Source organism: Pleurodeles waltl, chromosome 7 (assembly GCF_031143425.1).
Source record: "Pleurodeles waltl isolate 20211129_DDA chromosome 7, aPleWal1.hap1.20221129, whole genome shotgun sequence".
NCBI lineage: Eukaryota > Metazoa > Chordata > Amphibia > Caudata > Salamandridae > Pleurodeles > Pleurodeles waltl.
Window position 1 is genome coordinate 1,553,545,083 of NC_090446.1, and position 71,127 is coordinate 1,553,616,209.

At 48.8% G+C, this 71,127-nt stretch overlaps 1 protein-coding gene across 1 annotated transcript; it reads right to left on the reverse strand.

The window, feature by feature from the left end:
* Nucleotides 1-5,745: 5,745 nt before the first annotated feature.
* CXCR3 (C-X-C motif chemokine receptor 3) lies at nt 5,746-58,537 on the reverse strand. The gene is made up of 2 exons (XM_069201473.1): nt 58,494-58,537; nt 5,746-7,207 (listed from the first exon to the last, which is right to left on the reverse strand). The coding sequence occupies exons 1-2, from the start codon at nt 58,503-58,505 to the stop codon at nt 6,116-6,118; spliced, it is 1,104 nt and encodes a 367-aa protein (XP_069057574.1). The 5' UTR covers nt 58,506-58,537; the 3' UTR covers nt 5,746-6,115.
* Between the last annotated feature and the right edge of the window lie 12,590 nt (nt 58,538-71,127).

The window sequence follows — 71,127 nt, forward strand, 5'->3', positions numbered from 1 at the left end:
CTCCGGCCTCCGTGCACTTCCGGCAGAAATCCTTTGTGCACAGTCCAGCCTGGGTCCACGGCACTCTAACCTGCATTGCACGACCTCCTAAGTTGTTCTCCGGCGACGTGGGACTCCTTTGTGCAACTTCGGGTGAGCACCGTTTCACGCATCCTCGTAGTGCCTGTTTCTGGCACTTCTGCGGGTGCTACCTGCTGCTGATAGGGCTCCTTGTCTTGCTCGATGCACCCTCTGTCCCCTGACGCAATTGGCGACATCCTGGTCCACAGCAGCATCCAAAAACCCTTACCACACAATTTGCAGCTAGCAAGGCTTGTTGGCGGTCTTTCGGTGGGAAAACACTTCTGCACGACTCTCCACGGCGTGAGGGATCCATCCTCCAAAGGGGAAGTCTCTAGCCCTTGTCGTTCCTGCAGAAACCTAAGCTTCTCCTGTCCAGTAACAGCTTCTTTGAACCCACAGCTGGCATTTCCTGGGCATCTGCCCATCTCCGACTTGCTTGTGACTTTTGGACTTGGTCCCCTTGTTCCACAGGTACCCTCGACTGGAAATCCATTGTTGTTGCATTGCTGGTTTGTGTCTTTCCTGCAGAATTCCCCTATCACGACTTCTATGTCCTTTGGGTAACTTTAGTGCACTTTGCACTCACTTTTCAGGGTCTTGGGGTGGGCTATTTTTCTAACCCTTACTATTTTCTAATAGTCCCAGCGACCCTCTACAAGGTCACATAGGTTTGGGGTCCATTCGTGGTTCGCATTCCACTTTTGGAGTATATGGTTTGTGTTGCCCCTATCCCTATGTGTCCCCATTGCATCCTATTGTAACTATACATTGTTTGCACTGTTTTCTAATACTATATCTGCATATTTTGGTATTGTGTACATATATCTTGTGTATATTTGCTATCCTCATACTGAGTTTACACTCTGAGATACCTTGGCATATTGTCATAAAAATAAAGTACCTTTATTTTTAGTATATCTGTGTATTGTGTTTTCTGATGATATTGTGCAAGTGACACTAGTGGTACTGTAGGAGCTTCACTCGTCTCCTAGTTCAGCCTAAGCTGCTCTGCTAAGCTACCATTATCTATCAGCCTATGCTGCTAGACACCCTATACACTAATAAGGGATAACTGGGCCTGGTGCAAGGTGCAAGTACCCCTTGGTACTCACTACAAGCCAGTCCAGCCTCCTACAGATGGGACTCCTTTAAGAGATTTAATAAGCTTCAAGATAAACTGTGTGCATTAACTTCTACCCACCAGTTATTCGATGACCACTTCACATTTGCCCCACTTGAAGTCACGTCTCTCCATTTGGACCTCTTCGCAATCTTGAAAGAATTGTTCTCCAAATGTGTCAGGCCACCGACCAACTCCTGTGTCCAACCCAGCAGTAAATGGTTTAACAAGAGGTGTAGAGAGGCTAAAAACATCCTGATAAAGGTGCTAAGGACAAAGGATAGATTAGGAATTACCAACGCAAGGCGCCACTACGTACTAACATGCAAAACGAGCAAACTTGAGAATGAAGAGGGGATCTGGAGCGAACTAGCTGAGGCAGCTAAGGTCCACGACTCTAAACGATTCTGGCTCCTGGTCTCTCATAGTGACTAGAATCGAGCATCCAACCCAGAGTCTCATATTACCCCCGATGTCTGGCTTTCCCATTTCATGGAACTGTATGGCTCCTCACTGGATTGCGATGCACCAAGTCCTGGAGAGATGACAGCATCTCACTCGCCTGTGACTCCCTTGCCTCCCTTCACACTAAAAGAAACTGTGTTGGCCATCACTGCCCAAAAAGCAGGGAAGGCCCCAGGGTCAGATGGGATCCCCTCAGACATGTTTAAAGCGGATCAGAACAACTGCAGTCCGTACGTTAATGGGGTCTCCAATGCTATTCTGACCAATAGATCCTATCCCGACTCATGGAAAGAGTCAAAAATTGTGCCCATATACAAGAAAGGAGAGAGAAGTTCCCCAGGAAATTACAGACCTATCAGTCTCCTTGATAATCTTCAAAAAATATTTTGCCACCAACTGTTGAGCAGGTTGAGGAAATGGATAGTGGAAAACCAAATCCTAAGCCACCTCCAAGCGGGTTTTAGAGAAAAGGTCAGCACAATAGATCAGATTTTCTGTTTTATTTCCATCAAATGGAAAATTGTTGACGTGGATCTAGGCCACCTATTTGTGGCATTTGTCGATTTGAAATCAGCTTTTGAGTTAGTACCCCGCTACAAACTGTGGGAGGTCTTGAACAAACTGGGAGTTCCTTGTTCTATCATAAATATTATCAGAGACCTTTATACTGGCAATTATGCCAGAATTAGATGGGGTTCGCGAGGTGAACTAACTGAAGAGTTTCCCACTGCCCGCGGCGTGAGACAAGGTTGTGTACTCACCCCCACATTATTCCTCCTATTCATGAATGCATGTATCCCCTATCTCATGGAGTGTTCCAGTGACGCCGCTAAAATAGGAGGGCAGAAGATTCCTTGCCTCCTATTTGCTGATGACACTTTGTTGATATCCCAAACAGCCACAGGCCTTTCAACCCTGCTCTCGAGGTTCATGGACTTTTGTAATGACCATGGGCTGGAAATCAACAGACTAAAAACTAAATGCACGGTGTTTGGGGACAAAAAAGGCAGAATGAGGAGACCCATCTACTTAGAAGGTGCCACACTGGAAAGAGTCGGTGATTTCAACTATTTAGGTCTGAAATTAGAAGACACACATAAATGGCACTCCCACCTCCAGAAAGCAACCCTGCGCTTCAAACAACGGGAGAGTGGCATTGTAAGATTTGCAGCTAGATCCCCCAGTTCTGCCATGACGCCCGCTATAGAAATATATAAATCGCAAGCAATGGGGGGGGGTGGGGGTTCTATATGGAGCTGAATTGTGGGGTCACTGCAATTTAGATGATTTGGCAAGGGTGGAAAACTCTTTCCTAAAGATGCTGCTAAGAGTTCCCTCCAGTACCCCAACACTTCCTATTCGAATGGATCTAAATTTGCCTCCAATTAACCAGATTGCCGCTCTTAGGCCTCTGTTGTTCTGGATTCGCCTATGGTCACTAGATTCTCTTATTCCCTATAGATGCGGGCTAATTAACCTGATAGATACCAACACCAGCTCAAAAATTAAGTGGTGTGTTTATGTGGAACGGACCTTTGCATCACTTGGCTTGGGGACATACTGAAAGGATCCGTTATCTATTCCAAAAAAGGCAACACAGATTCTGAAGGATGCATTCTGGCTTAATGCTCAATTCTCACAATTGACTGCAGTCTCATCATCATCCATGACTGGCAGTTTTCTACAAATCAAATGCCATTATGAACCTGAGCGATACATGGACACTTTACTTTCCCCACATGCACGTGCATTGTATATCAGATTTAGGATAGGCTCTCTTCCTTTGCGCACTCTAATTTACAAATGGTCCAATACAAGCTGTAGTTCTAAGATATGCCCGATGGGTCGTGCCAGGGAAGAATCCATAACCCATGTCCTCTTCCAATGTTTTGCATACCACAAACAGAGGGCTTCTTGGATTATTCCATTATGTAAAAAAATGGGTTTTAGGAATTACCTATTGGCTCTGAGAGTTTTTAAGTCTGATCCATCTGTTTTAGTGGCTTGCTGTTTGGCAACATTTTTAGAATCTATTTGGCATTGCAGACTGAATGTGTTAAAAAAGCAGGAAAAAATCCATCAACAGATGATGGGAGTGGTCATAGAGGAACTTACTTGTGAATTTTCATGTGTGCATATACCAATTCTCTATTGTTCAATGAATATTCCATGTTTTTATATTCTTATATGTTTTAAATGGGAACGTTTTCTACTTTTATCTTATTCATTGTTTTTAGTTAGGTATATACTTGATCTATGATATTTATTACAAAAAACTTTGCATTCTTGCACAATTTTATAATATGGTACGAACTTTTATAGGGAGAATGTTTTATATTCGAGGACTTTTATACATAGCCTGTTTTCTGTAAAATCGTGAACTTGTGGTGTGCTTTTATGGTATTTGTTTTTACCGAAATAAAGCTAACAACAACAACAACAACTTATTCAGTACATTTATTTATTTGATGCAGAACAAACTGGGTTCCTGGAGCAGAAGAGAGCATTACAGAGAACATATTCCTTGAAGAAAAGCATCTGAAAAATAAGGAGATGTACAGGGAAGAGTCTGGGAGGGGACGGGGGCGTGAGAATGTGTAAATTGGACAGTACTACACAGTAGGGTCATTATTTACATCACACATATGTACATAGTACAAACATATAGAATGCATTGCCTATATTTACACTACAAGGCACTGAGATGTGATGTGCTTTGCCCAGTATCACATAATTTGTGGTCAAAGGCAAAAGACAGGGTTTGTGTCACTATACCAACCTCCTTCCAACATAAAATTATTGTTGGTCGGTCCAGCAAATGTGACTTCTGGTTGGCTTGGGAGAAGAAGCTGTTGTGCACGGACCACAGTCCATTTCCACACTCCAAAAGGATGAAGCGCTGGGTGCACTTTTGGCCCTGGCCTGGAGTCAGTGATCAGAAAGAGCCTCCAGGTCAGAACCTTGAACTCACACTGGCTGTAGGTGATAGCAGTAATTTGGAATTTATTCTGAGTGCCCAATGAAGCTGATAATCAGACTGCGAAGATTCCAGCGGCTCGGCCTCAACTGGGATCACCGCACTTCTCTAGCACAGGGCTTAGGATCCAGGGCGGTCTGCACCAGGGTAGAGGTGTCAGACTAGTACTTGGGTCCTTAAGACCATGATACGTGGAAAGGGTGATGGATGGTGGAAACCTGGTAGAAATCAGGGGTCCCCACAGGAGAGAAGCTCCCAAAGTGTCAACAATACCACCGGAAGCTTGGTCAAAATCTGCCTGCACATCCCAGACCCTAAAACTTCAAAGGGACCTAAGTATTTACAACACAGAAACCTGATCAGAATCTGGTTATAGATCGCAGACCCTAAAACTTTATGTGACCGATGAGCTAAGAGTATCTCTGGAAATCTGATTAGAGTGCAGGGTGAACATCCTGGGCCCTTGACCTGCAAAGGGACCGATGTGTAACAGCATCACCAGAAGCGGACAGTAGATGGTCGACAAGAACCACAAGTCTTGAATGTTCACAGGAACTAATGGGGCAGTAACATCATGGGGTATGGGGTCAACATCAGGTGCCTTGACTCCTCATTGGTCCCAGTGTGAGAAAATATCACTAGAACCACACATTGGATCCCGACTGTAGATCACGGGCCCTCCCCCATAGGAGACGAATCTCAGACGCTGAACTTGTTGTTCATCTTTTTTAAAAAAGCCTGCAGCTTCATTGGCTTCTGTGAGTTTGCATCAACAGCTGTTGTTTTAATTGCAAATTCTCAAACATATTAAATGTTCCTAAATGCATTAGATGCCATTGATACATAAATATGTTTCTATTGTCTGTCATGATCGATACAATAGTGTGAGCTAAAGTTATTGATCTGGCCAATTCTCCTGCAGCTGCTTCCTTCTGACAGATCCTTCCAGATCCCTCCTACCACAGAAATGTGTACTTAGAATCATGTGTCCGCATGTATCCGCATTACCCCACATCCGCAACCCATTCAGCCCATTCATCATGATTTTATTTTGTGCGTTTCAAGTCGCCTTATCTGAGACAGATACGTGTTTTAAGGTCTACCTTTAAAACCAAAGGCCTTTTGGTTACAAAGCAAACTTTTATTCATGAAAACTGAGGGATGTGTGAATTCAAATGAAGCTTTCCTCCCTAGTCCTTCATGGACTGCAGCAGATGTACGGAAAGGAAAGAAAAACTCTGCAGGGCTCTGCTGACCTATACACAAGGCAGATTTCACAACATACTGACCATATATCATCTATTTTATGTATAGAGGGGCACCTTAAAGGGGGGGGGTCAACCACCATGAGGTGTTGTTCTTCAGAACTAGAGTTTGGGGTGATGGATAATACCAAAGATTGGCGTCCATTGGTCCTCCTGATTGGTTGTCCAAGTTTTAGCCATTCACCAGCCTTGAAAGGGATAGGCCAGTGAAATGGGGGGACCTGTTTAGATCCCTGAAAAAGAGGTGTCTCCGCTGTCTGACCAGTTGGAGTTCTTGCGCTGAGGTTTGAGGCATTTCTTCATAAGTTCACTACTGATGCAGCCACCATGCGAGAGAAGCTCCAGGAAGGTGTTTCTGAACTTGGCGCCAATGAAGGCATACAGAAGGGGGTTCAGGCAGCAGTGGAAGTACCCCAGGGTGGCCGTGACGGAGATGGCTATATCGATGTGAGATTCTAGCTTGCAGTCACGAGTGAGGACATTGAGTCTCAGCATGGAGTCCATCAGCACAGCCAGGTTATAAGGGGCCCAACACAAAAAAAAGGCCACAACCAAAGCTACTATGACCCTCAGAGCTTTCTGCTTCCGGAATCCCTGGGAGCCCAGCAGAGTGTGCGCGATCCGGGCGTAGCAGTAGAGCATGACCAGCAGCGGCAGGAAGAAGCCCACTACGTGGTAGAGGAAGCGCATGGAGGTCAGATACTTGTGGTTAAAGTTGGGCTGGCACTCTGAGGTGTTCTGTCGATGGTCATGCACCACCTGCAGAAACACAAGGTCGGGTATGGTCAGAACAAGGCACATGCCCCACACAGAAACACAGCTGAGGTGGACGATGCGAGTCCGTTGCCTCTTGAACATCTGCACAGCGTGGACTATGGAGAGGTAGCGATCAAAGCTGATGCAGACGAGCAGGAATATGCCTGAGTAGAAGTTGATGGAGAAGGCTGCTCCAATGACCTTGCACAGAGCTGTGCCGAAAACCCAGCCTGAGACAGCCTGCACAGCCCAGAAGGGCAGCGTCAGCAGGAGCAACATGTCTGCGAAGGCCAGATGCAGGATGAAGGTGTCGGTGCTGGCCAGGCCCTGCTTGTACCGCCGCAGTACCTCAACAACCAGTAGGTTCCCAGGGAGTCCAAGGAGGAAGATGAAGGTGTAGAAAAGAGGGAGGAAGACCTTGTTAAACTCCAACGTCTTCTCAAAAGAGCATGGCACAAGGGCACAGCATAGGTCAGACACATTGTAGTCATCATATCCGGTGCTGTTCTCAAAATACTCTTCAGATCCCGAAAACTCAAATGTGACCTTGTTTAGGATATTCTAAGGATAAAAAAAGATGCAAAGTGTTAATGATTCTGTTCTACGATGACGCTATCAAGCAATGCTGAGCCCTCCCTCTGTTCATTTCTCACAGAGGACCTCCACACCGTGCTCCATGATAAACTCTCCGTCCGTAACATCGCACACTAGGGGGCATATTTATACTATTTTTGCACCAGATTTGCATCATTTTTTTAAATGCAAATTCAGCACAAACTGAACTACATATTTATATTTTGACGCTAGACCCGTTTAGCATCTTATTGGGGTTAAAGTCATTTTTGGATGCGTGAAACCACCTTGCATCAATGAGATGCAAGGTAGGTGTTCCCGTCCGAAAAAAGACTCAAAGCCTCTAGTGCAGTGCTGAATTTGTGCTTGTTGTTTCCGGTGCCGAGCACCGGCACTTATTTTTGCGGGCCAGCGCTTATTTTTTCTGCCTCATGCATTTACTGCGAGGAAAAGACACAAATGGGAAAGACGGAGGAAGAGAAAAACGAAAAAGCGTCACAATGGGAGAAAGCAGAAAGCTGCAAGGGTGAGTTGAAGGGACAGAGAGTGCCTTTAAATGGATTGAAGAGGCCCAAGATGGCTTCAGAATTACTCTGCCTCAGTATTCCGTGTTCGCACATTTAATTGCAGCAGCTCCGTTTTTAAGAGGAGGGCTTTGAGCACAGGCACCTTTTTATTTACAAATTAAGCACTGCCCTTGTGCCTTATTTATCCTCCTGTGCAAAAAAGGTGCACGGAGGGAGGCGGGCCTAAACAATGGCACTGAGCCTGCTTAGTGCCATTATTTAACACCTGGGTCAGGGTAGGCATTAGGGTACCTGTGGACCCATTTCCATGGTCAAAAACCATGGAAGGAGCTCACAGGTGCCCACCCCAAGCCCCAGGATCACCCCACCCACACCAGAGGGACACCCGATGATAGGGGGGGCGACCCCATCCCAGGTAAGCAGGGTAAGAAGAGGTAAATATTTTTTTTAAATGGGCCCCCCTAGATGGCACTGGGTGCAATGGCCATGCCCAGGGGACCCTGAGCTGGCCGTTGGAGTGGTGGGCATGATTCCTGCCTTTTCTAAGATAGGAGTCATGTAGTATAGATGGTTTTGCATCAGGAAATGACGCTAGGCTGGTTAAAGGCATTTTTTTTGCCTCTAACCAGCCTAGCGTCATTTTTTTTTGGTGCAAAACTGCCTTTCTCCATACCGCCAACCCCACCCTGCTAACGTCATTCACCAAGACGCTAGCCCACCCTTTGCACTGGCTTGCGGAATTCCATAAACTTGGTGCCCGACTGGCGCTCTGGAATGACACAAGCAGGCATTTTACTTTTGACACAAAACTGCAGTTTTGCGCCAAAAAGTATGAATACGGGCTAGAGGGTCTGATTCACGAAGGTAATTTGAGCTTCTGACTAAGTTTAAACTTTTGAGTAAGTTCACTACTTTTCCATATTCACAAATTGCACTTTTGTAGTTACTTACACTTTTGTGGTAACTCACACATTTGTAGTAAGTCTAGCACTACACATGGCTACCACTGGTGCTGCAAACCCCTCCCATAGAAAAATGGAGGAAGAGAATTAAAACAACATAGGATATAATTTATTGAACATAATTAATTACATTAATTTTAATCAATTCTAAACATCACTTTTACCAATTATTAATGCACATTAAAAATATGTTTTTCTTCAAGTAGGAATTTATTTTTCAATTTGAACTTCAGAAAAGTAATTGTAATTTATTTGAATATATTTCCATTATTAAAGGTTTTTCTTTGCAATCAATTTAATAACACTGTACATTTTTTTCTATTTTGTTCTACGTTTAATGTAAATACATAACAAGAATTGAGAAAAATATTTAACATAAAAATATTTTAAAATTTAATTTTAAGTTAAATAATTTTTTTTATTTTTTCTTCTACTTTATAAAATGGAGACTGCCCTGCAGTAAGAAGAGAGATGGGCACTGCAAAGTACATGGAAAATATTAACAAATTATTTAACTCAAAAATAAACATTCAAATATTTAAAGCTAAGTCCATCTCCCTCTCCTGCTCCCTTTCTCTCCCTCTGGCTTTCTCGCTGCTCTGTTCTCTTCCCCTCCCTCTCAGGTCCTCACTCTCCACTGTGTCTCATTTCTCAGAAACTCACTCTCTCTCTCTCCCTCACGCTCTCTCTTTCTCTTTCTCTCTGCCTCTCTCACCCTTTCTCACAATTTTCCCAGCTGTGCACTCAAGGGCCTCATTCATCCTTCCTCTCAGTCTTCCTCATGTTCTCTTTTAAAAATTTTTACCATTTTATCTACATCTTTCCTCGGGTCTCTCTTTACTTTTCTTCTTAATCCCTATGTTCTTGCTTGGTTACCTTTTCTCATTTTCTCTTTCCCTGACTTTCTTCCAGATCTCTTCCTTTCTTGTCTTTTCCCTTACTTTTTTAAATAGGCCTCATTTTCTTCCATGAGTCAATCACATGTCTCCTCCTTGTCCCATGTTTCTCCGACCCTCTTCCATACCGGCTCCTTTTCTCCACACTTTCTCAGACTCTCTTCGTATCACTTTGTTTCTTCCTTTCGTTGGCTTTCTTCTCTATCTTGCTCTTTTCTACCTTTTCACTGACTCTCTTCCCTGCCTCTTTTTCTCCACTTTCTCCACTCTCTTCCATATCTCCTCTTTCTCTGAGCTTTGTCTGACTTTCTTCTGTATCTCCTCGTGTTCTTTCTTTTCATGACACTCTTCTGCATCAACCCTTTTCTTTCCTTTCCCAGCCTCTTCTGTATCTTCTGCCTTTCTCCTCTTTCCCTGACTCGGTTCTACGTCTCCTCCTGCTCTCCTCACTTCATCTGACTCCCTTCCAAATCTCCTCCTTTTCTCTTCTTTCCATAACTCCTCCCTTATCTCCTCCTTTTCTCTCCTTTCTGGCTCTCTTCTGTATCTCCTTCTTTTCTTCCCTTTCTTGGCTCTCTTCCATATCTACTCCTTTTCTCCCTTTCTTGGCTCTCTTCCGTATCTACTCCTTTTCTTCCCTTTCTTGGCTCTCTTCCATATCTACTCCTTTTCTCCCTTTCTTGGCTTCCTTCCGTATCTCCTCCTTTTCTCCCCTTTCCTGGCTCTCTTCCGTATCTACTCCTTTTCTTCCCTTTCTTGGCTCTCTTCCGTATCTCCATATTGCATAACTCCTTCATGTCTCCTTCTTTTCTCCCCTTTCATAACTCGTCTCCTCCTTTTTCCCCTTTCCATAACTCCTTCATGTCTCCTCCTTTTCTCCCCACTTAGTCAGACTCTCTCTCAATGCTCCACTTTTTCTTCACTTTCCAAGCCTCTCTTCCGTTTCACCTGCTATCATCCCTTTTGCCGCTCCTTCCTCTCTCCTGATTCTCTTCCATGTCCCCTCATTTCCTCTAGGCTTTGTTTGTCTGTCTTCTTTATCTCCCTGTTTTCCCCTTTCTTTGCTTTCTTCCATATCTTATCCCTTTCTCTTTATTTCTCGACCCCCTTCCAAATCTCCTCCGTTTCTCGTCTTTCCTTTGCTCGCTTCTGTACCTCCTCCTTTCCCCACATCTGGTCTGGCCCTCTTTGGAGTGTCTTTTTTCTCCACTTCCTCGGCTTTCTTCATTTCTCGTAGTTTTATCCACTTTCAGTTATTCGCTCCAAAATTTCCTCCTTTTCTGCCACCTTCTCTGCCTTCTATATTGTCTCTTCACCCCTCTCTTTAACTCTATTCAAGATCTTCTCCTACTTTAGCTTTTTCTCTCTTTTCTGTTTGTGCTCCCTTTCTTCCCTTTCCTGCAGTCATTCACATCTTCTCTATTTCTCACCGCTTTCCCAGACTCTTTACAAAATGTTCTCCTTTTTTTCCACCCATGCCTCTCTCCCATATCTCATTCATTTCTCTCTTTTCTTTGAATCTATTCCATTGTCTTCTCATTTTCTTTCCACTTTCCATGACTCTCATCTCTATCGCCTCCTTTCTATGACTCCTTCACATCTTCTCTCTCTCCACTTCCCAGGAATCTCTTGCAATTCCCTCTCTTTTTTTTCCTTTGCCCGGCTCGCTTCCATATCTCCTCCATTGTTCTGCCTTCCTTAACTCTATTCGGCATCATCTCTTTCTTTCCACGACTCTTGTGTCCCCTCTTTTCCTCCCTTTTTCATGTCTTTCATATCACCTCTGTTTATCTACATTTCTCCCCTTTCCTCAACTCTCTCATATCTCCTAATGTTCTCCACACTCCAATCAATCAACCGATCAAACATTCATAGAGCGCGGCAAATCAACCGTGAGGGTCTCCAAACCCTTTGGGTCAGACTTACAGGAAAGTGGTCCATCAGCTTTGATGTGCCACTTTTCTTGCGCCCTCTTCCCTTCAAATTGTGGCGCTAATCCGGCAAAGTAAAGGGAGGCCCATGGGAGCCTTAGGCAGGCGTTAAAAATGACGCTAAAAATTGTGCAGTGAAATGTTGTAAATTTCACTGCGCCAATATTTCAAGCCTCCCTGCGTGAGAACACCGCCTTGCATTAATTGTGCCTGGCACAGGCATAAAGTGGCGCAAGGGGTTACAAAGTGGTGCAATGATGGAGGCAAAAGGCCACCTTAACGCTGCCTTAGCGTAAGAAAATTGACACAGGTGTCGCACTAAGAAGTGCACGGCTCTTGTACATCTGGCCCTTTGTCTCTCCTCAGTAGCTCTTCTGTTTTTAACTTCCTTGGCTTTTTTCTGTATCTCCTTAATTTCCCCTCTTCCCAATGTTTCCCTGACACTCGTCTGTATCTTCTTCATTTCTCTCCTTTCCTTGACTCTATTCCATATCTCTTCTATTTCTCCCCACTTTCCCAGACACTCTTGCAAATCTCCTCCTTTTCTTTCCTTTCCATGGCACGCTTCCGTAGCTCCTCCTTTTCTCCCCTTCCTTGACTATCTCCTGCAGTGCCTCAATTTCTTCCCACCTTCTCTATCCCTGACTCTCTTCTGTATCACCTGATTCCCTTCTATTTCCTTGACACAATCCCTCACCGAACCGTTTCTGGTCCCAGGGACCAAAATTCCCCAGGTCCCAATGTATTAATTAGGAGGAGGGGACGCATGGCCCCCCTCCGTGGGCTTTTTTCCGCCCCAGGACCCCATCACCCGGTGCCCAATGTATGACTCCAGGTGAGATGAGCACAGGGCCTGGCTGCTGTGCATGGGCTTCCAGTACCATTATAAAATATTACTTTACATTTTCTTTAAAACCTAGAAATTAATAGGAAAGAACAAAGATTAAAGTAATGTTGTACTTAGGTGAATATGTCAGTGACAACCTTAACATTGCGAACTGAAAAAGAGAGAAATTCACCAGTTATAGTCAGCAGCGCTAACTCGGCCCCTGCCATGCACTGCTCATGACCGCCCATATTACAATCCTCATGACATGTTCTATGACGTTATTTATGATATCACTGATGACATCATTCATGATTCTTTTCTAAACAGAACTCTGCAAACTAGCATGGGATGAGAGGCATGAAAGAGATCGTAATTATCTGACGCATCATTCAAGCCATCCTATAAACAACCCCCTCAGATGAGCCAACCTTCACCCTAAACTGTACACTCCACGGGTACCAAGTTCATAACAACCATTAACTGGGATGTATGAGTAACTCTCACTGCACACAGCATTCACCACGTATCCGACAGTTCTGACAACGCCAAGTTCGTCAAGATACTCAACGTCTGTTCCAAAATTATTCCACTAATACGGACATCTTTTATCTGTATCAAACCCCCACCATGCCACCCCAGTTTGGGCCCAGCCGTGGGGAGCAGGGTCAAGACCGATTTGCTGAGTCCAAACTGGGTGACGTGGCGAGCAACATAATGATGGATTAAACCCAGATCAGTGACTGGGGGTGAGTGTTTGAAAAGTTTCAACACTCCGTCCATCATTTCTATTTTGTGGTGTTGAGAGTTTATCCTGTACCAGACTGTTTGCAGACAGTGAAACCCACATGAGAAATACACAACAGAGTATTGTAAAGTATCTACTAAGAGCAGTGTAGACTCTATGCAACAGTTGTTAAAATAAACACTATTTGCTTAGAATAACCACGGTCTGAAGGTGCTGAAGATCGTGCAGACTTTATACTATGATGAAAACTTTACAGAGAGCACGTCTTCTGAAGCAAAACAGGTACACAGGTTAGTACCTGGTACACACAGTCTTCTATGCTAAGTAGAAATAGTCACGCTGAGATGATTCTGTCTTATCACTCAAGGCTGCTTACAATACTTAGTAGGTAGTACATAAACGTGTGTAAAACATGCTGAACATATGTCGTCAGCTGTCACCTGCACACAGAGTTACACTGGAATACAAACATTATAAAGTGTTCAAGGTCTCGACACAGCTACAGTGGATTAGGAGCAGATGGGTTTTGTAAACACACCTATTAGCTGGACACAGTCTGTAAAAAGAAAAAAATAGGTAGAAAAGTAGTATGGTAGATACTCGTCACTATGTAAACTATAAACCAAACTAACACAATCATTGGATAATGTCATCAGTGATGTCATATATGATGTCATAAAACATGTCATGAGGGATGTAATATGTGAGGTCATAAGCAGTGCCTGGCGGGGGCACAGGTTATGCTTAAGTCAGGTAACTATAACTGGTACATTTCTGTGTTTTTTTTAACTTCAAAACATTAATGTTGTCACTGACATTCACCTAACTATAATGTTACTTTGGCCTTTGGTTTTTTTCACTGAATATGTATAGGACCACGTTCCACAGAAAAATCTTTTTTTGGTTTGCTAATAACTTTGGCACCATTTGGCAATCTTCATAATACTTTCCCAAAAGAAACTTCACCCACATGAGCTCCTGCCTGGAAAGTGTCAGGGCAGTGCTTAATTTGTGCTTGTTGTTTCCGGTGCTGAGCACCGGCACTTATTTTTGAGGGGCGGTGCTTATTCTTCTGCCTCAAGCATTTGCTGCGAGCAAAAGACACGTATGGGAAAGACGGAGGAAGGGAAAAACGAAAAAGTGTCACAAAGGGAGAAAATAGAAAGCTGCTAGAGTGAGCTAAAGGGGCAGGGAGTGGCTTTAAATGGATTGAAGAGGCCGGAGATGGCTTCAGGATTACGCTGCCTCAGTATTCCATGTTAACACATTTAATTGCAGCAGCCATGTGTTTAAGAGGAGGGCTTTGGGCACCGGCATGTTTTTATTTACAAATTAAGCACTTGGTCAGGGTGATCCGTCAAGAGGGGGCCCAGAAAAGAGGGAGTCCCAAAACATGGTTCCTGCATTCATTTTTTCACAGGCAAATTAGACTCATCTACAGCCAGAACGGCTGAACGCAATTGCACCAAATTTGTCAGAAATTGAAAGTAAGAGCTTGCTCCAGAAACCGTGCTTGTTGTAATTTGGTGTACTTCCGAACAGTCATTTTTCAGAAGTTAAGAGTGAAAAATATAGATACTTCAGAATCCGTGGAGCTGACAGATCTAGAGATAAGATCTGATTGGCTGCTACCATATCAAGAAAGATGCAATGCAGCCATTTCAGAACTCTGGGCTTAGTCCCCCGTCCTGAAAAAAAGTATAAAAAATCCATAATGAGGCATGGTAGGGATACCATGCCCCCCAAGACTGGTGGAAGGGGTGTGGGAGTTCCAGGACCTTCCCTGCTAGGCGAAGTACATTTAAAACATCTTTACCACAAATTTTCAGAGGATCCGCAATAATATATTTTTTAAAAAGTGCACGCTCACGCGCTTTAAAAAAATGACGGGTGGGCTAGGACCCGGGGGAGTGGGCGGCGCAAGGTATGTAATAGGGGAAGGGGTGTGAAGCCCCCCTCCCTTGGCCTCCTTGAGTGCCGGGGACCCCCTCTCCCATGGCCATTTTGTAAATTAAAGGAGTGGGGCATACAGCCTAGCCACCATAGGCCAGTTCCATACCCTAGGGCCCCCATTCCCTGGGACTGATACACTAAATAAGGTGAGGGGTGTGCAGCTCTCTCTCCAGGCCATTTCCAGGCTCCAGGGACCCCATCCCCAAAGGCTGAGCTAAAAATAAAGTTGAAGGGATGCGGCCCTCCTCCCCGAGACTCCTTGAGGCCCCGAGGACCCCATCCTCCAGGGCTGATGAACATTATTGGGGAAGGGGGCATGAACTCCCCCCTCCAAGCCATACTACGCTGGGACACCATGGTTTCCCTGGAGTGCAGGCAGGGACGCCTAACATTCTCTCAACCATTTGCAGCAGAAAGCGCTGGGCGGGAGTAGAGAAGTCTCTTCTGACCTGCGCTCTCGCAGGCAGGGAAACATAGAAATGCTTCCGCCCGGTGGGAGCAAAATAAAACTGCTTGTGCGTGGTGAGACCAATGCTGTCTCCCACTGCCCCCAGGAAGGATGATGGCAGGGAGCCGGCAGGGCTGCGGTGGCCCCCAAGCACTTTCCAACTTTAAAAATGCTCTGGGCACTGGGTCTCCACACTACTTAAAAAAAGGCAAAACAATTCTGACTCTTGCCTGGCCCATGGGCCCAATGTCATAAAGTTTTATTAAAACAACATGTGAAACAAGTAGAGAGAGCATTCCATTTGCCATAAGCTAAGGTTGGTCTGGATGTTCGGGTCCTTTCTTGATCAGTGTGGTGTAGTTGAGAAGAATGTGGTGGTCCTTGATTCTGCTGAAGTGTGGCATATGTCCAGATGTGTGAAGCGTGGTAATGTGCGCATCTCCACGCGTTCCAACAATGAGTTTGTTAATTATGTTGGCACTGGAGGTTCTGGTTTTATCTGGCCAAGAAGGGCGTTTAAGAAGAAACCTCTTTGACAAAGTGATTATCACATGTAAGAGGTGATTAGTTTTATCTCGCCTGTAAGTATTGTTAGGTGGAAAATTTCTATGGTTGAGATTTGTTTTCTTCCATATATAGTGTATTTATAATCTGTTTTCTCTTCTTTCTTCAGTTTTTTTATGCATTATTTAGCATTATTTTGTTTTGCTTGAATTTACTGTAAATATTTTGTTGCTATGTTTGGTATGGGGGTGTGCTATATCTAGCGTAAAGAGGGAACCTTGGCTGGTGGTATCTTTGGTGTTGGGCTTCTAGAGGTGCTGGGAGAGAGAAGTAGGAGACACTCAGAAGGGGGCTAGAGAGCCCAGTGGTCTGTATTTCTGTATCCAAAATAAAAGTTTCAAACAATTTACCAGGACTGTAGTATCTGAATGAACTTAGCACACTAGTGTTCTTCTCTGTTCAATCATTCGTCACTAGTGTTCTTTTCTGTCCAATCACTCAAAACTAGTGTACTTCTCTGTTCAAACATTCGTCACTAGTGTTCTCTCCTGTTCAATCATTTGTCACTAGTGTTCCTTTCCATCCAATCACTCAACACTAGTATTCTTTTCTGTCCAATCACTCAACACTAGTATTCTTTTCTGTCCAATCACTCAACACTAGTATTCTTCTCTGTTCAATCATTCGTCTCTACTGTTCTTTTCTGTCCAATCACTCGACACTAGTGTTCTTCTCTGTTCACCCTTCTGTAGGAGGCTGGCCCTCTATGCAGTTTGCAAAGCTAGGCACACTGTGCAGAGCGTCCAAGCAACCTGACGTTGGTGTACAGTTAGGCCAATCTTGGGGAAGTGCAAAGCATTTGTTGTACTCACAGTATCAATGAATGAGACCACACGCTCAAAATAACTCAAGACCAATTTACAAAAGTTCTTCAGATTTTTATAAAATGTTTAAGTCCAAGATCATCAAAATCGGGTAAGTTCTTTTTAAGTTATGAATTTTTGAAGTTTTAATAAAGGCAGTTTTTTGTGTGTAATTCATGGAGAAAATACTTAGAAAATTCACATAAAATCATGCAATGCGTTTAACAATGTCTCCTTTTGCAGATATGTCGAGGTCGATGGTGGGCACTATGTACCATCTAGAGAGGTTCGGCCGGATTACGGTTTCGGCAGGAGCAGCTGCAGAAAGTCTTTGAATCTGGTGCCAGGCCACTGTGTGGGGACCACTTGGAAAAGCACTTCACAGGTGGACAAAGGTAAGTCCGTTGGGTCCCTTTGGAGTGTCAAAAGTCACAGGGGGTGGGGGACTCATATGGCACAGCTGAAACTTCAGTGCAGGGCACAGGGCGGCTGGGCGCAGAGCGAATCAGTGAGCCAGGAGCTGTGCACAAAGGTGCCCTTGGAAGCTGGAGGTAGGTCTCTTTGAGAGTCGCTTGCAGGTCAGCAGGGGCACTCTAGTGGGAGGTCCAGATGGTAACTGAAGTTGCTTGACTGAGGCTTCCTCCTGCTCCTTTTATAGTCTGGAATGGACTGTCCTTCTAGGTGTCCGATGTGAGGTTACCAGTACCAAGGGCTATTGCACGGTTTGGCCACTGGAGGGCACAGTGCCACCAAACTTGGCACACTTACAGGGTTTGTCCTCCTTGTCTGTTGGGTGGAGTGTGGTTCAGCTGCGGCATCCGGTTCCTTGGTCAGCACCTCTTTGATAGAGTTAGGAATTCTCTAGTTACTCTTTGGATTCTTCATTTCCTCTACTTTCCTCAAGGCCTCTGTCACCAACTCTCCCTCACAGTGATTCGTCTGGGGATCAAGAAGCAGATGCCAGTCCATCCAGAGCTTGGCTTCCCTCTGGATCGCAATCTGCTCCTCAAATCTCAGACATGTTGGATCCAGATGATATTATCCATCCTAGATCGTCTGAATGGGCGCCATCTGACAAGGTGGCATCTTATGTTGCGGGACGTATAAGGAAACCGCTGGAGAAAGCCTCTCGTAATTGCCTTCGAGCAGAGTGTCCACGACCATCTTTGGCGGACAAGGTAGCCATCACTCCACAATTAGACCCCAGGATGTCTACCTTTCTTAAAAAATTTATAAAGGACCCTAAGAAAGGAATTGATAGGTCTTGGAGAGCATGTCAAGACAAACTTCTTGATGTCTTGGGACCTTTGACAAAGATTTTGGACATGGCAGAAGATGCTAAGGCTTCTGGTACTATAATTTCTCCTGAGGTTCTCTCAGGCTGGGCACAACACGCTATAGTTTTTTGGGGAAATGCTAACTGCGCCCTTTCCACCGAACGCCGACGTTCTTTATTAATTAAAGTGGACCCCAAACTGGGGGATCTGGCTGATTCTGAAGCAGGTCCAGTAGCGCAAGGAGGTTTGTTTGGTGAACCCTTCATAAAGGAATTAGGGAAGTTTGTTAATACTTTCACATCCCTGGACAAGGCACACTCCTCAATGAAAAAGGTTTTTCCCACTCAAATTTTCCATTGGGCCGGTTGAGGAAGGGGCCGCTCGTCCGGCTGCCCACAATCAACCAACTTCTTCAGGGGGCAAGGCTCCAGGCAGGCACAGTTCCAAGATCACAACTGCTTTGCCAACTTCTAACCGACAAGGGCCAGACGCTTCAGACATCGTGGTGGCAGAGGATCTTCATAAACAACCTCTTACGGTAAGTGTTCTCCCTTCTTCCCTTCTAAAAGTAGGGGGTCGTTTGGTGAGTTTTATCCACAAATGGAATCAAATTACACAAGATGCATGGGTCTTACAAACAATTCAAGGCTTCCATATAGAATTTGTGGGAACTCCCACACAGTTTTCACTTCCTAAGCCCCTAGTGTTCTCTTCGCAGGACTCCCTTTTAGTAGACACCGACATTTCAGATTTACTACAAAAACAGGCCATCTGTCCAACAATCCCACATCCGAGGGGTTTCATAAGCAATGTCTTCCTAGTGGACAAAACAGATGGCGGTCGTCGACCGGTCATCAATCTAAAAGAGTTCAACGAGTGGCTTGTGTATCGCCACTTCAAAATGGAAGGAATCGACCTTCTTCAAGATGTTTTGCGCCCTCTAGATTGGATGGCTTGTCTCGATTTAAAGGACGCCTACCTTACCATTCCTGTCTATCCACCCCACAGACATTTTCTTCAGTTTTTCTCTGGCAATTAAACTTTCGAATTCACTACCCTTCCATTCGGTCTTTCCTCGGCCCTATGGTGTTTCACCAAGGTTCTCAGAGCTCAGGGAATTCGATTAATTGTTTACCTCGACGATATTTTACTCCTGGCCCAGTGTCCCAAACAACTTTCAACTCATCTACAGACAACTGTCAATTTGCTGCAAAACCTAGGGTTCATCATAAACGAGGCCAAGTCTCTTTTAATCCCTTCTCAAAAACTGGTCTTTCTAGGTTTCTCTTTCGATTCGGTATCCGCAACTCTAAGCCTTCCTTCCCGCAAGATGATACGTCGCGAACTACGTCGTACCTTGGTCAAACAGAAAGTCTCTCTGTGTCAGATTGCCCGCCTCATAGGACTTCTTTCCTCCTCTATTCAGGCAATTTTCCCGGGTCCACTGCATTACCGAGCTCTTCAGCGTCTCAAGGCAACCCACCTGCGCAAACGCCTATCGTACTCTCAAAAAGTGATCCTTTCACAAGAGGTGGTAGAAGAAATTCATTGGTGGGTTTCACATATGAAAGCCTGGAATGGCAGAGCTATTTTCGGCACGGCTCCAGATTTGGTTATAGAGTCAGATGCCAGCAGAGTAGGCTTGGGTGCTCGATGTGGCAATTTCTCTACTGGAGGGACGTGGTCACTACAAGAACAGAGCTTACATATAAATTGTCTCAAATTACTAGCTGGTTCATTTGCGGTCAAATGTTGGACCAAGGATTCTATCAAGTCGAACGTCCTCTTGAAGATGGACAATATTTCGGCAGTCCGATATATCAATCATCTCGGTGGCACTCGCTCCAAAACACTTTCCAATCTGGCGTCCAGTTTTTGGCAGTATTGCCTGGACCATTGGGTATCTGTGACAGCACAGTATCTCCCTGGAAGCCAGAATCAGATTGCGGACTTTCATTCTCAACACCTCAACGATTCCAGTCTATGGAAACTTCATCCGGAAGTGTTTTTCTCTCTGCCCCAACTTTGGGGACCGCTCTCGATTGATCTCTTTGCTTCCAGGTTGGATCACCAGATTCCCAGATTCTTCAGTTGGAGGCCAGATCCTTTGGCAACAGCTACGGATGCATTTCTACTCTGGAGGTCTCAAGTGTGGTTTCCGGTTCTTCTGGAACTTTCTTGGGATTCTCCAATCCGACTCCCCCTGTTTCCCTCGCTTCTTCTCAGTCCGAATGGTACACCTCATCAGATGGTCCTCGAGGGTTCTCTTTCCTTGATGGCGTGGCGGATTTCTGGGGACGCTGGTCGGTCCCGGGACTTTCTCAGCAGGCTGAGGAATTATTATCCAAAGCATGGGCCCCCAGCACTTGTAAACGCTACAGATCTGCGTGGGGAAGATGGTCCCGCTGGTGTTTGCGAAGGGGTTTTAATCCCGTGGAAACACATATAGTTCATGTCCTTAACTTCCTTGCTGACCTTGCTTCCAAAGGTTTAGCTTATCGTTCTACTAATACTTATTGATCCGCTATTTCAGCTGGACACATAGTGGTCGATAGTTTCCCTGTTGGTGAACATAAATTGGTGTGTCATCTTCTTCGGAGTATAAGACTTTCTTTGCATCCGGAACCCCGGTATTCTTTCCTTTGGGATGTTAATCAAGTTTTGAACCTCTTCCTATCTTGGCAACATAATCACTACCTTTCCAGAAAGGAGCTTTCGGCTAAGTTAGCCATGCTACTTTGTCTGGTTTCTTGTAGAAGGGTCTCTGATGTTCGTGCTCCCAACATTTCCCATAGGTCCTTTTCTCCTTCAGGAGTCTCGTTTACAGTAGGTAGACGTACAAAAACTAATACCAGGGTTATCTCTTATCCGTCTTTTCCTGACGCTCCAAAACTATGCGAGGTACAATGCCTTAAAGCATACGAGGACATGTCCTCTGAACTCCGTCCTCCTGGTGAAGATCAACTCCTTATTTCATTACGTAAACCTCATAGAGCTGCTTCTTCTCCTACCATTGCTCGCTGGGTTCGTTGGGTCATGCAGAAGCGGGCAGTGATCTTTCCCTTTTTGGTGCTCGTGGAGCTATGGCCTCTAAGGCATTCCACTTAGGTGCTCGTCTGGAAGACATCATTAATGCAGCAGACTGGTCATCAGATTCTACCTTCAAAAGGTTCTATTTCAAACCAGTTCTGAACATAGCACAGTTGGTTGTCAACAAGCTTTAAACTAGCATAAAACTCGCCTCCGTTCCTGACATAGAATGAAAAATTTCCTAGCTATCGTAACGAAAATTTCAATTCTATTAAGGACTCGGAGACGAGGATTATCCCACCCTGATCACCTTTCTACTATTACAATTTTTAGGTGAGCCCACCCCGTATTTAGTAAGTACATTCTATCTTATATTTCACGTTTCTCATACTTATTATTATACTGCATTTAAAAAAAATTAAAAACATTTAAAAAAAATGAATTTTTGTATTTATTTATTTAATTAAAGCAACAACCTAATTTGTTTCAGAATGAACGTTTTTCCTTAATCTGTTTTATTTTTCCTAGGATCTGATACAACAAAACAAGATGCTTCATGATCGTTCTTGACTGGCTCGCACTTCGAAAGGGGAAGACGGGACACAAAGAAGGGACTATATTATGGACTGCCTTCTGTTAATTGGACAAAATTCCTACCATTGGTTAACACTGTACTCATTTTTCCCAACTTTTCGAACTTGTAGTTTTGTATTAATTTCTTGGCTGCTCATTTAATAAAGTGGAGAAAGCAAGGCATAATCCTCGCCTCCGAGTCCTTAATAGAATTGAAACTTTCTGTTACGATAGCTAGGAACTTTTTCATTCTTGATCTAGGGATGATCACTAAATACTGTATTTAGTGGGCGTTTTAGGGTCTACCTTAGGGTGGCTACACCCACTAAGTAACCAGGTCCTGTGGGCAGCGGTCACTTCCCTACACCTGATTGGCTATTTTCCTTCCATGCAAGATGGAAGAAAATGAAATGGAGAGGTCACCTTTCATGCAGCACCATAGGGGTGGAGCCAGCCAGGACTGACATCTACTCCTGTCTGTTGTCTGATTTCCCGCTGTTGCTCCCGTCAAAAGTAGGGGTTTGCAACAGGGGCGGCCATCAACTGCTAGCAGCAGACCTGGGGGTCGAGTTTCAAGGGCGGCAAGCCCTTTGATGCTAACTAGAAGGGCAGTGAACGTTCCTGAGGGAGGGGTAGTTAGCACCTCCACCCAGGAAGAGCTTTGTTCTGAGTCCCAGAGAGCAGGACCTCTCACCTCAGGGGCTCAGAATCTTGTTTGTTGGTGGCAGGCTGGACGTGACTGGACAGCAACCATGCCAGGGTAGTTAGCTTTTGCAGGGGACTCCTCTAAGGTGAGCCCTGGGTACATTTTGTAATAAATCCAATACTGGTGCCTGTTTGGATTTACCATCATACCAAACAGCTCAGGGTTCAGAGTGGCCATCATGTAGTGGTGAAACTCATATTAACCAGTGTCCAGCACTTGTATTAAAATGGCTGCTCTGTTCACTCACTAAGTCCTATATAGTGCACCCTGCCTCAGTGCTGGAAGGTCTGCCAGAGGGGTGACTTACCTATAGAGCATGCAGTGTGTAGAGGACAGGGCACACAGGCAGTGTGCCATGCCAAGTTTGTCATTTAGGATTGCATCAGAACGCACAGCCTGCAATGGGAGTGCTGGGTACTTCTGGATGCATGGCCCTAGAGGGTGGCACAATCTGTGCTGCTGCCCTCAGGGGCCTACCCTTAGTACTCCATGCCCTGGGTACCTAAGTACCATTTACTAGTGACTTGTAGTGGCAGCTAAAGGTGTTGCCAATTGTGCCAATGCATCACAACAGTTTTAGGGAAAGAGATCTGGCCAGGGAACCTGGTTTTCAGGGGCCCTGGGAATTAATAACTTTGAGACTACATCAAATACCAGGCAAAAAGTGGGGGGCTAACCATGACAGAAGAGGCGTTTTTTCACGCCTTCATCACTAGTGTTCTTCTTCTGGTCAGTCATTCATTACTAGTGTTCTTCTCTGTTCAATGATTCGCCACTGGTGTTCTTCTCTGGTCAGTCATTCGTCACTAGTGTTCTTTTCTGTTCACCGTTCATCACTAGTGTTCTTCTCTGTTCACCATTCCTCTCTAGTGTTCTTCTTTGGTCACCCATTGGTAGCCAGTGTTCTTCTCTGGTCACCCATTGGTAGCCAGTGTTCTTCTCTGTTCGATTATTGGCTGTCAGTGTACTCTTCTGTTCACCTGTTGGTCATCAGTCTTCTTGCTTGTCCACCAATCGGTCGCTATAGTTATTCTCTGTTCAATCATTGGTTGTCAAGGTTGTTGTCTGTTCACCCCTAAATCCATTATTGTATATATCCCCAGTTCTTGTAGACCTCCATAATCTCTTATAGAGTACATAGGCCTGCACTGATCTTAATCATGTGTTAGAAATTGGGTCTCTACTTGGCAGAGGTATGCACCCTGTCCAAATAGGTACCACAATCCTAGTCAGGGTAAGTCACAACACAACATATATTGTCCTGTGCTCACTCTTTGGTAGCTTGGCACAAAGCAGGCAGGCTTAACTTAGAAGGCAATTTTTAAAGAATTAGTGTAATACCTCATACAGTAACAAAGTGAAAACTCCTCAAAAAGTACTCCACAACACTTTAGGAAAATAGATAATATTTATCTGAATAAAATAAGACCAAAATAACAAAAATTCAATAAGTAGATCCTTAGGTATGAAATTTTAAAGATTTAGGTGAAAATAGCGCATAGAAGCGCGACGCGCCACTGTGGTTATCAGGTTGAAGTGGACCGGGACAAAGTCACAAGTTCAGGCCGACCGTGATAGAGCACGGACCGGCTACAGGGACCTATTTAAACCCGCTGAACACAGTACCTTAAGTCCTGGTGCGCGGTCTGAGACGAGTGGCTTTGCCAGGCTTTGCGTTGTCCACAGTCGGTTCCAAGAAGCTGTGCGACAAGGCTTGGTGTCGCTTTGCGTTGATCCTGGGGAGCTATGGGGCTTGGCACCGCTTTGTCGATCCTGGGGCACTGTGCGGCGAGGCTTTGCAGGGCTTGGTGTTGCTGTGCATTGGTTCCAATGGGCCGAAATTGCGAGGCATTCGTGGGGCTTCGCACTGCCCTGTGTTGAGTCCGTTGAGGCTGGCAGCTGCACGGTGAGGCTTTGTGAGGCTTTGCATTGCTTGGCAGCAGTTCTAATGAACACCACAGAAGGTAAAGCACCTTAGGCCCACCTCCAAGGCAGGGCAGACATACAGCTTGTGGAGTCCAGGTGCAGATGGTTCACGGCTTTGATATCCCTGAGACTTGGGAACAGGAGGCAAGTTCAATCCAAGCCCTTGAAGAGCACTTGTGGAGGAAGGCAGCGTCCTTCCAGCAGAGGCAGGGGACAGCAGGCAGCAGAGCAACAAGCAGGCGAGTGGTCCTTCGAACAAAGCAGTCCAGATGAGTCCTTTGGGCAGTCAGGCAGTTCCTCTGACAGAGTCCAGGTGTAGGTCCAAAAGTGTCTGATTTTGGAGGGCCACAGACCCAGTATATATACACCCCAAAATGCCTTGGAAGTGGGGGAAACTTCAAAGAGTGGTTTCGAAGTGCACACTTTCTCCTTTCAGCCCAGTCCTGTCTGCCAGGATCCGTATGGGGCTTTATCAGTCCTTTGTGTGGGGTCAGGCCACTGGCCTTTGAAGTATAGGTGAGAGTCCCGCCACCCTTCCTGTCCAGGAAGACCCATTCAATATGCAGATGAATGCTGATGTGGCGGAGTGTCCTGTGTTTATGGCTGCCTGGGTGAAATGCATAAGGGGAGCTGTCAACCAGCACAGCCCAGGTGTGAATAGGAGACAGGCTGCAAAGCACAGATGGCCTTAAGTGCAGAGAGATGCCCACTGTCTAAAAGCGGCATTTCTAAAATAGTAATGTAGAATCCAACTTCACCAGTAAGCAGGATTTTCTATTACCATTCTGGCCATGCTAAACATGACAGGGCTACTACTTTCAGATCACATTCTACTACTTAAAGGTATATAAGGGCAGTTCTAATGCTGTCCTATGAGAGGAGCAGGCCTCACAGTATTAAAAAAATGAGTTAGTGAGTTTTTCACTACCAGGACATTTAAAACACACAAGTACATGTCCTGCCTTTTACCCTGATAGCACCCTGCCCTATGGGTTACCTAGAACCTTCCTTAGGGGTGACTTATATGTAGAAAAATATGAGTGTAAGGCTTGGGAACTAGTTTTAGTGCCAAGTCGAAGTGGCAGTGACACTGCACACACAGGCCTTGCAATGGCAGGCCTGAGACGTGGTTAAGGGGCTATTTATGTGGGTGGCACAATCAGTGCTGCAGCCCACTAGTAGCATTCAATCTACAGGCCCTGGGCACATGTAGTGCACTTTAGTAGAGACTTACAAGTAAATTAAGTATGCCAATTGGGTATGAGCCAATGTTACTATATTTTAGGGAGAAAGCACACGCACTTTAGCACTGATTAGCAGTGGTAAAGTGTCCAGAGTCCTACAGCCATCACAAATGAGGTCAGAAAAGAAAAAGGGGAAGAAAAGAAAAAGGGGAAGGCAAAATGTTTGGATGACCCTTCGGACAGGGCCATTTTTCAACACCGTGTAAGAGCATTTCTGGTAGAAAAGAGCCAGCCTTACACTTTGTATCAAATAAATAAGAAGTGACTGCATCAGAGGGAGCCAGTATCTAGTTATTTAAAAGGTGAAGAAGGCATGCCACCTCGTATTCTAAGTGTCAGGCCACTTCTCAGGGCCCTTGGGATCTCAGAGGTCCAAGACAGCCTCTATGGCATGTATCATGCGCCCTCTCTGGGCTCTTGTAAAATGTCAAGAACGTCCATCTGAACTTTGACTCTGATGGGGCAGCAAGCCAGGTTCATGATATTTCTTTATATTTCTTGTTGAAGTGGATTGGACTATTATTAACTGTAAAAATGGGGACCTAGGCTATAGGTAAAACATTCATCTTCATCTGTGCTGGTCCCTGGAGTGGAGCAATGCAGTAGCTCTGTCCCCGTTTGTCTGTAGCAGCTTCTGAGGTTGGTTCCAGATTTCAATGGTGGAGATTAGACTGTCACCGTCTGACTGTAGCAGCTTCTGAGGCAGACTCTTGGATTCACTGGAGCGATTTGACTGTGTCTATCTGTCTGTCTATAGAAGCTTTTAAGGTAGGTTCTGTAATACAGTGGTATAAATTAAACTGTGTCCATCTGTCTGTAGCAGCTTCTGAGGGAGGTTCTAGGCTTCAGTGGTGGGGATGAGACTGTGTCCGTCTGTCTGTAGCAGCTTCTGAGGGAGGTTCTAGGCTTCAGTGGAGAGGATTAGATTGTGTCCGTCTGTCTGTAGCAGCTTCTGTGGGAGGTTCTAGGCTTCAGTGGTGGGGATTAGACTGTCCGTCTGTCTGTAGCAGCTTCTGAGGTTGGTTACAGTTTCAATGGTGTAGACTGTCTGTCTTTAGTGACTTCCAAGGTAGGTTTCGGGATTCAATGACGCACATTACACTTTGTCCGTCTGTCGGTAGTGGCTTGTAGGGTAGGTTGATATTCACGTTTATCATTAGCAGCTTCTTTGCTATGTTCAAAGAGTCAATGGTGGAGATTATACTTTCCATCTCTCATCTAAGGTCAATTCTGGGATTCTGTGTCATGGATTAAACTGTTTGTCTGTCGGTAGCGGCTTCTAAAGTAGGTTCTGAGATTCAATGTCATAGATTAGAGTGTGTCCGTCTGTCTGTAGCAGCTTCTGAGGTAGGTTCTAGGCTTCAGTTGTGGGGATAAGACTGTGTCCGTCTGTAGCAGCTTCTGAGGGAGGTTCTAGGCTTCATTGGTGGGGATTAGACTGTGTCCGTCTGTCTGTAGCAGCTTCTGAGGGAGGTTCTAGGCTTCAGTGGTGGGGATTAGACTGTGTCCGTCTGTCTGTAGCAGCTTCTGAGGGAGGTTCTAGGCTTCAGTTGTGGGGATTACACTGTGTCCGTCTGTCTGTAGCAGCTTCTGAGGTAGGTTCTAGGCTTCAGTGGTGGGGATGAGACTGTGTCCGTCTGTCTGTAGCAGCTTCTGAGGGAGGTTCTAGGCTTCAGTGGTGGGGATTAGACTGTGTCCGTCTGTCTGTAGCAGCTTCTGAGGGAGGTTCTAGGCTTCAGTGGTGGGGATTAGACTGTGTCCGTCTGTCTGTAGCAGCTTCTGAGGGAGGTTCTAGGCTTCAGTGGTGGGGATTAGACTGTGTCTATCATTCTGTAGCAGCTTCTGAGGTAGGTTCCAGGTTTCAATGGAGTATATTTGATTGTCTGTCTGTCTTTAGGAAATTCTAAGGTAAATTTTGGGATTTAGTGGTGTAGATTAGACTGTGTCCGTCTGTCGGTAGTGGCTTGTGGGTAGGTTCTGAGACTCGCGTCTGTCACTAGCAGCTTCTTTGGTAGGTTCGAAGATTCTATGGTGCAGATTAGGTCTTGTCCAGAGTAAATTCTGGAATTCAGTGATGTAAATAAGACTGTCCATCTGTCGCTAGGGCCGTCAAAGTTAGATTTGAGAACTCAAAGGCATAGCTTAGACTGTCTGCATCTGTCAGTACAGCTTGCAAAGTAGGTTGTGGGATTCAGTTATGCAGAGAAGACTATTTTGTAAGGTTGCAAGGTACAAATGCGGATTAAACTGTGTCTGTCTTTAGCAGCTTTTAAGGTAGGTTGTGGGATTCAGTGCCATAGATGAGACTGTCCATCTCTTGGCAGCGGCTTCTAAGGCAGGTTCCTGGATTCAGTGCCATAGATGAGACTGTCCGTCTGTCACAGCAGCTTCTAAGGTAGGTTCTCGGTTCATATTAGACTGTGTCTGCATTGTTGGTGGCAGCTGCTTAAGTAGGTTCTGGGATTCAGTGGCATAAATTAGTCTGTCAGAAGCAGCTTCTGTGGTAGATTTAGTGGCATAGATCAGACTGTGTCCATCGATCTGCTATAGCTTCTAGTGTAGTTCTGAGATTCAGTGGCATAGATTAGACTATGTCTGTCTGTGGCAGGTTCTAGGTTAGTTTCAGGATTTCGTGCCGCTCGGGGTTTGTCATGAGCCCCACATAAGCGGTCTCCTGTCCTCACAATAAACCCTATCCAGCTGAACTCACTGCTTTCGGGACGGCTTCAGGCTGCTTTCCCTCACTAAAGCACTCTTCTCTACAGAGATTGCATCCTCAATCCCTGGATCTTTGGACAGCAGAACCGTGATGCCCCTCTCCCGTCCAGCCTTACCGCTGTGGAGAAGGGTGGAGTAACAGAGGGGTCAAATGTGAGCCTACACCAGAAGGTGCATAGGATAACAGAGGGGTCAAAGGTGATCCTGCACCAGAAGGTGCATAGAGTAACAGAGGGGTCAAAGGTGACCCCGCACCAGAAGGTGGGTGGAGTAAGAAATAGCCCAAAGAAGAGCCTATAACAGGCGGTGCATGGAGTAACAAAGTGCTCAAAGGTGGACCTGCACCATAAGGAGCGTTGAGTACCAAAGAGGTCAAAGGTGATTCTATACCAGAAGGTGCATGCATTAACAAGGAGATCAAAGGTGACCCTACACCAGAAGGTCCAAGTAGTAACAAAAAGGTCAAAGGTGGGCCTACATCAGAAGGTGCATGCAGTAACAAAAAGATAAAAAGTGGGCCTATGCCATAAAGAGAATGGAGTAACAAGGGGGTCAAAGATGAGGCCGCACCAGAAGGTGCATTGAGTAACAAAGAGGCAAAAGGTGACCTGATACCATAGAGTGTGTTTGCACTAACAAAAAGGTCAAATTGCAAGCATTGCTCCCATCACCTTTTGTGTGTTTCATACGTGAGCCTACACCAGAAGTTCCATAGAGTAACAAACGGGTCAAAGGTGAGCTGACACCAGAAGGTCCATAGAGTAACAAAGAGGTCAAAGGTGAGCCAACACAAGAAGGTCCATAGAGTAACAAAGAGGACAAAGGTTAGGTTAGGCCGACACCAGAAGGTCCATAGAGTAACCAGGTGGTCAAAGGTTAGCTTTCACCAGAAGGTGCATGCACTAACAAAGAGCTCAAAGGGGAGCCGACCCCAGAAGGTCCATAGAGTAACAAAAGGGTGAAACGTGAGCCTACATCAAAAGGTTAGTTGAGTAACGAAAAGGTCAAAAGTGAATCAACACCAAAAGGTACGTGCATTACAAAAAGGTCAAAGGTTAGCCTACACCAGAAGGTTCACAGAATAACAAAGGGGTCAAAGGTGAGCCAACAGCAGAAGGTCCATAGAGTAACAAAGGGGTCAAAGGTGAGCCGACACCACAAGCTCCATAGAGTAATAAAGAGGTCAAAGGTGAGCTGACACCAGAAGGTCCATAGAGTAACAAAGGGGTCAAAGGTGAGACGACACCAAAAGGTTAGTTGAATAACAAACAGGTCAAAGGTGAGCCAACACCAAAACGTTAATTGAATAACAAAGAGGTCAAAGGTGACCCTACACAGAAGGCGTATAGAGTAAAAAAGAGGACGAAGGTTAGGCCGTAGCAGAAGGTGCCTGCAGTAACAAAGATGTTGAGGGTGACCCTACACAGAAGGTGCATAGAGTAACAAAGGGGTCAAAGGTGAACCTAAACCAGAAGGTGAATGCAGTAACAAAGAGGTCAAAGGTGCGCCTACACCAGAAGATGTATACAGTAACAAAGAGGTCAAAGGTGAGCGTACACCAGAAGGTGCTTGCAGTAACAAAGAGGTCAAAGGTGAGACTACACCAGAAGGTGAATAGAGTAACAAAGAGGTCAAAGGTGAGCCTACACCAGAAGATGTATACATTAACGAAGAGGTCAAAGGGGAGCCTACACAGAAGGTGCATAGAGTGACAAAGAGGTCAAATGTGAGCCTAAACCAGAAGGTGCGTGGAGTAACAAAGAGGTCAAAGGTGACCCTACACCAGAAGGCGTGTGCTGTAACAAACAGGTGAACAGTGAGCTTACACAGCTGAAATCCTAAAGGTGTGCACAGCTGGGGTTGGACAACCAGCTCTTCAGGGTCGAAGCTTCACTTGAGCAATGAGACACAACTATATGTAATCTGGACTGAAGGGTTGAGGGATTTACTGCTAGAAATGGATACTACAGGAATCTGCATTTTCTAAATGCACCAATACCCCTGCTTTTGAGTTTTCCACATAAAAATTAAAAATTACAATTGGAAATCTGTGTTTTACAATTTACCTCTCATTTTTCCACTGGTAAATGTCAGCAGGTCTAACCTCAAACAATGTGCGAGGGAAAGATTCTGTGAATGCGGGACAGGGCTTCAACCTTACTGAATATTACTTATAACCAATTCCTGTGCACATGTGGCTTTTTGCAGGAATCAGATGGGAATCTAGCCCCGATATTCACTTCCTCACCAGACTCCTAGGCTCAGCCTCACTCCCCCTCGCACGCACCTCTCATACTCACAAAAGCAGAATGCGTGGGCTAGCCTGTTCCTACATCACACCCAAGTCGTGGAACGACTGTCTCCACACATCGGAGCCTCCGCATCACTTCTTGAATTCTGCAAGAGGCTGAAGACCTGGCTCTTTGACTGGTTGAGCTATCCCCAGCAGACGACTGTCACACCTGCCCCAGAGCCTGGAAACCCTTTGGGTGACAGGTTGAGCTATACAAATCCATGTAATGTAACATAACCTGCAGGTTTTCAGCCGGAATCATCAATCCAAGTGAAGGTCACCTTGGGTTGTGTAATGTCTTGACCCACGGCTGAGGCACCCTACAACACTCAGAGTGGCTCAGACTCCAGGACATGGGAGATGTCTCCTAATGCTCACAGAGACAGGAGGTTGCCATAGGTAGAACACAGGTTGTATCTGGGGCTGCAGTACTTCCCCTTGCACTAGACACAGGACGAGAGGTGGGCGTAGAGCACATCATCTCTGTTCCAGGTGTGAGTATGTGGAAGTCCCCTTTCTCTCATGTGAATACGTGGCGGTGTCATTTTTGCCTGCTTTGAGCTGTGTCATTTTATGTCCTCGCTGTGACCAAGTGGCTTCCTCTTTGTCTCATGTGAGCATGTGGGTACTCCAACTTGATGTGAGGTGTGAAAGCATAGCTCGTCGCCCTTCTGTCTCGTGTGTCCACTCTATCTCATGTAGAATCATGTGACTGTCTCTGTTGTCTCTTGTGTGAGCACATGACTGTCTCTGTTGGATCATGTGTGAGAGTGTGGCTGTCTCTGTTGTCTCTTGTGTGAGCGCATGGCTGTCTCTGTTGTCTCATGTGTGAGCACATGGCTGTCTCTGTTGTCTCATGTGTGAGCGCATGGCTGTATCTGTTGTCTCATGTGTGAGTGTGTGACTGCCTCTGCTGTCTTATTGTCTTATGTGTGAGCGTGTGACTGTCTTTGTTGTCTCATGTGTGAGCATGTGACTGTCTTTGTTGTCTCATGTGTGAGCATGTGACTGTCTCTGTTGTCTCATGTGTGAACACATGTCTTTCTCTGTTGTCTCATGTGTGAGCATGTGCCTGTCTCTGTTGTCTCAAGTGTAAGCGCGTAACTGTCTCTGTTGTCTCATGTGAGAGCACATGTCTGTCTCTGTTGTCTCATGTGTGAGCATGTGTCTGCCTCTGTTGTCTGATGTGTGAGCATGTGGCTTTCTCTGTTGTCTCATGTGAGAGCACGTGACTGTCTCTCTTGTCTCATGTGTGAGCACGTGTTTGTCTCCCTTGTCTCATATGTCTGCATGTGTCTGTCTCTGTTGTCTCATGCGAGAGCATATGTCTGTCTCTGTTGTCTCATGTGTGAGCATGTGACTGTCTATGTTGTCTTATGTGTGAGAGAGTGGTTGACTCTCTTGCTCATGTGTGAGCGTGTGGTTGTCTCTCTTGTCTCATGTGTGAGCATGTGACTGTCTCTGTTGTCTCATGTGTGAGCGTGTGGCTGTCTCTGTTGTCTTATGTGTGAGAGTGTGGCTGTCCCCATTGTCTCATGTGTGAGCATATGGCTGCCCTGGTTGTCTCATGTGTGAGCATGTGACTGTCTATGTTGACTCGTGTGTGAGCACATGTCTATCTCTGTTGCCTCAGGTGTGTCCATGTGGCTGTCCCGGTTGTGTCATGTGTGAGCATGTGACTGTCTCTGTTGTTTCATGTGTGAGTGTGTAGCTGTCTCTGTTGTCTCATGTGAGAGCATGTGACTGTCTCTGATGTCTCATGTGTGAGCACGTGTCTATCTCTGTTGACTCATGTGTGTCCATGTGGCTGTCCCCGTTGTGTCATGTGAGAGCACGTGTCTGTCTCTGCTGTCTCATGTGAGAGCATGTGGCTGTCCCGGTTGTTTCATGTGTGAGCATGTGACTGTCTCTGTTGTTTCATGTGTGAGCATGTAGCTGTCTCTGTAGTCTCATGTGAGAGCACGTGACTGTCTCTGCTGTCTCATGTGTGAGCACATGTCTATCTCTGTTGCCTCATGTGTGTCCATGTGGCTGTCCCCGTTGTCTCATGTGAGAGCACGTGTCTGTCTCTGCTGTCTCATGTGAGAGCATGTGGCTGTCCCGGTTGTTTCATGTGTGAGCATGTGACTGTCTCTGTTGTTTCATGTATGAGCATGTAGCTGTTTCTGTAGTCTCATATGAGAGCACGTGACTGTCTCTGCTGTCTCATGTGTGAGCACATGTCTATCTCTGTTGCCTCATGTGTGTCCATGTGGCTGTCCCCGATGTGTCATGTGAGAGCACGTGTCTGTCTCCGCTTTCTCATTTGAGAGCATGTGGCTGTCCCCGTTGTCTCATGTGTGAGCGTATGGCTGTCTCTCTTGTCTCATGTGTGAGCGTATGGCTGTCTCTTTTCTCTCATGTGTGAGCGTGTGGCTGTCTCCACCGTCTCATGTGTGAGCTTGTGACTCTCTCCATTGTCTCATGTGTGACCATGACTGTATCAGCTGTCTCATGTGTGACCATGTGGCCGTGTCCTCTGTCTCATGTGTGACCATGTGGTTGTCTACTCTGTCTCATGTGTGACCATGTGGTTGTCTCTCCTGTCTCATGTGTGACCTTGGGGCTGTCCATTGTCTTGTGCATGTGTCTGTCTCTGCTGTCTCAAGTGTGACCATGTGGTTGTCTCCCCTGTCTCATGGGTGACCATGTGGCTGTCCCGGTTGTTTCATGTGTGAGCATGTGACTGTCTCTGTTGTTTCATGTGTGAGCATGTAGCTGTCTCTGTAGTCTCATGTGAGAGCACGTGACTGTCTCTGCTGTCTCATGTGTGAGCACATGTCTATCTCTGTTGCCTCATGTGTGTCCATGTGGCTGTCCCCGATGTGTCATGTGAGAGCACGTGTCTGTCTCCGCTTTCTCATGTGAGAGCATGTGGCTGTCCCAGTTGTCTCATGTGTGAGCATGTGACTGTCTCTTTTGTTTCATGTGTGAGCATGTGGCTGTCTCTGTTGTCTCATGTGTGGGCACGTGACTGTCTATGTTGTCTCATGTGTGAGCACTTGTCTATCTCTGATGGCTCATGTGTGCCCACGTGGCTGTCCCTGTTGTGTCATGTGAGAGCACATTTCTGTCTCCGCTGTCTCATGTGAGAAAATGTGGCTGTCCCAGTTGTCTCATGTGTGAGCATGTGACTGTCTCTGTTGTTTCATGTGTGAGTGTGTAGCTGTTTCTGTTGTCTCATGTGAGAGCACGTGACTGTCTCTGCTGTCTCATGTGTGAGTACGTGTCTATCTCTGTTGCCTCATGTGTGTCCATGTGGCTGTCCCCGTTGTGTCATGTGAGAGCACGTGTCTGTCTCCACTGTCTCATGTGAGAGCCTGTGGCTGTTCCAGTTGTCTCATGTGTGAGCATGTGACTGTCTATGTTGTATCATTTATGAGCACATGTCTATCTTTGTTGCCTCATGTGTCCATGTGGCTGTCCCCGTTGTGTCATATGAGAGCACGTGTCTGTCTCCGCTGTCTCATGTGTGAGCATGTGGCTGTCCCAGTTGTCTCATGTGTGAGCATGAGACTGTCTCTTTTGTTTCATGTGTGAGCATGTGGCTGTCTATGTTGTCTCATATGTGGGCACGTGCCTGTCTATGTTATCTCATGTGTGAACACGTGTCTATCTCTGTTTCCTCATGTGTGTCCATGTGGCTGTCCCCGTTGTGTCATGTGAGAGCACTTGTCTGTCTCCGCTGTCTTATGTGAGAGCATGTGGCTGTCCCAGTAGTCTCATGTGTGAGCATGTGACTGTCTCTGTTGTTTCATGTGTGAGAGTGTAGCTGTCTCTGTTGTCTCACGTGAGAGCACGTGACTGTCTCTGCTGTCTCATGTGTGAACACGTGTCTATCTCTGTTTCCTCATGTGTGTCCATGTGGCTGTCCCCGTTGTGTCATGTGAGACCACATGTCTGTCTCCGCTGTCTCATGTGAGAGCATGTGGCTGTCCCAGTTATCTCATGTGTGAGCATGTGACTGTCTCTGTTGTTTCATGTATGAGTGTGTAGCTGTCTCTGTTGTCTCATGTGTGGGCACGTGTCTGTTTCTGTTGTCTCATGTAAGAGCACGTGTCTGCCTCTGTTGTCTCATTTGTGAGCACGTCTTTGCCTCTGCTGTCTCATATGTGAGCATGTGGCTGTCCCTATTGTCTCATGTTAGAGTAGGTGCCCGTCCCCATTGTCTCATGTGAGAGCACGTGTCTGTCTCTGTTGTCTCATGTGTGAGCATGAGGCTGTCCCCGTTGTCTCATGTGTGAGCGTGTGTCTGTCTCCGTTGTCTCATGTGGGAGCGTGTGAGTGTCTCTCGTTGTCTCATGTGTAAGCGTGTGGTTGTCTCTGCTGTCTCACGTGTGAGCGGGTGGCAGTCCCCGTTGTCTCATGTGTGAGCGTGTGGATGTCTCTGTTCTCTCATGCATAACCATGTGGCTGTCTCTCTTGACTCATGTCTGAGCATGTGACTATCTCTGTTGTCTCATGTGTGACCGTGTGGCTCTCTCTTGTCTCATGTGTGAGCATGTGGCTGTCTCTGTTGCCTCATGTGTGAGCGTGTCGCTGTCTCCGTTGTCTCATGTGTGAGTTTGTGGCTGTTTTCACTGTCTCATGTGTGAGCACATGGCTCTCTCCGTTGTCTCATGTATGACCATGTGGCTGTCTCTGCTGTCTCATGTGTGACCATGTGGCTGTCTCTGCTGTCTTATGTGTGCCATGTGGCTGTCTCCGCTGTCTCATGTGAGCCCATGTGGCTGTCCATTGTCTTGTGCATGTGCATGTGGCTGTCTCCCCTGTCTCAAGTGTGACCATGTGACTGTCTCGGTTGTCTCAAGTGTATGCATGTGGCAGTCTCCGCTGTCTCATTTGTGAGCATGTGGCTGTCTCTGTTGTCTCATGTTTGAGCAAGTGGCTGTCCGTTGTCTCATGTGTGATCATGTGGCTGCCCGTTGTCTCATGTTTGAGCATGTGACTGTCTGCTGTCTCATGTGTGACCATGTGACAGTCTCTGTTGTCTCATGTGCGTGGGTGTGGCTGTCTCGGCTGTCTCATGTGTGTGCATGTGGTTGTCTCCGTTGTCTCATGTGTGAGTGTGCAGCTGTCTCTGTGGTCTCATTTGTGAGCGTGTGGCTGTGTCTGCTTTCTCAAGTATGTGCATGTGGCTGTCTCCACTGTCTCATGTTTGAGCATGTGGCTGTCTCCGTTGTCTCATGTTTGAGAATGTGGCTGTCCCCGTTGTCTCAAGTATGAGCATGTGGCTGTCTTTGTTGTCTCATGTCTGTGCACGTGGCTGACTCCGCTGTCTCATGTGTAAGCCTGTGGCTGTCTCTGTTGTCTCATGTGTGAGCGTGTGTCTCTTGTCTCATGTGTGTGCATGTGTCTGTCCCCGTTAACTCATGAGAGCACATGGCTGTCTCTGTTGTCTCATGTGAGAGCACATGGCTGTCTCTGTTGTCTCACGTGAGAGCACGTGACTGTCTCTGCTGTCTCATGTGTGAACACGTGTCTACCTCTGTTTCCTCATGTGTGAGTATGTGGCTTTCTCTGCAGTCACAGGTGTGACTGTGTGGCTGTCTCTGTTGTCACATGTGTGAGAGTGGCTGTCTCTGTTGTCTCATGTGTGAGCGTGTGGCTGTCTCTGTTGTCTCATGTGTGAGCGTGTGGCTGTCTCCGTTGTCTCATGTGTGAGCATGTGCCTGTCTCTGCTGTCTCATGTGGCTGTCCGTCGTCTCATGTGTGTGCATGTGTCTGTCTCTGTTGTCTCATATGTGAGCACATGACTGTCTCTGTTGTCTCATGTGTGAGCACGTGACTGTCTCTATTGTCTCACGTTTGAGCATGTCTCTGTCTCTCTTGTCTCATGTGTGTGGATGTGGTTGTCCCCGTTGTCTCATGTGAAAGCACATGTCTGTCACTGTTGTGTCATGTGTGAGCACGTCTGGCTCTGTTGTTTCATGTGTGTGCACGTGGCTGTCCCCATTGTCTAATGTGAGAGCACGTCTCTGTTGTCTCCTGTGAGAGCATGTGTCAGTCTCTATTGTCTCATGTATGAGCACGTGTCTGCCTCTGTTGTCTCATGTGTGAGTATGTGGCTGTCTCTGCGGTCTCATGTGTGAGCATGTGGCTGTCTCTATTGTCTCTTGAGTGAGCACGTGGTTGTCTCTCTCGTCTCATGTGTGAGCATGCGGATGTCTCTGTTGTCCTATGTGTGAGCATGTGACTGTCTCTCTTGTCTCATATGTGAGCGTGTGTCTGTCTCCGTTGTCTCATGTGTGAATGTGTGTCTGTCTCCGTTGTCTCATGTGTGAGTGTGTGGTTGTCTCCGCTGTCCCCGTTGTCTCATGTGTGAGCATATGGCTGTCTCTCTTGTCTCATGTGTGAGCGTATGGCTGTCTCTTTTCTCTCATGTGTGACCATGACTGTATCAGCTGTCTCATGTGTGACCATGTGGCCGTGTCCTCTGTCTCATGTGTGACCATGTGATTGTCTACTCTGTCTCATGTGTGACCATGTGGTTGTCTCTCCTGTCTCATGTGTGACCTTGGGGCTGTCCATTGTCTTGTGCATGTGTCTGTCTCTGCTGTCTCAAGTGTGACCATGTGGTTGTCTCCCCTGTCTCATGTGTGACCATGTGGCTGTCCCGGTTGTTTCATGTGTGAGCATGTGACTGTCTCTGTTGTCTCATGTCTGTGCACGTGGCTGTCTCCGCTGTCTCATGTGTAAGCCTGTGGCTGTCTCTGTTGTCTCATGTGTGAGCGTGTGTCTCTGTTGTCTCATGTGTGAGCGTGTGTCTCTTGTCTCATGTGTATGCATGTGTCTCTCCCTGTTAACTCATGAGAGCACATGGCTGTCTCTGTTGTCTCATGTGTGAGTACGTGTCTACCTCTATTGTCTCATGTAAGAGTATGTGGCTTTCTCTGCAGTCTCAGGTGTGACTGTGTGGCTGTCTCTGTTGTCACATGTGTGAGAGTGTGGCTGTCTCTGTTGTCTCATGTGTGAGCGTGTGGCTGTCTCTGTTGTCTCATGTGTGAGCGTGTGGCTGTCTCCGTTGTCTCATGTGTGAGCACATGACTGTCTCTGTTGTCTCATGTATGAGCACATGACTGTCTCTGTTGTCTCATGTGTGAGCACGTGACTGTCTCTATTGTCTCACGTTTGAGCATGTCTCTGTCTCTCTTGTCTCATGTGTGTGGATGTGGTTGTCCCCGTTGTCTCATGTGAAAGCACATGTCTGTCACTGTTGTGTCATGTGTGAGCACGTCTGGCTCTGTTGTTTCATGTGTGTGCACGTGGCTGTCCCCATTGTCTAATGTGAGAGCACGTCTCTGTTGTCTCCTATGAGAGCATGTGTCAGTCTCTATTGTCTCATGTATGAGCACGTGTCTGCCTCTGTTGTCTCATGTGTGAGTATGTGGCTGTCTCTGCGGTCTCATGTGTGAGCATGTGGCTGTCTCTATTGTCTCTTGAGTGAGAACGTGGTTGTCTCTCTCGTCTCATGTGTGAGCATGCGGATGTCTCTGTTGTCCTATGTGTGAGCATGTGACTGTCTCTCTTGTCTCATGTGTGAGCGTGTGGCTATCTTTGTTGTCTCATGTGTGAATGTGTGTCTGTCTCCGTTGTCTCATGTGTGAGTGTGTGGTTGTCTCCGCTGTGCCCGTTGTCTCATGTGTGAGCGTATGGCTGTCTCTCTTGTCTCATGTGTGAGCGTATGGCTGTCTCTTTTCTCTCATGTGTGAGCGTGTGGCTGTCTCCACCGTCTCATGTGTGAGCTTGTGACTCTCTCCATTGTCTCATGTGTGACCATGACTGTATCAGCTGTCTCATGTGTGACCATGTGGCCGTGTCCTCTGTCTCATGTGTGACCATGTGGTTGTCTACTCTGTCTCATGTGTGACCATGTGGTTGTCTCTCCTGTCTCATGTGTGACCTTGGGGCTGTCCATTGTCTTGTGCATGTGTCTGTCTCTGCTGTCTCAAGTGTGACCATGTGGTTGTCTCCCCTGTCTCATGTGTGACCATGTGGCTGTCCCGGTTGTTTCATGTGTGAGCATGTGACTGTCTCTGTAGTCTCATGTGAGAGCACGTGACTGTCTCTGCTGTCTCATGTGTGAGCACATGTCTATCTCTGTTGCCTCATGTGTGTCCATGTGGCTGTCCCCGATGTGTCATGTGAGAGCACGTGTCTGTCTCCGCTTTCTCATGTGAGAGCATGTGGCTGTCCCAGTAAACTCATGTGTGAGCATGTGACTGTCTCTTTTGTTTCATGTGTGAGCATGTGGCTGTCTCTGTTGTCTCATGTGTGGGCACGAGACTGTCTATGTTGTCTCATGTGTGAGCACTTGTCTATCTCTGATGGCTCATGTGTGCCCACGTGGCTGTCCCTGTTGTGTCATGTGAGAGCACATTTCTGTCTCCGCTGTCTCATGTGAGAAAATGTGGCTGTCCCAGTTGTCTCATGTGTGAGCATGTGACTGTCTCTGTTGTTTCATGTGTGAGTGTGTAGCTGTTTCTGTTGTCTCATGTGAGAGCACGTGACTGTCTCTGCTGTCTCATGTGTGAGCACATGTCTATCTCTGTTGCCTCATGTGTGTCCATGTGGCTGTCCCCGATGTGTCATGTGAGAGCACGTGTCTGTCTCCACTGTCTCATGTGAGAGCCTGTTGCTTTTCCAGTTGTCTCATGTGTAAGCATGTGACTGTCTATGTTGTATCATTTATGAGCACAGGTCTATCTTTGTTGCCTCATGTGTCCATGTGGCTGTCCCCGTTGTGTCATGTGAGAGCACGTGTCTGTCTCCGCTGTCTCATGTGTGAGCATGTGGCTGTCCCAGTTGTCTCATGTGTGAGCATGAGACTGTCTCTTTTGTTTCATGTGTGAGCATGTGGCTGTCTATGTTGTCTCATATGTGGGCACGTGACTGTCTATGTTGTCTCATGTGTGAGCACATGTCTATCTCTGTCCCCTCATGTGTGTCCATGTGGCTGTCCCCGTTGTGTCATGTGAGAGCACTTGTCTGTCTCCGCTGTCTTATGTGAGAGCATGTGGCTGTCCCAGTAGTCTCATGTGTGAGCATGTGACTGTCTCTGTTGTTTCATGTGTGAGAGTGTAGCTGTCTCTGTTGTCTCACGTGAGAGCACGTGACTGTCTCTGCTGTCTCATGTGTGAACACGTGTCTATCTCTGTTTCCTCATGTGTGTCCATGTGGCTGTCCCCGTTGTGTCATGTGAGACCACATGTCTGTCTCCGCTGTCTCATGTGAGAGCATGTGGCTGTCCCAGTTATCTCATGTGTGAGCATGTGACTGTCTCTGTTGTTTCATGTATGAGTGTGTAGCTGTCTCTGTTGTCTCATGTGTGGGCACGTGTCTGTTTCTGTTGTCTCATGTAAGAGCACGTGTCTGCCTCTGTTGTCTCATTTGTGAGCACGTCTTTGCCTCTGCTGTCTCATATGTGAGCATGTGGCTGTCCCTATTGTCTCATGTTAGAGTAGGTGCCCGTCCCCATTGTCTCATGTGAGAGCACGTGTCTGTCTCTGTTGTCTCATGTGTGAGCATGAGGCTGTCCCCGTTGTCTCATGTGTGAGCGTGTGTCTGTCTCCGTTGTCTCATGTGGGAGCGTGTCACTGTCTCCGTTGTCTCATGTGTGAGTGTGTGGCTGTTTTCACTGTCTCATGTGTGAGCACATGGCTCTCTCCGTTGTCTCATGTATGACCATGTGGCTGTCTCCGCTGTCTCATGTGTGACCATGTGGCTGTCTCTGCTGTCTTATGTGTGCCATGTGGCTGTCTCCGCTGTCTCATGTGAGCCCATGTGGCTGTCCATTGTCTTGTGCATGTGCATGTGGCTGTCTCCCCTGTCTCAAGTGTGACCATGTGACTGTCTCGGTTGTCTCAAGTGTATGCATGTGGCAGTCTCCGCTGTCTCATTTGTGAGCATGTGGCTGTCTCTGTTGTCTCATGTTTGAGCAAGTGGCTGTCCGTTGTCTCATGTGTGATCATGTGGCTGCCCGTTGTCTCATGTTTGAGCATGTGACTGTCTCTGTTGTCTCATGTGCGTGCGTGTGGCTGTCTCGGCTGTCTCATGTGTGTGTATGTGGTTGTCTCCGTTGTCTCATGTGTGAGTGTGCAGCTGTCTCTGTGGTCTCATTTGTGAGCGTGTGGCTGTGTCTGCTTTCTCAGGTATGTGCATGTGGCTGTCTCCACTGTCTCATGTTTGAGCATGTGGCTGTCCCCGTTGTCTCAAGTATGAGCATGTGGCTGTCTTTGTTGTCTCATGTCTGTGCACGTGGCTGACTCCGCTGTCTCATGTGTAAGCCTGTGGCTGTCTCTGTTGTCTCATGTGTGAGCGTGTGTCTCTTGTCTCATGTGTGTGCATGTGTCTGTCCCCGTTAACTCATGAGAGCACATGGCTGTCTCTGTTGTCTCATGTGTGAGCACGTGTCTACCTCTATTGTCTCATGTGTGAGTATGTGGCTTTCTCTGCAGTCTCAGGTGTGACTGTGTGGCTGTCTCTGTTGTCACATGTGTGAGAGTGTGGCTGTCTCTGTTGTCTCATGTGTGAGTGTGTGGCTGTCTCTGTTGTCTCATGTGTGAGCGTGTGGCTGTCTCCGTTGTCTCATGTGTGAGCATGTGGCTGTCCCTGTTGTCTCATGTGTGTGAATGTGGCTGTCCGTTATCTCATGTGTGTGCATGTGTCTGTCCCCGTTAACTCATGAGAGCACATGGCTGTCTCTGTTGTCTCATGTGTGAGCACGTGTCTACCTCTATTGTCTCATGTGTGAGTATGTGGCTTTCTCTGCAGTCTCAGGTGTGACTGTGTGGCTGTCTCTGTTGTCACATGTGTGAGAGTGTGGCTGTCTCTGTTGTCTCATGTGTGAGTGTGTGGCTGTCTCTGTTGTCTCATGTGTGAGCGTGTGGCTGTCTCCGTTGTCTCATGTGTGAGCATGTGGCTGTCCCTGTTGTCTCATGTGTGTGAATGTGGCTGTTCGTTATCTCATGTGTGAGCATGTGCCTGTCTCTGCTGTCTCATGTGGCTGTCCGTCGTCTCATGTCAGTGCATGTGTCTGTCTCTGTTGTCTCATATGTGAGCACATGACTGTCTCTGTTGTCTCATGTGTGAGCACATGACTGTCTCTGTTGTCTCATGTATGAGCACATGACTGTCTCTGTTGTCTCATGTGCGAGCATGTGACTGTCTCTATTGTCTCACGTTTGAGCATGTCTCTGTCTCTCTTGTCTCATGTGTGTGGATGTGGTTGTCCCCGTTGTCTCATGTGAAAGCACATGTCTGTCACTTGTCTCATGTGTGAGCACGTGTCTGCCTCTGTTGTCTCATGTGTGAGTATGTGGCTGTCTCTGCGGTCTCATGTGTGAGCATGTGGCTGTCTCTATTGTCTCTTGAGTGAGCACGTGGTTGTCTCTCTCGTCTCATGTGTGAGCATGCGGATGTCTCTGTTGTCCTATGTGTGAGCATGTGACTGTCTCTCTTGTCTCATGTGTGAGCGTGTGGCTGTCTTTGTTGTCTCATGTGTGAAAGTGTGTCTGTCTCCGTTGTCTCATGTGTGAGTGTGTGGTTGTCTCCGCTGTCCCCGTTGTCTCATGTGTGAGCATATGGCTGTCTCTCTTGTCTCATGTGTGAGCGTATGGCTGTCTCTTTTCTCTCATGTGTGAGCGTGTGGCTGTCTCCACCGTCTCATGTGTGAGCTTGTGACTCTCTCCGTTGTCTCATGTGTGACCATGACTGTATCAGCTGTCTCATGTGTGACCATGTGGCCGTCTCCTCTGTCTTATGTGTGACCATGTGGCTGTCTACTCTGTCTCATGTGTGACCATGTGGTTGTCTCCTCTGTCTCATGTGTGACCTTGGGGCTGTCCATTGTCTTGTGCATGTGTCTGTCTCTGCTGTCTCAAGTGTGACCATGTGGTTGTCTCCCCTGTCTCATGTGTGACCATGTGGCTGTCTCTCTCGTCTCTGTGTGAGCATGTGGCTGTCTCTCTTGTCCTATGTGTGACCATGTGACTGTCTCTGTAGTCTTATCTGTATGCTTGTGGCTGTCTCCGCTGTCTCATGTGTGAGCATGTGCTGTCTCTGTTGTTTCATGATTGACCATGTGGCTGTCCATTGTCTTGTGCATGTGGCTGTCTCTGCTGTTCCATGTGTGACCATGTGGTTGTCTCCCCTGTCTCATGTGTGACCATGCGACTTTCTCTCTTGTCTCATGTATGCTTGTGGCTGTCTCAGCTGCCTCATGTGTGACAATGTAGGTGTACATTGTCTTGTGCATGTGGCTATCTCTGCTGTCTCATGTGTGACCATGTTCCTGTCTCCTCTGTCTCATGTGTGACCATGTGGCTGTCCATTGTCTTGTGCATGTGGTTATCTCCCCTGTCTCATGTGTGAGCGTGCAGCTGTCTCTGTTGTCTCATTTGTGAGCATGTGGCTGTCTCTGCTTTCTCAAGTGTGTGCATGTGGCTATCTCCGCTGTCTCATGTGTGAGCATGTGGCTGTGTCCGTTGTCTCATGTCTGTGCACATGGCTGTCTCCGTAGTCTCATGTGTAAGCCTGTGGCTGTCTCTGTTGTCTCATGTGTGAGCATGTGGCTGTCCCCGTTGTCTCATGTGTGAGCATGTGGCTGTCTCTGCTGTCTCATGTGTGAGCGTGTGGCTGTCTCTGTTGTCTCATGTGTGTGCATGTGGATGTCTCCGCTGTCTCATGTGTGAGCGAGTGGCTGACTCTGTTGTCCCATGTGTATGCATTTGGCTGTCCGTTGCCTCATGTGTGAGCACATGTCTTTCACTTTTGTCTCATGTGTGAGAGTGTGACTCTCTCTGTTGTTTCATGTGTGAGCACGTGTCTGTCTCTGTTGTCTCATGTGTGAGCTCATGTCTGTATCTGTCATTCTCATGTGTGAGCATGTGTCTGTCTCAGTTGTTTCATGTGTGTGCATGTGGCTGTCCCAGTTGAGTCATGTGAGAACAAGTGGCTGTCTCTGTTGTCTCATGTGTGAGCACGTGTCTACCTCTGTTGTCTCGTGTGAGCGTGTGGCTTTCTCTGCTGTCTCATGTGTGACTGTGTAGCTGTCTCTGTAGTCTCATGTGTGAGTGTGTGCCTGTCTCTGTTGTCTCATGTGTGAGCACTTGACTGTCTCTGTTGTCTCATGTGTGAGCATGTGGCTGTCCCTGGTGTCTCATGTGTGAGCATGTGGCTGTCTTTTGTCTCATGTGTGTGCATGTGTCTGTCTCTGTTGTTTCATATCTGAGCACCTGACTGTCTCTGTTGTCTCATGTGTGAGCACGTGTGAGTCTCTGTTGTCTCATGTGTGAGCACGTGACTGTCTCTGTTGTCTCATCTGTGAGCACGTGACTGTCTCTATTGTCTCATTTGTGAGCACGTGTCTGTCTCTCTTGTCTCATGTGTGTGCATGTGGCTGTCCCCATTGTCTCATGTGTGTGAATGTGGCTGCCTGTTGTCTCATGTGTGTGCATGTGTCTGTCTCTGTTGTTTCATATGTGAGCACCTGACTGTTTCTGTTGTCTCATGTGTGAGCACATGTGAGTCTCTGTTGTCTCATGTGTGAGCACGTGACTGTCTCTGTTGTCTCATCTGTGAGCATGTGACTGTCTCTCTAGTCTCATGTGTGACCATGTGACTGTCTCTGTTGTCTCATGGGTGTGCATGTGGCTGTCTCAGCTGTCTCATGTGTGTGCATGTGGCTGTCCCTGTTGTCTCATATGAGAGCACATGTCTGTCTCTGTTATCTCATGTGTGAGCACGTGTCTGCCTCTCTTGTCTCATGTGTGAGTATGTGGCTGTCTCTGCTGTCTCATGTGCAAGCGTGTGGCTGTCTCACTTGTCTCCTGTGAGAGCATGTGGCTGTCTCTCTTGTCCCATGTGTGAGCATGTGGCTGTCTCTGTTGTCCCATGTGTGAGCATGTGACTGTCTCTCTTGTCTCATGTGTTAGCATGTGGTTGTCTCCACTGTCTCATGTGTTAGCATGTGGCTCTCCCCGTTGTCTCATGTCTGAGCGTGTGGCTGTCTCTCTTGTCTCATGTGTGAGCGTGTGGCTGTTTCTCATGTGTGAACGTGTGGCTGTCTTTGTTGTCTCATGTGTGAGTGTGGCTGTCTCCACTGTCTCATGTGTGAGCATGTGACTCTCTCCGTTCTCTCATGTGTGACCATGTGGCTGTATCAGCTGTCTCATGTGTGACCATGTGGTTGTCTCCCCTGTCTCATGTGTGACCTTGGGGCTGTCCATTGTCTTGTGCATGTGGCTGTCTCTGCTTTCCCATGTGTGACCATGTGGTTGTCTCCCCTGTCTCATGTGTGACCATGTGGTTGTCTCCCCTGTCTCGTGTGTGACTATGTGACTGTCTCTGTAGTCTCATCTGTATGCTTGTGGCTGTCTCCGCTGTCTCATGTGTGAGCATGTGGCTGTCTCAGTTGTCTCATGTTTCACCATGTGGCTGTCTCTGGTGTCTCATGCGTGAGCGTGTGGCTGTCGCCGTTGTCTCATGTGCGAGCTTGTGGATGCCTCCACTGTCTCATGTGTGAGCTATTGACTCTCTCCGTTGTCTTATGTGTGACCATGTGACTGTCTCTGTTGTCTCATGTGTATGTTTGTGGCTGTCTCCGCTGTCTCATGTGCGAGCATGTGGCCGTCTCAGCTGTCTCATGTGTGACCATGTGGCTGTCCATTGTCTTGTGCATGTGGCTGTATCAGCTGTCTCATGTGTGACCATGTGGCCGTCTCCTCTGTCTCATGTATGACCATGGGGCTGTCCATTGTCTTGTGCATGTGGCTATCTCTGCTGTCTCATGTGTGACCATGTGGTGTCTCCCCTGTCTCATGTTTGACCGTGTGACTGTCTCTGTAGTCTCATGTGTGAGCATGTGCTGTCTCTGCTGTTCCATGTGTGACCATGTGGTTGTCTCCCCTGTCTCATGTGTGACCATGCGACTTTCTCTCTTGTTTCGTGTATGCTTGTGGCTGTCTCAGCTGCCTCATGTGTGACCATGTGGCTGTCCATTGTCTTGTGCATGTGGCTGTCTCTGCTGTCTCATGTGTAACCATGTGGTTATCTCCCCTGTCTCATGTGTGACCGTGTGACTGTCTCCGTTGTTTCATGTGTATGCCTGTGGCTGTCTCCGCTGTCTCATGTGTGAGCATGTGGCTGCCCGTTGTCTCATGTTTGAGCATGTGGCTGTCTGCTGCCTCATGTGACTGTCTCTGTTGTCTCATGTGTGTGCGTGTGTCTGTCTGAGCTGTCTCATGCATGACCATGTGGCTGTCTCCCCTGTCTCATGCGTGACCATGTGACTGTCTCTGTAGTCTCATGTGCGTGCATGTAGCTGTAGCTGTCTTTCTTGTCGCATGCGTGAGCTCGTGGCTGTTCCTGGTGTCTCATGTCTGTGAATGTGGCTGTCTCTGTTGTTTCATATGTGAGCACCTGACTGTCTCTGTTGTCTCATGTGTGAGCACGTGTGAGTCTCTGTTGTTTCATGTGTGTACATGTGACTGTCTCTATTGTCTCATCTGTGAGCATGTGACTGTCTCTATTGTCTCATGTTTGAGCACAGGTCTGTCTCTCTTGTCTCATATGTGTGCATGTGGCTGTCCCCGTTGTCTCATGAGTGAGCACGTCTGGCTCTGTTGTCTCTTGTTTATGCATGTCGCTGTCCCCGTTGTCTAAGTACGTGTCTGTCTCTGTTGTCTCATGTGGGAGCACATGTCTGTCTCTATTGTCTCATGTGTGAATATGTGCCTGTCTCTGCTGTCTCATGTGTGAGCGTGTGGCTGTCTCTCTTGCCTCATGTGTGAGCACATGGCTGTCTCTTTTGTCTCATGTGGGAGCATGTGGCTGTCTCTGTTGTCCCATGTGTGAGCATGTGATTGTCTCCGTTGTCTCATGTGTGAGCGTATGTCTGTCTCCGTTGTCTCAATTGTGAGCATGTGGCTGTCCCCGTTGTCTCATGTGTTAGCATGTGGCTCTCCCTGTTGTCTCATGTCTGAGTGTGTGGCTGTCTCTGTTGTCTCAATTCTGAGCGTGTGGCTGTCTCTCTTGTTTCATGTGTGAGCGTGTGGCTGTCTTTGTTGTCTCATGTGTGAGCGTGTGGCTGTCTCCGTTGTCTCATGTGCGAGCATGTGACTCTTTCCGTTGTCTCATTTGTGACCATGTGGCTGTATCAGCTGTCTCATGTGTGACCATGTGGCTGTCTCCTCTGTCTCATGTGTGACCATGTGGCTGTCTCCTCTGTCTCATGTGTGACCATGTGGCTGTCCATTGTCTTGTGTATGTGGCTGTCTCTGCTGTCTCATGTATGACCATGTGGTTGTCTCCCCTGTCTCATCTGTGACCGTGTGACTGTCTCTGTTGTCTCATGTGTATGTTTGTGACTCTCTCCGTTGTGTCATGTGTGACCATGTGGCTGTCTCTGCTGTCTCATGTGTGACCATGTGGTTGTCTCCCCTGTCTCATGTGTGATCACATGGTTGTCCATTGTCTTGTGCATGTGGCTGTCTCTGCTGTCTCATGTGTGACCATGTGGTTGTCTCCCCTGTCTCATGTGTGACCATGTGACTGTCTCTGTTATCTCATGTGTATCCATGTGGCTGTCTCCACTGTCTCGTGTGAGCATGTTGCTGTCTCTGATGTCTCATGTTTGAGCATGTAGCTGTCCGTTGTCTCATGTGTGACCATGTGCTTACCCGTTGTCTCATGTGTGAACGTGTGGCTGTCTTTGTTGTCTCATTTGTGAGCGTGTGGCTGTTTCTGCTGTCTCATGTGTGAGCGTGTGGCTGTCTCTGCTGTCTCATGTGTGAGTGTGTGGCTGGCTCTGTTGTCTCATGTGTGTGCGTGTCTCTGCTGTCTCATGTGTGAGCGTGTGGCTGTCTCTGTTGTCTCATGTGTGACCGTGTGGTTGTCTCTCTTGTCTCATATGGGAGCTTGTGAGTGTCTCTTTTGTCTCATGTGTGAGCATGTGACACGTGGTTGTCCCCTTTGTCTTCTGTGTGTGCACGTGGTTGTTCTCTGTGTCTCGTGTGTGCACCTGGTTGTCTCCTTTGTCTTGTGTGTGTGCATGTGGCTCCCCCCTTTGTCTTGTGTGTGTGTGCATGTGGTTCTCCCCTTTGTCTTGTGTGTGTGCACATGGTTGTCCCCTGTGTCTCGTGTGTGCACATGCAGAGCTGGCCTTTGCTAGGATAGCAGCCTGGGTGGAGAGACAAATTGTGCCCTTGCGGGTTCTAGTGAAATAAATGTGGTACACGAAACAGTGGCAGTGGGGACTCCTCTGCTATGACGTGCGTGGGCCCCGCCACAGCAACGGCTTCGTAGCCTTTAGCAAGGAAAGGATAATAAACTCAGTGTATTATCCACTCTTGTTAAAGGGACGGGCATGTGGGATGATGAGCACTGGGGGAGTGCACTGTGCATTCCCCTCACTGCACATGTTATGTTTGTCTGGCTGTCTCAGTGTGCTCACTGTGCTGCCGGGCTGGAGAGAGCAGGCACAGGCTCCCAGTCTGCGTGGGAGTGTCCTGGGTGGGCGCTCCCAGCCAATCCTAACGCTGCTTTGAGCAGCGTCATGATGGCCGCAGGACTGCTGGGAGCCTCTGCCTGCCTGGCCTAGTGCGGAGACAACGGAGGATCGAAGGCGCGGCACAGAGGCACGTTCTTTCGTTTTTTATGTTAATAATGTCCCCCTCCTCCCCTGCCCCCCACACCCGCCACCCCACCTCCTGTATCCCCCGTGAGCCATGACTGAACAGTGATGGATGGATGCTTGAATTAATCTAAGCCACTGGTCATTACTGGGGCAGCATCAAATCAAATCAAATCAAATCATTAACATTTATAAAGCGCGCTACTCACCCGTGCGGGTCTCAAGGCGCTAGGGGAAAGGGGGGTTTACTGCTGCTCGAATAGCCAGGTTTTTAGGAGTCTCTGGAAAGCGGGGTGGTCCTGGGTGGTCCTGAGGCTGGTGGGGAGGGAGTTCCAGGTCTTGGCCGCCAGGAAGGAAAAAGATCTCCCACCCGCCGTGGAGCGGCGGATGCGAGGGACGGCAGCGAGTGCGAGACCAGAGGAATGGAAGAGGCGGGTGGGGACGTAGAAGCTGAGGCGTCGGTTGAGGTATTCCGGTCCCTTGTTGTGGAGGGCTTTGTGTGCGTGGGTGAGAAGTCGAAAGGTGATCCTTTTGCTGACTGGGAGTCAATGCAGGTGTCTCAGGTGTGCGGAGATGTGGCTGTTGCGGGGTACGTCGAGGATAAGGCGTGCCGATGCGTTTTGAATGCGTTGCAGGCGATTTTGGAGTTTGGCTGTGGTCCCGGCGTAGAGGGTGTTGCCGTAGTCCAGGCGGCTCGTGACGAGGGCGTGGGTCACGGTTTTTCTAGTGTCGGCGGGGATCCAGCGGAAGATCTTGCGGAGCATGCAGAGGGTGAGGAAGCAGGCGGAGGACACGGCGTTGACTTGCTTGGTCATGGTGAGAAGAGGGTCCAAGATGAAGCCGAGGTTGCGGGCGTGGTCTGTGGGGGTCGGTGCGGTGCCGAGGGCCGTGGGCCACCAGGATTCGTCCCAGGCGGACGGGATGTTGCCAAGGATGAGGACTTCCGTTTTTTCCAGAGTTCAGCTTTAGGCGGCTGAGCCTCATCCAATCTGCGACGTCCTTCATACCCTCTTGTAGGTTGGTCTTGGCGCTGGCGGGGTCCTTGGTGAGGGAGAGTATAAGTTGGGTGTCGTCGGCGTAGGAGGTGATGATGATGTCGTGCTTGCGAACGATGTTGGCGAGGGGGCTCATGTAGACATTGAAGAGTGTCGGGCTGATCGATGAGCCTTGAGGTACGCCGCAGATGATCTCGGTGGGTTCTGAGCGAAACGGAGGGAGGTAAACTCTTTGGGAACGGTTTGAGAGGAAGGAGGCGATCCAGTCCAGGGCCTGGCCTTGGATCCCGGTGGAGCGGAGGCGGGTGATTAGGGTGCGGTGACAGACGGTGTCGAAGGCAGCTGAGAGGTCGAGGAGAATGAGGGCGACTGTTTCACCGTTGTCCATCAGGGTTCTGATGTCGTCAGTGACTGAGATGAGGGCGGTTTCCGTGCTGTGGTTGGTTCGGAATCCGGTTTGTGAAGGGTCGAGCAGGTTGTTGTTTTCCAGGAAGGTGGTCAGCTGTTTGTTGACGGTCTTCTCTATTACCTTGGCTGGGAAAGGCAGAAGAGAGATGGGGCGGAAGTTTTTCAGGTCGCTCGGGTCAGCCGTAGGTTTCTTTAGTAGGGCGTTGACTTCGGCGTGTTTCCAGCATTCGGGGAAGGTAGCTGAAGAAAAAGAAGAGTTGATGACGGTCTGGAGGTGCGGGGCGATGATGTCGTCGGCTTTGTTAAAGATGAAGTGAGGGCAGGGGTCCGAAGGGGCGCCGGAGTGGATAGAGTTCATGATGGATTTGGTTTCTTCAGTGTTGATGTGGGTCCAGTTGTTGAGGGTAATGGCCGGGGGTGCGGGTTCGGTGGTGTTATGTTGGGTCTGGTGTCCGAAGCATCCCAGTCCAGCGTGCTTTTGTCCACCGGGCCACCCAGCATCCCAGTCCAGCGTGCTTTTGTCCACCGGGCCACCCAGTTTGGACTCAGCTGTACACAAATCAATCTTGGCCGTGTTCCAGTGGTAACAGTTCAGCCCAAACTTACAGGCCAGGTCTTCCCTGCACTGGAACACAAGCAACTCAAAATGATTCAGCCGAGACTCCCCTTGTGCTCACCAGTGAGTTCCTGGCTGAGCTGTGACTGGTCTCTGAAGGGCCTCTGAAGACAAACATGGCTGAGCTGTGACTGGCATCTGAAGATAAACATGGCTGAGCTGGTACTGGTCTCTGAAGATAAACATGGCTGAGCTGTGACCGGCCTCTGAAGACAAACATGGCTGAGCTGTGACTGACCTCTGAAGATAAACATGGCTGGGCTGTGACTGGCCTCTGAAGACAAACATGGCTGAGCTGTGACTGGTCTCTGAAGATAAACATGGCTGAGCTGTGACTGGTCTCTGAAGATAAACATGGCTGGGCTGTGACTGGCCTCTGAAGACAAACATGGCTGAGCTGTGACTGGTCTCTGAAGATAAACATGGCTGAGCTGTGACTGGTCTCTGAAGATAAACATGGCTGAGCTGTGACTGACCTCTGAAGATAAACATGGCTGGGCTGTGACTGGCCTCTGAAGACAAACATGGCTGAGCTGTGACTGGTCTCTGAAGATAAACATGGCTGAGCTGTGACTGACCTCTGAAGACAAACATGGTCGGTTATCTGTCCCAAGTGTGAGCAGGTCAGTGTCTCCTGTCTCAGGTGAACAGGTGGGTGTCTTTTCTCTGTCTGGGGTGTCTCAGGTGAGCAGATGGGAGTCTCAGGTGTGGGCAGGTGTGTGTCTCCTCCCTATCTCAAGTGTAAGCAGGTGGGTGTCTCTTCTCTGTCTCAGGTGTCTCAGCTGTGAGCAGGTGGGTGTCTTCTCTCTATCTCAGGTGTCTCAGATGTGGGTAGGTGGGTGTCTCCTCTCTGTCTCAGGTGTGGACAGGTGGGTGTCTCCTTCTTGTCTCAGGTGTGAGCAGGTGGGTGTCTCCTCTAAGGCTCAGGTGTCTCAGGTGTGGGCAGGTGGGTGTCTCCTCCCTGTGCCAGGTGTGAGCAGGTGGCTGTCTCCTCTCTGTCTCAGGTGGACAGGTGGCTGTCTCTCTCTGTCTCAGGTGGACAGGTGGCTGTCTCTCTCTGTCTCAGGTGTGAGCAGGTGGCTGTCTCTCTCTGACTCAGGTGTGGCCAGGTGGGTGTCTCCTGTCTGCGTTAGGTGTCTCAGGTGTGACCAGGTGGGTGCCTTCTCTCTGTCTCAAGTGTATCAGGTGTGACCAGGTGGTGTCTCCTCTCTGTCTCAGGTGGACAGGTGGCTGTCTCTCTGTCTCATGTGTGAGCAGGTGGCTGTCTCTTCTCTGTCTCAGGTGTGACCAGGTGGGTGTCTTCTCTCTGTCTCAGGTGTCTCAGGTGTGAGCAGGTGGCTGTCTCCTCTCTGTCTCAGGTGGACAGGTGGCTGTCTCTCTCTGTCTCAGGTGTGAACCTGTGGCTGTCTCTCTCTCTGTCTCAGGTGTGAGCAGGTGGCTGTCTCCTCTCTGTCTCAGGTGGACAGGTGGCTGTCTCTTCCCTGACTCAGGTGTGGGCAGGTGGGTGTCTCCTGTCTGCGTTAGGTGCCTCAGGTGTGAACAGGTGGCTGTCTCTTCTCTGTCTCAGGTGTGAGCAGGTGGCTGTCTCTCTCTGACTCAGGTGTAGCCAGGTGGGTGTCTCCTGTCTGTGTTAGGTGTCTCAGGTGTGACCAGGTGGGTGTCTTCTCTCTGTCTCAGGTGTCTCAGGTGTGAGCAGGTGGTGTCTCCTCTATGTCTCAGGTGGACAGGTGGCTGTCTCTCTCTGTCTCAGGTGTGAGCAGGTGGCTGTCTCTTCTCTGTCTCAGGTGTGACCAGGTGCGTGTCTTCTCTCTGTCTCAGGTGTCTCAGGTGTGAGCAGGTGGCTGTCTCCTCTCTGTCTCAGGTGGACAGGTGGCTGTCTCTTCCCTGACTCAGGTGTGGGCAGGTGGGTGTCTCCTGTCTGCGTTAGGTGCCTCAGGTGTGAACAGGTGGCTGTCTCTTCTCTGTCTCAGGTGTGAGCAGGCGGCTGTCTCTCTCTGACTCAGGTGTAGCCAGGTGGGTGTCTCCTGTCTGTGTTAAGTGTCTCAGGTGTGACCAGGTGGGTGTCTTCTCTCTGTCTCAGGTGTCTCAGGTGTGAGCAGGTGGTGTCTCCTCTATGTCTCAGGTGGACAGGTGGCTGTCTCTCTCTGTCTCAGGTGTGAGCAGGTGGCTGTCTCTTCTCTGTCTCAGGTGTGACCAGGTGGGTGTCTTCTCTCTGTCTCAGGTGTCTCAGGTGTGAGCAGGTGGTGTCTCCTCTATGTCTCAGGTGGACAGGTGGCTGTCTCTCTCTGTCTCAGGTGTGAGCAGGTGGCTGTCTCTTCTCTGTCTCAGGTGTGACCAGGTGCGTGTCTTCTCTCTGTCTCAGGTGTCTCAGGTGTGAGCAGGTGGCTGTCTCTTCTCTGACTCAGGTGTGAGCAGGTGGGTCCTGTGTACCATGTGTCTCTCTTTCTGGTCGGGGGTGTAAGGCAGGCCCCTGGGGTGCCGTAGGAGGGGGGGCGGCATAACACTCCAGTACCCCCCTCCACCCTCCCCCATACACACCCACGCCCACACCCCTCGCGCCCACCCCCTCAGGGGCCTCCGTTCAGCCCAAATCCAGTGAACACCTGGGAGGGTCAGGACCCCCTTGTCTTCCCCCAAGGGGGGAGGGGTGTTGGGGGGGGAGGGGGTATTTAACGCCTCTGTTGGCGCCCTCTCACTTTTAGTTTATTGTGATGTATGAAGCGCTATGTGTGATCTCGACTGAGCCCGTCTCAAAGCGCTGCATCGCCTGAGCGGTGTCTGCACAGCGCCCAGACAGCCGAGCACTAGGCGCCATGTGCTCTGGTGCCATCACCAGTGAGCTCCCCCATTCATTCCAGACCCTCCACCCCCACCCCCACCCCCGCCTACAACTCTCTTCCCAGAAGAACCAACTCTGCACTCTCAGTTCGTCAGAGGTTTTAATTACTCCCTTAATAAGCACCAATCATCTCGCCATCGGACATATAAATCGCCGTTTCACGAAGCCCTTTATCTTAGTGCTGAGACCTCTTCTAGGCGCTCGTAGTGTTCATATAAAGGAGCCTGGGGGACGCCTAACCCACGGATGTGCTCAAGATCACACGAGGCATCTCCGACCTCTTCCCCCCCCCATCCCCCCTAATCCGACCTCTGCCCCCCAGGCCACCTAACCCTCCACCATCTCCGACCTCTGCCCCCCAGGCCACCTAACCCTCAACCATCTCCGACCTCTGCCCCCCAGGCCACCTAACCCTCCACCATCTCCGTCCTCTGCCCCCTAACCCTCCACTATCTCCGACCTCTGCCCCCCAGGCCACCTAACCCTCCACCATCTCCGACCTCTGCCCCCAGCCCTCCACCATCTCCCACCTCTGCCCCACAGGCCACCTAACCCTCCACCATCTCCGTCCTCTGTCCCCTAACCTTCCACCATCTCCCACCTCTGCCCCCCAGGCCACCTAACCCTCAACCATCTCCGACCTCTGCCCCCCAGGCCACCTAACCCTCAACCATCTCCGACCTCTGCCCCCAGCCCTCCACCATCTCCGACCTCTGCCCCCCAGGCCACCTAACCCTCCACCATCTCCGACCTCTGCCCCCCAGGCCACCTAACCCTCAACCATCTCCGACCTCTGCCCCCCAGGCCACCTAACCCTCCACCAGCTCCGACCTCTGCCCCCCAGGCCACCTAACCCTCCACCAGCTCCGACCTCTGCCCCCCAGGCCACCTAACCCTCCACCATCTCCGTCCTCTGTCCCCTAACCTTCCATCATCTCCGACCTCTGCCCCCCAGGCCACCTAACCCTCAACCATCTCCGACCTCTGCCCCCAGCCCTCCACCATCTCCGACCTCTGCCCCCCAGGCCACCTAACCCTCCACCATCTCCCACCTCTGCCCCCCGAGCGCCTCCGTCCTCTCTCACCTCTGTCCCAGCCCCTCCGTCCTCTCTCACCTCTCTCACCTCTGCCCCAGCCCCTCCGTCCTCTCTCACCTCTGCCCCAGCCCCTCCGTCCTCTCTCACCTCTGTCCCCAGCCCCTCCGTCCTCTCTCACCTCTGCCCCAGCCCCTCCGTCCTCTCTCACCTCTGCCCCAGCCCCTCCGTCCTCTCTCACCTCTGTCCCCAGCCCCTCCGTCCTCTCTCACCTCTCTCACCTCTGTCCCCAGCCCCTCCGTCCTCTCTCACCTCTGTCCCCAGCCCCTCCGTCCTCTCTCACCTCTGCCCCCAGCCCCTCCGTCCTCTCTCACCTCTGTCCCCAGCCCCTCCGTCCTCTCTCACCTCTGTCCCCAGCCCCTCCGTCCTCTCTCACCTCTGTCCCCAGCCCCTCCGTCCTCTCTCACCTCTGCCCCAGCCCCTCCGTCCTCTCTCACCTCACTCCCCAGCCCCTCCGTCCTCCCTCACCTCTGTCCCAGCCCCTCCGTCCTCTCTCACCTCTGCCCCAGCCCCTCCGTCCTCTCTCACCTCTCTCACCTCTGTCCCCAGCCCCTCCGTCCTCTCTCACCTCTGTCCCCAGCCCCTCCGTCCTCTCTCACCTCTGCCCCAGCCCCTCCGTCCTCTCTCACCTCTGCCCCAGCCCCTCCGTCCTCTCTCACCTCTGTCCCCAGCCCCTCCGTCCTCTCTCACCTCTGTCCCCAGCCCCTCCGTCCTCTCTCACCTCTGTCCCCAGCCCCTCCGTCCTCTCTCACCTCTCTCACCTCTGTCCCAGCCCCTCCGTCCTCTCTCACCTCTGCCCCAGCCCCTCCGTCCTCTCTCACCTCTGTCCCCAGCCCCTCCGTCCTCTCTCACCTCACTCCCCAGCCCCTCCGTCCTCCCTCACCTCTGTCCCAGCCCCTCCGTCCTCTCTCACCTCTGCCCCCAGCCCCTCCGTCCTCTCTCACCTCTGTCCCCAGCCCCTCCGTCCTCTCTCACCTCTGTCCCCAGCCCCTCCGTCCTCTCTCACCTCTGCCCCAGCCCCTCCGTCCTCTCTCACCTCTGCCCCAGCCCCTCCGTCCTCTCTCACCTCTGTCCCCAGCCCCTCCGTCCTCTCTCACCTCTGTCCCCAGCCCCTCCGTCCTCTCTCACCTCTCTCACCTCTGCCCCAGCCCCTCCGTCCTCTCTCACCTCTGTCCCCAGCCCCTCCGTCCTCTCTCACCTCTGTCCCCAGCCCCTCCGTCCTCTCTCACCTCTGTCCCCAGCCCCTCCGTCCTCTCTCACCTCACTCCCCAGCCCCTCCGTCCTCTCTCACCTCTCTCACCTCTGCCCCAGCCCCTCCGTCCTCTCTCACCTCTGCCCCAGCCCCTCCGTCCTCTCTCACCTCTCTCACCTCTGTCCCCAGCCCCTCCGTCCTCTCTCACCTCTGCCCCAGCCCCTCCGTCCTCTCTCACCTCTCTCACCTCTGTCCCTCCGTCCTCTCTCACCTCTCTCACCTCTGTCCCCAGCCCCTCCGTCCTCTCTCACCTCTGTCCCCAGCCCCTCCGTCCTCTCTCACCTCTGTCCCCAGCCCCTCCGTCCTCTCTCACCTCTGTCCCCAGCCCCTCCGTCCTCTCTCACCTCTGCCCCCAGCCCCTCCGTCCTCTCTCACCTCTGTCCCCAGCCCCTCCGTCCTCTCTCACCTCTGTCCCCAGCCCCTCCGTCCTCTCTCACCTCTGTCCCCAGCCCCTCCGTCCTCTCTCACCTCTGCCCCCAGCCCCTCCGTCCTCTCTCACCTCTGCCCCAGCCCCTCCGTCCTCTCTCACCTCTGTCCCCAGCCCCTCCGTCCTCTCTCACCTCACTCCCCAGCCCCTCCGTCCTCCCTCACCTCTGTCCCAGCCCCTCCGTCCTCTCTCACCTCTGCCCCCAGCCCCTCCGTCCTCTCTCACCTCTCTCACCTCTGTCCCCAGCCCCTCCGTCCTCTCTCACCTCTGTCCCCAGCCCCTCCGTCCTCTCTCACCTCTGTCCCCAGCCCCTCCGTCCTCTCTCACCTCTGTCCCCAGCCCCTCCGTCCTCTCTCACCTCTGTCCCCAGCCCCCCCGTCCTCTCTCACCTCTGTCCCCAGCCCCTCCGTCCTCTCTCACCTCTCTCACCTCTGCCCCAGCCCCTCCGTCCTCTCTCACCTCTGCCCCAGCCCCTCCGTCCTCTCTCACCTCTCTCACCTCTGTCCCCAGCCCCTCCGTCCTCTCTCACCTCTCTCACCTCTGTCCCCAGCCCCTCCGTCCTCTCTCACCTCTCTCACCTCTGTCCCCAGCCCCTCCGTCCTCTCTCACCTCTGTCCCCAGCCCCTCCGTCCTCTCTCACCTCTGTCCCCAGCCCCTCCGTCCTCTCTCACCTCTGCCCCCAGCCCCTCCGTCCTCTCTCACCTCTGTCCCCAGCCCCTCCGTCCTCTCTCACCTCTGTCCCCAGCCCCTCCGTCCTCTCTCACCTCTGTCCCAGCCCCTCCGTCCTCTCTCACCTCTGCCCCCAGCCCCTCCGTCCTCTCTCACCTCTCTCACCTCTGTCCCCAGCCCCTCCGTCCTCTCTCACCTCTGTCCCCAGCCCCTCCGTCCTCTCTCACCTCTGTCCCCAGCCCCTCCGTCCTCTCTCACCTCTGTCCCCAGCCCCTCCGTCCTCTCTCACCTCTGTCCCCAGCCCCCCCGTCCTCTCTCACCTCTGTCCCCAGCCCCTCCGTCCTCTCTCACCTCTCTCACCTCTGCCCCAGCCCCTCCGTCCTCTCTCACCTCTGTCCCCAGCCCCTCCGTCCTCTCTCACCTCTGTCCCCAGCCCCTCCGTCCTCTCTCACCTCTGTCCCCAGCCCCTCCGTCCTCTCTCACCTCTGTCCCCAGCCCCTCCGTCCTCTCTCACCTCTCTCACCTCTGTCCCTCCGTCCTCTCTCACCTCTCTCACCTCTGTCCCCAGCCCCTCCGTCCTCTCTCACCTCTCTCACCTCTGTCCCCAGCCCCTCCGTCCTCTCTCACCTCTCTCACCTCTGTCCCCAGCCCCTCCGTCCTCTCTCACCTCTGCCCCAGCCCCTCCGTCCTCTCTCACCTCTGTCCCCAGCCCCTCCGTCCTCTCTCACCTCACTCCCCAGCCCCTCCGTCCTCTCTCACCTCTGCCCCAGCCCCTCCGTCCTCTCTCACCTCTGCCCCAGCCCCTCCGTCCTCCCTCACCTCTGTCCCAGCCCCTCCGTCCTCTCTCACCTCTGTCCCCAGCCCCTCCGTCCTCTCTCACCTCACTCCCCAGCCCCTCCGTCCTCCCTCACCTCTGTCCCAGCCCCTCCGTCCTCTCTCACCTCTGCCCCCAGCCCCCCCGTCCTCTCTCACCTCTGCCCCAGCCCCTCCGTCCTCTCTCACCTCTGTCCCCAGCCCCTCCGTCCTCTCTCACCTCTGTCCCCAGCCCCCCCGTCCTCTCTCACCTCTCTCACCTCTGTCCCCAGCCCCTCCGTCCTCTCTCACCTCTGTCCCCAGCCCCTCCGTCCTCTCTCACCTCTGCCCCAGCCCCTCCGTCCTCTCTCACCTCTGCCCCAGCCCCTCCGTCCTCTCTCACCTCTGCCCCAGCCCCTCCGTCCTCTCTCACCTCTGTCCCCAGCCCCTCCGTCCTCTCTCACCTCTCTCACCTCTGTCCCCAGCCCCTCCGTCCTCTCTCACCTCTGTCCCCAGCCCCTCCGTCCTCTCTCACCTCTGCCCCCAGCCCCTCCGTCCTCTCTCACCTCTGTCCCCAGCCCCTCCGTCCTCTCTCACCTCTGTCCCCAGCCCCTCCGTCCTCTCTCACCTCTGTCCCCAGCCCCTCCGTCCTCTCTCACCTCTGTCCCCAGCCCCTCCGTCCTCTCTCACCTCTGTCCCCAGCCCCTCCGTCCTCTCTCACCTCTGCCCCAGCCCCTCCGTCCTCTCTCACCTCTGTCCCCAGCCCCTCCATCCTCTCTCACCTCTGTCCCCAGCCCCTCCGTCCTCTCTCACCTCTGTCCCCAGCCCCTCCGTCCTCTCTCACCTCTGCCCCAGCCCCTCCGTCCTCTCTCACCTCTCTCACCTCTGTCCCCAGCCCCTCCGTCCTCTCTCACCTCTGCCCCAGCCCCTCCGTCCTCTCTCACCTCTGCCCCCAGCCCCTCCGTCCTCTCTCACCTCACTCCCCAGCCCCTCCGTCCTCTCTCACCTCTCTCACCTCTGTCCCCAGCCCCTCCGTCCTCTCTCACCTCACTCACCTCTGTCCCCAGCCCCTCCGTCCTCTCTCACCTCACTCCCCATGGTGGCCGCCGCTCCCTCTCACACTCCAGCGCTTCTGAGGGCTTCAGGGGGCTGAGCCACAGAAGCTCCTTTAGGTACCCAGCAGGAAGCGGGGGCGGCAGTCACGGGACTGGGCGGGGTGATGGAGTGTGAGTGAAGGGGGAGAATGAGTGCTGGAGGACGAGTACAGTGATAGAAAGTGAGGTGAGGTGAGTGGTTGAATGCAAGTGGTTGTATGTGAGTGATGTGATGTGTGGTGTGAGGTGACTGTAAGTGAGAGGTGTGATATGTGCTGAGTGGTTGTATGTGAGTGGTGTGATGTGAGGTGAGTGGTGAAATGTGTGATGTGAGGTTAGGTGAGTGGTTGTATGCAAGTGGCATGATGTGTGATGTCAGTGGTGTGACAGGAGTGGTTGTATGTGAATGGTGAGATGTGTGATGTGAGATGAGCGGTTGTATGCGAGTGTTGTAATGTGAGGTGGTGTGAGGTGAGTGATGTGATGTGAGTGGTGTGATGTGAGGTGAGTAGGTGTGTGAATGGTGTAATGTAAGGTGATGTGAGGTGAGCGGTTGCATGTGAATGGTGAGATGTGTGATGTGAGATGAGTGGTTGTATGTTAATGGTGAGATGTGTGATGTGAGATGAGTGGTTGTATGCGAGTGTTGTAATGTGAGGTGGTGTGAGGTGAGTGATGTGATGTGAGTGGTGTCATGTGAGATGAGTAGGTGTGTGAATGGTGTAATGTAAGGTGATGTGAGGTGAGTGGTTGTATGTGAGTGGTGTAGTGTGAGTTATGTGAGGTGAGAGGTTGTATGTGAGTGTTGTGATGTGCCATGTGAGGTGTTGTGAGTGGTTGCGTGTGAGTGGTGTGATGTGTGATGCGAAATGAGTGGTGTGATGTGAGGTAATGTATATGGATTAAGTCATGTGGCATACGTGGCGTCATGTGATATGATAAGATGTGAGGGGTGCAAGTGGTACAATACAAATGATTATATTGTATTATTGTCAGGGCCACAGAAATTATGAGGCAGGGGAGGAACAAGTTATTTGGCACTGTAGGAGGCTGGCCTGGCTTGTAGTGGGTACCAGAGGTACGTACACCTTGTGTCAGGTCCAGTTATCCCTTATTAGTGTAGAAGAGGTGTTTCTAGCAGCTTAGGCTGAACTAGGAGACGAGTGAAGCTCCTACAGTACCACTAGTGTCATATGCACAATATCATAAGAAAACACAATACACAGATATACTAAAAATAAAGGTACTTTATTTAAGTGACAATATGCCACAAGTATCTCAGTGAGTACCCTCAGTAAGAAGGTAAGTAATATACGCAAGTCATGTGTACACAAACCCAAAACAGGTAAGTAATAGTTAGAAAAGTTATGTAAACAGTGTAGAATTACAATAGGATGCAATAGGTGAACATAGGTCTAGGGGCAACACAAACCATATACTCGAAAAGAGGAATGCGAATCACAAATGGACCCCAGACCTATGTGAGCTTGTAGAGGGTTGCTGGGACTGTAAGAAAACAGTCAGGATGTCCAAGATACCCCACCCCAAGACCCTGAAATGTAGGAGTAAAGTACACCTACTACCCCAAAAGAGCACAATAGTCATGATGGGGGATTCTGCAAGAACAACAAACACCAGCAGGGCACTGACAACGCATTTCTGGACCTGAGGACCTGCAAGGCAAGGGGACCAAGTCCAATAGTCGCGACAGTGTCCGGGGGGGCAGAAGCCCAGGAAATCCCGAATGAAGGTGCAAGGAAGCTGCCTCCGGATGGAAGTAGCTTGGAGTTCTGCAAGAAAGAAGAGGACTAGGAACTTCTCCTTTGGACGACAGATGTCAGACGTCACGATGAAGCTTGCAGAGGTGTTCCCACGCAAAAATACCACAACCAAGCCTTGCTAGCTGCAAGGGCCGCGGAACAGTTTTTAGGTGCTGCTGAGGGCCAGGAAGGACCAGGATGTCACCTTTTGGAGGAGGAGACAGAGGGGGCACTCAGCAACTCAGAGAGCCCTCACAGAAGCAGGCAGCACCTGCAGAAGTACCCAAACAGGCACTTAGAAGAAGAGTGAACGGGAGTCCACGCGGTTACAAAAGAGGGTCCCACGACGTCGGAGGCCAACTCAGAGGGTTCTGCACTGCAGGACGGAGTGCTAGGGACTTAGGCTAGGTGAAAGATTCGTCGGTACACGGATCTTCTTAAGGTAAAGTACGTTTATTTTAGAAGATATTCGTAATACAGAAACACCACAGCCCACAGACAGTTTCTCTCCCTGTTCTCTTTCTCCTTCTCTAGTCCACCAACTGTCGTTGTCTCCTGGGAGACCTTCACATTCTAAACCCCATTCTAACCTAGAATACCACACATCTTCCCCTCATTAACAAAATAAAAAAAAAATCAAATATGTATTCTTAACACAATGCTACAAAAACCCGCAACATACAGTACAATTATAGAAATTGAAATTGAAAATAGAAACATTAAATAATACTAAATACAGTGCATTCATTAGAACACATATAAAGTAAGAAAATAATAAATGCAACTCTCCCTAGAGTAATGAAATAACTCTGTTGCACATATTCTTTACATTGAGAAAACAAAATCATCTAGAGCTTTAGGATGTCTAGAGACCCTTGAGCTTCTTCTTAGTGCAGTATGGCTATCCCCTTGCTCACATTTCTCTTCATTCACTTTCCCAGATTTTCCATCACCATCCCCAGAGATTTTTACAATTCTCCCAATGTTCCAAATCCTATGATCCTCTGTCTTTACAGCATTCTTCATGACTTTTATCACTTTGAGAGGAGAAGAGAATTTAGAATGAGTGTTAGATAAACCAAATCGCGGATTTCTCACTTTAACAACATCACCCACTGAAATCACAATTTTCTTTACCGCCTTCCGTCTGTCAAAGTCCGCCTTTCTTTCAAGAGTTTTCCTAATTTCCCTGTCTATTTTATGTTCTAAGCTACACCCCAGGTTTTGCTCTAACCCCACCTTGTCGTTAACCCAAGATGGACACATCTGCGTATTAGGTTTTCTGTGTCTAAACAATTCAAAAGGTGTAAGACCTGTACTTGTATGTGGAGTTAGTCTGTAATTCTTGATTTTGTTTAAAATCTCCTCTCTCCAACATTTGTTATTAGCCAGGGCCAATTGAATGGTTTCCTTTAACACCCTGTTAAATCTCTCCACCATGCCATTAGTCTCAGGATGATAGAGAGAAGCCTTCTTATGTATAATTCCCTTGTTACTAAGGAATCTCTCCATGTTTTGAGAAACAAGTTGCACACCATTGTCAGTGAGAATGGAAGAAGGAATCCCCTCCCTATCAAAGATCTGATTAAGAAAGTCTATGACAACCTGAGTTTCTACTGAAGAGGTGATCCCAATCTCAGGCCATCTAGAATACATGTCTATCAACACCAAAACATACTTGTCAACGCTGGAATATCTAATAGGTCCCAGGATGTCTAAAGAAACCTCCTGCCACGGTTTACTGGGTAGCTCCCTCACCACCATGGGTTGAACTCTACACATCAAGGTTTTGTCAGCCTTGGAACATTCCACACACTTCCTAACACACCGCTCAATTTGAACATCCATACCCGGCCACCAATATGCAAGTCTCAATCTTTCCTTTGTCTTCGAGATCCCTGGATGACTCTCATGTGCTAAGGATATTAGCTCATCCCTTAATTTCTCTGGAGGAATAAGTTTAGTACCTCTCAGTAATAAACCTTCTTGAGAGGACAACTCGTCTTTGACCCTCCAAAAACCGCATAAATGCTGATCTTGTTTTTCAGTGCCATCCCAACCATATTTGATTTTTTTTAAGAACCTTTTGTACCACTGCATCATTACATAAATTACTCCTCCATTCACTCTCTCTAATTATTCCTTCCCTAATCAGACAAACATCAAATTCATCAAGATTCTCAACATATTGATCCTCAGATTCTGAGACTTCATTCACAAGTCTAGAAAAACAATCAGCAACAAGATTCTGCGCACCTGGTATATATTGTACCTCAAAAGAAAATTCCTGAAGGGCCACTACCCATTTCCTGATCCTACCCGAAATGATATCTAGCCCTTTTTTCTCAAAAATTTCCTTCAGTGGATTGTGGTCAGTTTTCACAAGAAATTTGTTACCCCAAACAAACTTCCTTAGTTTGTTCACAGCCCAAAATACAGCCAGCGCTTCCCTCTCAATTACCGAATAATTTGATTCTGCTCCCCTTAAACACCTTGAGATGAACAATATGGTTTTTTCTACACCATTGTGGGTTTGAAGTAACACAGCACCAAGACCTTTTGCACTAGCATCAGCCATGATGATGGTTTGATGACTTGGATCAAAGCTTTGCAAGCACGGAGCACACCTCAAGAGATGTTTCACATTCTTAAATTCATCTTCACATGTTTTATCCCACTGAAACGTAACACCCTTCCTTACTAATTCCCTAATGGTTTTGGTCTTTTCCGCAAAGTTGTCTACAAATTTACTGTAGAATTCGGCCATCCCTAAGAACTTCATTACTTCCTCTTTTGACGTAGGACTTGCAAGATTCTCAATTGTATCCACTAAGCCCTTTCTTGGTTCAATACCAAGAGCAGAGATCTTGTGACCTAAATAATCAATTTCTTCCAGATTAAACTTGCATTTCTCTGCTTTCAACGTTAGGCCACTTTCCCTTAATCGCAGAAGAACCTGGCGAACTCGCATGTTGTGTTCAGAAATGTTCTCACCATACACTAATATGTCATCTTGATATATTTTGACTCCTTGGATTCCTTCAAGAACTTTCTCCATAGCTCGTTGAAAAACTGCAGCCGCAGAAACTAAACCAAAAGGCATCCGAAGAAACTTGTAAGTACCAAAAGGCGTTATGAAAGCAGTCAAGTCTTGAGAATCCTGATGAAGTTTAATCTGATGGTACGCGGAGGTCAAGTCAATGGATGAAAAACATTTAGCACTACTAAGAAGAGCTAACATTTCGTTAATATTAGGTAAGGGATAGTGATCTGTTATCACACATTTATTCAGCTCCCTCAAGTCAATACATAGTCTTGGCTCCCCATTAGCCTTTACTGCCATCACCACTGGAGCCAACCACTCAGTGGCTTCCACTTTTTCAATTATTCCCTCTTGTTCCAGTTTTTCTAATTCTTTTTTCATCTTCTCTCTCACCATCAAGGGAACACCTCTCACTTTGCTAACAACTGGAATTACACCCTTCCTCAACTTGATCTCATGAACATATCCCTTCAAACAGCCTAGTTCAGGATGAAAAAGACCAGAGAATTCTTGTTCATAAAATGGTCTACCTTTATCCACAGTATTAATGCAGTTTAAATCTTTCAACCTAACTGAAGGAGACTCATTTGGATCAAGATAAACCCTTAAATCTCTCTGATGAGACCAACTAATAAGAGAATCTCCTCTTACTGAGATGTAAATTTTACCAGCTGTGAATCTATCCATGTACTGAATGGAACCTATGAAATAACCCAACAGCTTAATGGGTTCACCCCCATATCCTTTTGGAGAAATATCTGGTCTGAACAACTTAACACCAGTTCTCAAATGTTTTTCAAAAATACTCAAAGGAATTAGAGTGATCTTAGCTCCAGAATCAAACATCATAGGTATAGAAACTCCCTCAATATACACAACTTCTACTGGCCCACTAATTCCATTTTTTATTTGTAAAACAAACTCTTTTGGAGAATCTTCATCTTCCAAAGTTATTTCTTGAACATTTTTCTTTTTTAAATTAATATTCTTACAACATGAAGCAAAATGACCCTTTTTGCCACAAATTTTACAGACAACCTTCCAACCTAAACAACCTTTGAAATTGGCATAGTGACCAAACTCCCCACACCTATAACATTTTCCCTGTACATTTTTCTTAACTCTTGGGTCACTAAAATTATCTTTTACTCCTTTTTGAGAGCCCATTTTATCTCGTAGACTACATCCTTGACTGACATAATGGACTTCATCATCCCTTGTTTGAGAATTTGTCTTCTTGATTTCATCAAGGCAAGCTAAACTATGTTCATGTGTTTTTGCAATAGATACAACTTCATGAAGTGACGGATTGTCTTTAGTCCAAAAGGATTCTTTTGCTTTGTCGATGTTACAGCCCAACATGAATTGATCTCTCAGACGCTCATCCTTACTACTGCCAAAACCACATGTGGAAGCTAGTTTTCTGAGTACTGTAATGTACTCTTCAACAGATTCTCCAGATCTTTGCAGTCTTTTCCCAAAATGATATCTCTCTAAGACTGTTGAAATTTTGGGTAGGTAGTGTAAGTCAAGCTTTTTTATGCAAATTTCGAAATCATTGAGGTCACCAGCATCGTCAATTGTAAGTTCAGGTAGATTTTCAAAAACTTCCTGTCCTTCAGGACCTAAGCAATGCATCAGAAGAGACATTTTTCTTTCTGCACTTAAAGATGTGCCACAAACTCGAGCATAGTGTGCAAAAACACTTTTCCATTTTCTCCATGGAATCAGTGGTTCACCAGGTGAAGACAAAAAAAACGGTGGGCAGGTAACATTCTGCATTTTGTAAAATCTTTACAGAGTTAGATGTAAAAAACTCTATAAAATAGAAGAAACAGTCACAGTAATTGTGAAACTGATCCTAAAAAAAAATCGTTCCAATATGTCTGCCAGGATGATTACTTAAATGCAATTGTAAGCTTTGAAACCACTCGAAACAGATGGCTGCCACAATGTCTGGGTGAAAGCGAGGCTTGACACGCTTTGTGCGTTAAAACAGGAAGTAGAAGGGAGAGAAAAAAAACAGCGCGTGCCCTCGTTACCTGAGCATGGCACGAGAGTCTGTTCGTCTGCTCCACACGCTTGCGGCACACCCACAACAGAAAACAACAAAAGTACCCAGGGACTTCAAATACAGCAGCTCCGGAGGTGCGCTGAGCCGCTCCAAGTGCCCAAAAGCAATGAAGCCAAAGACGCAAGCGATTACGCAGTCCTGGTTGAGGTGTTTCTTCGTGTTTCTTCGAGCACGTCTCAAAACGAATTGATCCCACGTCGTCGCCAGTGAAAGATTCGTCGGTACACGGATCTTCTTAAGGTAAAGTACGTTTATTTTAGAAGATATTCGTAATACAGAAACACCACAGCCCACAGACAGTTTCTCTCCCTGTTCTCTTTCTCCTTCTCTAGTCCACCAACTGCCGTTGTCTCCTGGGAGACCTTCACATTCTAAACCCCATTCTAACCTAGAATACCACACTAGGCTGTGCATGAAGGAAATCCTGGAAGAGTGCACATGAGCCAGAGCAGCTGCAAATCACGCGGTACACAGCTTTGCAGTCTAGGGTGGGGAGGCAAGGACTTACCACCATCAAACTTTGACTGAAGAGTCACTGGACTATGGGAGTCACTTGGACAGAGTTGCTGAGTTGCAGGGACCACTCTCGTCAGGATGAGAGGGGACCCAGAGGACCGGTGATGCAGTCTTTTAGTGCCTGCATTAGCAGGGGGAAGATTCCGTCGACCCACGGGAGATTTCTTCAGAGCTTCTGGTGCAGGGTGAAGGCAGGCTACCCCCAGAGCATGCACCACCTGAAAACAGTCGAGAAAGCCATCAGGATTAGGATCTACAATGTTGCTGGTAGTCATCTTACTACTTTGTTGCGGTTTTGCAGGCGTCCTGGAGCAGTCAGCGGTCGATCCTTGGTAGAAGGCGAAGAGGGAGATGCAGAGGAACTCTGGTGAGCTCTTGAATTCGTTATCTGAAGAATTCCCCAAAGCAGAGACCCTAAATAGCCAGAAAAGGAAGTTTGGCTAACAAGAAAGGAGGATTGGCTACCAAGACAGGAAAGAGCCTATCAGAAGGAGCCTCTGACATCACCTGCTGGCACTGGCCACTCAGAGCAGTCCAGTGTGCCCCCAACACATCTGTTTCCAAGATGGCAGAGGTCTGGGACACACTGGAGGAGCTCTGGGCACCTCCCCTGGGGGGTACTGGTCAGGTGAGTGGTCACTCCCCTTTCTTTTGTCCAGTTTCACGCCAGAGCAGGGCTGGGGGATCCCTGAACCGGTGTAGACTGGATTATGCAGAGATGGGCACCATCTGTGCCCATCAAAGCATTTCCAGAGGCTGGGCGAGGATACTCCTCCCCAGCCCTTCACACCTATTTCCAAAGGGAGAGGGTGTAACACCCTCCCTCAGAGGAAATCCTTTGTTCTGCCTTCCTGGGCCAGGGCAGCCTGGACCCCAGGAGGGCAGAATCCTGTCTGAGGGGTTGGCAGCAGCAGCAGCTGCAGTGGAAACCCCAGAAAGGCACTTTGGCAGTACCCAGGTTCTGTGCTAGAGACCCGGGGGATCATGGAATAATCCCCCCAATACCAGAATGGTATTGGGGTGACAATACCATGATCTTAGACATGTTACATGGCCATGTTTGGAGTTACCATTGTGACGCCATACATAGGTAGTGACCTATGCATAGTGCACGCGTGTAATGGTGTCCCCGCACTCACAAAGTTCGGGGTATTTGCCCTGAACGATGTGGGGGCACCTTGGCTGGTGCCAGGGTGCCCACACACTAAGTAACTTGGCACCCAACCTTCACTAAGTGAAGGTTAGACATATAGGTGACTTGTAAGTTACTTTTGTGCAGTGGTAAATGGCTGTGAAATAACGTGGACGTTATTTCACTCAGGCTGCAGTGGCAGGCCTGTGTAAGAATTGCCAGAGCTCCCTATGGGTAACAAAAGAAATGCTGCAGCCCATAGGGATCTTCTGGAACCCCAATACCCTGGGTACCTCAGTACCATATGCAAGGGAATTATATGGGTGTACCAGTATGCCAATGTGAATTGGTAAATTTAGTCACTAGCCTGTTAGTGACAAATTTGGAAAGAAATGAGAGAGCATAACCACTGAGGTTCTGGTTAGCAGAGCCTCAGTGAGACAGTTAGGCGCCACACAGGGAACACATACAGGGCACATACTATGGGCACTGGGGTTCTTGTGTCACTGGGGTCCCAGTGACACAAGGACTAAAACAACATATATACAGTGAAATATGGGGGTAACATGCCAGACAAGATGGTACTTTCCTACACCCCCCCCCCCAAACGAAGGACAATAAGACTAGCCATGACCTGATGAGTCTTCATTGTTTAAGTGGAAATACCTGGAGAGTCCATCTGCATTGGAGTGGGTACTCCCAGGTCTATGTTCCACTGTATAGTCCATTCCCTGTAGAGATATGGACCACCTCAACAATTTAGGGTTTTCACCTTTCATTTGTTTGAGCCAAAGTAGAGGTTTGTGGTCTGTCTGAACAATAAAGTGAGTACCAAACAGGTATGGCCTCAACTTTTTCAGTGCCCAGACCACAGCAAAGGTCTCCCTCTCTATGGCAGACCAACACTTTTCTCTAGGGGTCAACCTTCTGCTGATAAAAGCAACTGGTTGATCCTGGCCCTCAGAATTCAGTTGTGATAAGACTGCCCATACCCCTAATTCAGATGCATCAGTTTGAACAATGATTTTCTTGGAGTAACATGGGCTTTTTAGGACAGGTGCAGAGCACATGGCCTGTTTGAGCTCCTCAAAAGCTTTCTGACAGCTAGCTGTCCATAATACCGTCTTAGGCAATTCTTTACTTGTGAGATCTATAAGAGGGGCTGAGTTGTTAATGAATCTCCTGTAATACTCTGTGAGGCCTAAAAAGGCTCTCACCTGGGTCTGAGTAGTAGGGGGAACCCAATCCATGATTGTCTGGATTTTCCCCTGTAGTGGTGCAATCTGTTCTCCACCTACCAGGTGGCCCAGATAAACCACTTTCCCCTGCACTATCTGGTACTTTGAGGCCTTGATAGTGAGGCCTGCTTTTTGCAGGGCCTCCAAAACTTTCCAAAGGTGGACCAGGTGCTCTTCCCAGGTGGAGCTAAAGACAGCTATATCATCAAGATATGCTGCACTAAAAGCCTCCAACCCTTGCAGGACTGTGTTCACCAACCTCTGGAAAGTGGCAGGTGCATTTTTCAAACCAAAGGGCATCACTGTGAATTGGTAGTGCCCTCCTATACTTGAAAATGTAGTCTTTGGTTTAGCATCTTCTGCCAATTTGATCTGCCAATACCCTGCAGTCAAATCAAAAGTGCTAAGATACTTGGCAGAAGCCAGTGTGTCAATGAGCTCATCTGCCCTGGATATAGGGTGAGCATCAGTTTTTGTTACCTGATTGAGACCTCTGTAGTCTACACAAAACCTCATCTCCCTTTTTCCATCTTTTGTGTGAGGCTTTGGTACAAGCACCACTAGGCTAGCCCATGGGCTTTCAGAAGGTTCAATCACTCCCAGATCCAACATTTTCTGCACCTCTTGTTTAATGCAGTCTCTGATATGGTCAGGCTGCCTATAAATTTTACTTTTGACAGGCAGGTTGTCTCCAGTATCAATTGTGTGTTCACACCAGGATGTTGTACCTGGTACAATTGAAAAGAGGTCAGAAAATTGTCCTAGGAGATTGATGCAGTTGTCTTTCTGTTCTACAGTCAGAAAATCTGCCAAAACTACTCCCTCCACTAAGGCATCTGCCTCAGTGGTGGAGAAGAGATCAGGGAGAGGGTAACTCTCTTCTTCCTGTCCCTCGTCTGTTGCCATGAGCAGGGTGAGATCAGCCCTGTCATAGTAGGTTTTTAGGCGGTTGACATGAATCACCCTAAGGGGACTCTTGGCGGTGCCTAGGTTTACCAAATAGGTAACCTCACCCTTTTTCTCAACAATTTGATGGGGTCCACTCCATTTGTCTTGGAGTGATCTTGGGGCCACAGTCTCCAATACCCACACCTTCTGTCCTAGTTGGTACTGGATCAGAACAGCCTTCTGGGCATGCCATTGCTGTTGCAGCTCCTGGCTGGCCTGAAGGTTTTTACTGGCCTTTTTCATGTACTCAGCCATTTTGGATCTTAGGCCAAGTACATAATCCACTATGTCCTGTTTAGGAGCTTTTAAAGGTTGTTCCCAACCCTCCTTCACAAGAGTGAGTGGACCTCTTACAGGGTGCCCAAAGAGGAGTTCAAAGGGGCTAAATCCCACTCGTTTCTGGGGTACCTCCCTCTAAGCAAAAAGGAGGCAAGGTAACAGGACATCCCATCTCCTCCTGAGTTTTTCAGGGAGTCCCATTATCATACCTTTGAGAGTTTTATTAAACCTCTCTACCAGTCCATTAGACTGTGGATGGTAAGGAGTGGTGAACTTGTAGGTAACACCGCACTTCTTCCACATTGCTTTCAAGTATGCAGACATGAAGTTGCTACCCCTGTCTGATACTACCTCTTTAGGAAAACCCACCCTGGAAAAGATTCCCAGGAAGGCTTTTGCCACTGCAGGGGCTGTAGTGGTCCTTAGAGGAATTGCTTCAGGATATCTTGTGGCATGGTCCACAACCACCAAGATAAACCTATTGCCTAAAGCAGTAGGAGTGTCAAGGTGGCCAACTATGTCAACCCCTACCCTTTCAAAGGGCACCCCAACCACTGGTAGTGGAATTAGAGGGGCCTTTGGAGTGCCACCAGTCTTGCCACTGGCTTGGCAGGTCACACAAGACTTGCAAACATCTTTGGTGTCTTCTGACATCCTAGGCCACTGAAACAAGGGGACAAGTCCTTCCAAAGTTTTGATCTGGCCGAAATGCCCAGCCAAAGGAATGTCATGTGCAAGAGTTAGGAGAAACTCTCTGTACTGCAGGGGAATGACCAATCTCCTGGCTGCTCCAGGTTTTGGGTCCCTTGCCTCTGTGTACAAGAGGTTATCCTCCCAGTAAACTCTATGGCTGTCACTGACATCCCCAATTTGCTGTTTGACAGCTTGCTGTCAGAGACCCTCTAATGTGAGACAGGTTTGCTGTGCCACACTCAGCTCTTCCCTGGCAGGCCCACCTCCACCCAAACGCTCAGCAGTGTCTGCTGCCAGCTCATCTGGTGAAGGTTCTGCACAGGGAGGAAATTCCTATTCCTCAGAAGGGGCATCATCTGTAGAGGGAGGGATAGTGGGTAGGGATTTACACTTGCTACCCCTAGCTTTAGGGAGCACTTGGTCCATTGTTCCAGGATCCAAGTTACCCTGTCCTTTTTGCTTTTTGGCCTGAGCCCTGGTTAAAGCAAAAATATGCCCAGGAATGCCCAGCATTGCTGCATAAGCCTCCAACTCCACTTCTGCCCAAGCTGGTGTATCTAAATCATTCCCTAGTAGACAGTCTACAGGTAAATCTGAGGCAACCACAACTTTCTTTGGACCAGTAACCCCCCCCAGTTGTGATTTACAACAGCCATGAGGTGGCCAAGAGTGTTGTTATGAGCGTCTGTCAGTTGGTACTGCTGACAAAGTAGGTGTTGTTCATGGTGGACCAGTTTCTCTATCACCATAGTTACACTGGCTCCTGTGTCCCAGTAGGCCTGAACCTAAACACCATTTATTAGGGGAAGTTGCTTGTACTTATCCATATTAAGGGGACAAGCAACCAAGGTGGCCAAATCAATGGCACCTTCAGAGACTAAAACAGCCTCTGTGGTCTCCCTAACAAGACCAACCCCAATTACATTGCCAATAGTGAGCCCAG